The 54,661-nt window shown below is 41.6% G+C and overlaps 2 protein-coding genes across 3 annotated transcripts in view; one reads left to right on the top strand and one right to left on the bottom strand.

Moving 5' to 3' along the window:
* Positions 1-10,063, bottom strand: part of l3mbtl2 (L3MBTL histone methyl-lysine binding protein 2) — an 18,946-nt gene extending 8,883 nt beyond the window's left edge. Inside the window, exons 1-10 of the mRNA XM_008300941.1 lie at positions 9,975-10,063; positions 8,712-9,159; positions 8,479-8,596; positions 8,134-8,267; positions 3,175-3,250; positions 2,869-2,945; positions 1,447-1,564; positions 1,021-1,155; positions 671-759; positions 266-529 (exon numbers count right to left, since the gene is read on the bottom strand). Coding sequence (XP_008299163.1) covers positions 266-529; positions 671-759; positions 1,021-1,155; positions 1,447-1,564; positions 2,869-2,945; positions 3,175-3,250; positions 8,134-8,267; positions 8,479-8,596; positions 8,712-9,062 — 1,362 coding nt within the window. The 5' untranslated portion in view covers positions 9,063-9,159; positions 9,975-10,063. The remainder of the gene's footprint in view (positions 1-265; positions 530-670; positions 760-1,020; positions 1,156-1,446; positions 1,565-2,868; positions 2,946-3,174; positions 3,251-8,133; positions 8,268-8,478; positions 8,597-8,711; positions 9,160-9,974) is intronic.
* Positions 10,064-24,123: 14,060 nt separating this feature from the next.
* LOC103371563 (histone acetyltransferase p300-like) lies at positions 24,124-52,247 on the top strand. 2 transcript variants are annotated; one of them, XM_008300930.1, is made up of 31 exons: positions 24,124-24,391; positions 26,656-27,350; positions 28,631-28,810; positions 29,083-29,413; positions 29,885-29,998; positions 30,350-30,589; positions 31,021-31,126; positions 31,287-31,412; positions 31,991-32,108; positions 32,444-32,585; positions 33,210-33,284; positions 33,586-33,659; positions 33,924-34,076; positions 34,588-35,097; positions 37,535-37,943; positions 38,099-38,217; positions 38,449-38,512; positions 38,834-39,009; positions 41,166-41,254; positions 42,402-42,482; positions 42,809-42,865; positions 42,973-43,050; positions 43,169-43,236; positions 43,573-43,723; positions 44,043-44,189; positions 44,334-44,447; positions 44,582-44,747; positions 44,956-45,123; positions 45,292-45,453; positions 46,125-46,406; positions 46,551-52,247. In XM_008300930.1, the coding sequence occupies exons 1-31, from the start codon at positions 24,298-24,300 to the stop codon at positions 49,863-49,865; spliced, it is 8,604 nt and encodes a 2,867-aa protein (XP_008299152.1). In that variant the 5' UTR covers positions 24,124-24,297; the 3' UTR covers positions 49,866-52,247. The 2 variants fall into 2 exon arrangements, with proteins under 2 accessions (XP_008299152.1, XP_008299151.1); XM_008300929.1 differs by having other exon boundaries at positions 29,885-30,004.
* Positions 52,248-54,661: the final 2,414 nt, after the last annotated feature.

Genomic DNA, 54,661 nt, shown 5'->3' with positions numbered 1-54,661 from the left:
ATTTTATTCTGAGGTTCACATTAGATGCTCTATTGTTCTCATAAACGCAACTTAACTTAGTGCTCCTCCAAATATTTTGTTCTCTCTTAAAAATGATTAATCCAGTTGCACAAATTTCCACATCAACAGTTTTTTGCTCATTTTGTTCATTCATTGGCTTTGAATTTAAATATTAATCTCAACTTGTTCTTCCCTACATCAAGCTAATTAATTTGACATGATGGTGTTTGTTCCACACCTCATGTTATCTTGGATGACACTAGACTCGGTTTTTAAACTCACCAGGAGTTTTAATGTTGTGACCCACTCTGGCGGACCAGCCTATCGGGTGCAGGAGGGGACTCCACATGTGGCACCAGAAATCAGAGACGGTGTTCTCCGGAGCGTCACTTTGGTCAGCGTACACCAGCCGCAGGCGGCCTCCGACGATGGACTCGATGAGGGCCACGCGGGTCCGGCTCACGTGTTTGGGGTCCACGACCTCCACCCGCATGCCAATTCTGAAAGAGGTCTTCATGTGTTCTGCCAGCTGGGAAGAGGACAGAGAGTTGCAAAGTGACAGAGATGCTGATGATGTGTTTAATTAATTCTTTCATCTAATTTGATTCCTTACACCTCTCCACTGGACAGATGGGGTTCTGATCGCAACATCAGGCTGCATTAAGTTTACCTTCAGGTAGAAGTCGACAGTGAGAGTGTGGGCCCCCACCAGCTTTTTCATCAGATACTCTTTCCAGTCTGGGATGTTCGTATTCACATCTGAAGACACACAATTTTGTCAAATTAGAAAATATCAGATCTCAGTCAATCACTACATATTTACATGCCATAATAATCCTGATAATACGCTACTGTGCTCCGAGTTTAGTGCTGAGCCCACCAGCACAGTAAGAACTCACATTTTCTGTCCAATTATCACTTTGTGAGCCACTGAACACTTTTCTTCCACCTACATGAGTGTGATCATGGTCATGCAGCTCTGTGTTTGCACGGCTTCGTGCTTCAGGTTTGAATCCTCACCTTGCGGCGGCACCAGCAGCTTGCTTGTCATGGCGCACCACCCGATTGGGTTCAGCTCTCCTGAAACGAGGCTGCACCAGAAGTCATGGCTGCTATCGTGCTCGAAGCCTTCGTATCTTAGCAGAGCTTTGTATCCTGGAGAAGAAGAGCGGTGTTACTGCTTTGTCAAAATGTTGAGAAAATTTGGGAGTGTTAGTTAAGGTCAGATATTGGAAGCCGAATTCATGAATTGCTGAGATATGTACATTTTGATGTTGGTTACTTAAAAACTTCAATAAGGTTTTTGTTCATTTAACACTTTCATATCTCTAGATAACTGGTGCACTGTAGCCTATTTAGTCTTGTTCTGGCTGATTTTATCATCATAACTACAGAGTTAATGATTTGTCTGTGGTAAAATAAACACTGACAGAAAGATGTACACACCTGCAACCTGGATGACCGTGGCGATCCAGTACACTTTACTGGGAAGAACTGCGTTTGAGTTCAGGACCTCCACTTTCATCCCGACACTGATGTCGTCCCAGTTGGCACACAGAGGAGCCTGCAGAGGAGGTCAGAGGTTTCCTGACAGATTAATGTGAAGTTCATTATGTGCTCCACTTAAACCATTTTTAGGACTTTCAAGAGTTACTCTGAGCAACATGTACAGCTCATTTCTAACTGTATGAGGTGTGTCAGAAAAGTTCCAGGACTGGCGTCACAAAAGATAGATTTTAAACCCAAACTACAAACTACAAGTTTTCCCCTTTCAGGGGAAGCACGTCTACAAAGAGATCCTGCGGCGTTTGCTTCGTTCACTGTGCGAGAAGAGGCCAGAGTTGTGGCAGGACAAGTGGTGGCTGCTTCACCATGACAACACGCCTACCCACAATGCCCTGAGCATCCGACAGTTCCTGGCTGAGAAGAACATCGCCGAGCTGGAGCAACCTCCCTACTCACCCCACCTGGCTCCGTGGGATTTTTTTCTCTTCCCCAAGCTTAAGGGGTCATCAAGGGGATCTGTTTTGAAGGAGCGGACGACATCAAGATGGCTGTGACGACGGAGCTGTGGAGGATCCCGGAAGAATCCTTCCAGGAGTGCATGGCGACGTGGCAGAGAAGGCTGGGAAAGTGTGTTAGACTCCAGGAGGATTACTTGGAAGGAGAAAACTTGTAGTTTGTAGTTTGAAATATATCTTTTGTGACACCAATCCTAGAACTTTTCTGACACACTTCATAATTTTTTTATTATTATTTTATTTATTTGTCTCATTGTTAATTCGTACACTTTTTAATTTTTTTTTTTTTAGCATTGTTACATTTTGTATCTATCTCATATAGCCATATATTCTTTTAATGTTATTTAATTGTAAGCTTCTCTGCATTTATTGTTTGAGCCTCAGCACCACTAAAAAACGATGGTTGTCCCGCAATGTGCTCTCAGAGGTTTTAAATAAAATGAAATAACTACAGTATTTTGCTGTCTCTTCTCTTGACAACAGCAACATAAAACAGCATGTAAAACCAGAGTATTTTTAAATTTTACATCTTACTTACTTCAGTTTTTCCTAAATATGAACATAATGAGACAGTTTCGTTAAAGGTCTCATATTGTAAAAATACTTTTTGTGTTTTTATATAAACTCAGAGGTGTAAAATAAAAGCTTTCAAAATATGAAATCGCCCACTCCTGCCACTCCTCACACAATCTTTAACTGCTAACAAATGTGCCTCACCTCACACTCATGAGCAGGAACGAAGATTTCATGACAAAATAATTGCTGTTTAAAAGGCTGTGTAAGTATAAACTCGACAAACTGCTCATTTTTGTCTATAAACAAAATAGTGTTCATTTATAGAACTCACGTGTCTGAAGCAGGAGACAGACGCAGCCAGAGATGTTTCCTTCTCTAAATAGGAGCCCCAGTCGAAGCCAAAAGATGCTGCAAAATAAAAAGATCAGAGGAAAGTAAAAACTTGTACCATGTCTGCATGTGCACCGTATGCAGCTTCTAAAAAGACATACAGCAAATACAAGTCAAGCTTGCCTTGTTGAATAAAACAAAGTGAGGACCTGATGTTTACAGACAATAAATCATTTTCTGCAGTTTTATGTAGATTTCCTTTCTAGGGAAAATAATGTATATACAAGTGTGTATTAAGTGCCTTTACCATCGACTGCTGGTGCGACTGGAGGGGTTCTGTTCATCTTGCTCAGCACGGTAGATTTTTTTGAGGGGGCCTTTCCCTGCAGAAACAAAAAGAAAAATAATAATTTCCTTTCCATAGTGGTGACACAAAGTGCAAGAAAGGAGAGTAAATGAGACACATCCCGGTAAGTGGCAGCTTATCAAAATGTCAAAATGGCTTTAACAGTCGTCAAAAATCAAACATTTCTGGTCTGCTTTCCTTGCCGGTCAAACCATCCCTCTAAAAAATTTCACATGGCAAGAAAAATCCATCGAGGTCTGGACTCCACAGGCCTCTGAAGGGCTCCTGTGGTATCAATCATCAAGATGAACAGATCCTTCAAGTCCTGGAAGTTGTGAGTTGAGGCCTGAATGGATTGGTCTTGGTTTTGTGATACATCCCACAGATGCTCGATCAGATTGAGATTTGGGGAATTGGAAGGCAATTAAGTACCTTGAACTCTTTGTCATCTTCTTCAAACCATTCCTGGTCAATGTTTGCAGTGTTAGAGGGAGCTGAAAGAGTCCACAGCCATGAGGGAATAATGTTGTCATGAAGGATTGTACAAGGTCTGCAACAATGTTCATGTAGATGAAGTGTGTCTAAGTAGCATTCACATGAATACCAGGACCCACAGCAGAACATTGCCCAGACCATCACACAGCCTGTGTTGGCTTGCCTTTTTTCCCCACAGTGCATCCTGCTGCCACATCTTCTTGAGGTAAACAACACACGTGTCAAACACAATATCAAAGTTGGTGTAGTTCATCAAACCAGGCCAACTTCTTCCATTGCTCCATGGTCCAGTGCTGTCAGTGGTTGACAGGGGTCACTCTGGCTGGTCTACAGTCACAGATTCATGCAAAGCAAACTGTGTTCTGACACTGTTCCATCATAGCAACATTAAGGATTTCAGCAGTTTGAGCCACAGCAGCTCTTCTGTTGGACTGGACCACAAAGGTCAGCCTTCATCCATGGCTCTGTTGCTGGTTCACTGGTTGTCCTTCTTTGCTCCACTTTTGGTAGAAACTGACCACTGCGTACCAGGAACAACCGACAACACTTGCAGCTCTGTAGACTCTCTGACCCAGTCATCCACCCATCACTATTTGATCCTTGTCAGTATCACTCAGATCCCTACACGGCTCACTTTTCCTGCTTTCAACTCATCAGCCTAATACATGGTATCCTTTGACTGGTGTCACTGTAATGAAATATTCAGTGTTGTCCTCACCTCGCAGTGATTTTACTGTTGTGGCTGATCACAATAAGTGCAGGGCTACTTAAAATTACAATCACAAAACTATTGTTTTCTTATCAATTAATCTGCCAGCAACATCAGAGTTAATGGTCTAAAAATAGCATTCTAGTTTTTCAAGAGCTCAGATTCTGGTTTTCATATTGGTTCTTCTGTCAGTCCTCGGAAACTTATAGATGATGGCAGGTTCAGTTTATAGTTTTTTTTTTTTTTTTTTTTTTTTAGCTATTTCTACAATAAATATGACATTTAAATACAAATATAAATGTTCACATTATTATGCATATTTTGACTAATTTATGACACTAGTATAATAATAAAAAGTATTATTATGCTGCCTTGATGTCATATTGATTCTATTCTTCAGGTTTTTTTACATTCAGCCCCATTTTTTAAAAAAAATTTTAATAAATGTATTTTACATGTCTCGAGGTTAGGTGCTGATGTTTCAGTACATCCTACATCCTCTGCCTCCTCTCTGTCCTGACTCACCGATGCTCTCAGGTAAACGTCGGCCTCAGACAGGTGGGCGTGTCTGAACCGGTCCGGGACCGCGGTGGTCCTGAGGGTCCGGTGCCGGCGGCTCGGCTGAAGCGGAGGGTCGCTGTGATAGTCATCGGGCTGGAAGTGCTTCTGGCAGACGAACAGCTTGCTGAGGAGCCGGAGGGGCGTGTTTACATCCATGTCCAGGCTGAGGAGCCACTGCCTCAACCTCTCCGGGTCTCCCAGCGGGAACCGATGGAAGGACAGGTTGGGCCGCTTGATGCTGTAGCAGCTGTCGACGCAGCACTTGAGAACCATCTGAGCTGCTTTTATTTCACAGACGATAAACACGGAGCGACACGAGGCGAAGACGACAGCCGGAAGCTGCTCGGGTCGCAGCTGAGACATTTAAGTCCAGCGCGGTCCCCCTGCTCTTCTTCTACGGCTGATTTTCTGCAGCGGCTGCAGGTAAACAGCTGCGCGCACACAGCGCCACCGTGTGTTCGCTTTTATAGCACATGAATATTAGTGGTGGAAAGTAATTGAGTACATTGACTCAGACAAGTACAAATTGGACGTACAGTCGTCTTCAAATTTGATCATACCCTCCCATTGAAGAAGAAGAAAAAAAAACAACTGTCACTGAAAAAAGTTGAAATTGACAAAAGTAATAATAATAAAAAAAAAAATGAAAATCATGACATTGATTTTTGCATTGTGGTTCAACAGAAGTATTAAAAATCAAACAAAAAACAAAAACAAGCAAACAAGCATGATGGGACCCGTAAACTAATATTTTGTTGAACAACCCTTTGAGCCAATCACTGCAATCAAGTGTTTTCTGTAACACTCAATCTGTTGACAGCTATTTTGATTTTGGCCCACTGCTCATCAGCAAAGTGCTCTAATTGGTCCAGGACAGGTTTTTTTTTCTTTTTAGTTATTCTTTTCAACCACAATTCAAAAGCAATGTCTTATTTCACTAAGTTATAACTTAGCAAATTTGTATTTATTATTACTTTTTTCAGTTTCTAATTATTTGGGTGACTGTTGTGAATTTTGCCTTTTCTTCAATGGAAGGACATGAATACATTTGAGGACAACTGTACTTGTATTTTGAGTATTTTTCTCAGGACACTTAACAACCTGTTTATATGGTGCAATAAATTTGTCTGTGGTATGATATGTTTTATTTCTGTCGTGGTGGTACAATACTGGTTTTTAGTATTGATTTATTAATTTTAATTTTTTTTACTTTCATTTTATTTTCTATCCATTTTTCTATACTGCACTTTTCTACTTCGCTATATACACCAGCTTTAGTTACTTTTAATCTGAAAATTATACGCAGAATATACTATTACATACTGGTAAAATACAACACAACGTTAAAGATTAAACCAGCAGTACCAGTGTGGAGTCAGCGTCACATTTCACAAGTCTATGAGTCGGTAACAGCTCCACCAATTACTGATTTTTCCCTTAAAACCTCTTGCTTGGTTTTGCATCACTAAAGGTTCAAACAATCCAATATCTTGCCCATTAATCTTCTTATTCTTCCTAACAGCAGCAGGCCTCTTCAACAGGGCCAGAGACCTCCAGTGGCACCGCCTCTCACCCACCACCCTCTACCACTGACACTGACACTGACTCTGTGATCAATGATTAATAATAATCCTATTGAAAAAGCTGTGCATTAACATAATGCAATAACACAAAGCTTATTAAATAGGATTATTATAATGCTCTGTTCATTTCAAGTTGGGTACATCACATACTATGCACTCTTGCACATTGATGGGAGAAAACACCACATCAAATTCCTTGCATGCAAAAAACTTTTTGGTAATAAAACTGACTCTGATTCCGAATAATCATGTGAAGAGCCCTCAGATTTGTCTGCTGTCTCTGTATAATAATGTAGTTCACACCAGCTCCAACAGTGACATGCTGTTGACACACTGAGGCTCCACTACTAATAATCTAAAGATGTCATTTAGAATAATTTATCAGTCACAGGGGTCAAATCAGTACTTTATTACATTAACTACATTTTGCTGCTAAATCTTATGTAGTTTAAATTAAGAGGGATTGTTCATGCAGAGCTTTTACTAGTAATGTAGCATTTTTACATTGCTGCACTGGTATTTCACTTCACTTTACTAGTTGTGAAACTGCATCTCAATCTGCAGACATCTTCTCAGATTTGTGAAGGTGTGCCTGATTTTGTCCGATTGGAGAATGTGTGAGGAAATACGCAAATGTGTATTCAGAAGTAAAAGTGTACGAAGATGTATAAATGTTTATACAGACTTGTAAGTGGGATTAAGATTACGAAGAAACATAGAAAGAAACGTAATCAATCTTTTATTATTACTGAAGCCTTTATGAGATGGAAAAAAACAAATAATTCCTTATTTCTATATCAGGTGCACCTCTGTGTTGGCTACACTACTGCTGTGTCTGAGCTCTGCAAATGTGTGTGGTGATCTGTCTCAGTCTCAGGGTTTCTTTGCCCCGAGCCAAGGCTAGTGACTCCATCAATGTCGTGCGAGCAGCAGCGAAGGTGGAGAGGACAGAAATAGTTATATGAAAAATGTACCTTTCTGTATAATGAATTATTTAAATTTGAGATTTTAAGAATGGGCGACACCGGGGAGCAGTGGTTAGCACTGCTGCCTCACAGCACGAAGGTGCCCAAAATGTTCTGTGTGGAGTTTGCATGTTCTCCCTGTGCCTGCGTCAGCTCTCTCTGGGTGTGACGGTCCCCCCCCACAGTCCAAATACATACATAGCAGACTAACTGGTGATTTTAAATTGATCAAAGGTGTCAGTTTGAATGCCTGTGTCTCTGTGTCAGTCTTGTGATGGACTGGTGACCTGTCCAGTGTGTATTTCACCTCTCACCCAATGTCAACTAAGATAGATGAGACAGATTTTCAGAGTAGGTACTAACTGTGGACAACTAAGTTGTCACCTAGAACTAGACGGAATGGATTAAGCCTCATACACAGAGATTATTTTAGGGGAAAACTTCTTGCCACTTAATGAGTATGAGCACCAAAGCTTAAAACTCCCCAAAAGCTCGTCCTATTACTTAATTAAGCAAAGCAATTAAGTAAAACTGCCCCACTGCTGCTACCCATAGTTTAAACAGCAGAGTCTTTTCAAACAAACAAATAAGATCATCTTCTTCTCACCTGCAGACGAGCCAGTATGGAGGACCTCTTGGAGTTTGATGAATAGGAGCGTGAGCAGGAGATGCTGCAGAAACGTTTTGTCTTTGAAAAGAAGGAGCTAACTGTGCCGGTGGTCCCACACATCTCACACATCACTGTAAATATACATAAAGCAATCAAAAATAGTTGTTGTCTCACTGTTTGAAACATCATCAGTGTTAGTTCATAGCCTATACAGAACACTGAGATTTTAATGTTAAGTGTCATTGCTGCTTTTGACTCATGTGATTCTTGTCTGTGGTAAAACAGCACTCAAATGAACCGACAGAAAAAACACATTTTGCTCTTTCTTAACCTGCAACTCACCCGGCCGATCATCTTCGTGTTTTTCCCCCAGCTTCAACCCTAATCCTGCCAGACGTTCTTCATTACCCCCTCCATCAGTTTTATCAGACCGTATTTGAGTCATTTCATTGCGTTCTCCCTTTGAAGATGAAACAGCATTGTAGTTAGACAGCGTGAAAGAGATTTTACATCACACCTGTAAACAATAGCAGGAGCAGTGCCTTTCTCTCACGGCAGTAAAACTAAGTACTCACACTAGTGCTGCGCTCTCTTGGTTCAGCTGTAATACTCCGGCGTTGGATGGCAGGCAGGCATCTGCTACAGCCTGCTCCACTGCAGGCGGAACAATGTGGACGGACAAAGACTGTCGGAGCAGCTCCTGGTCTCAGCTTCAGAGCCCCTGTAGGTGTTCTGGACTCAAAGTACTCCTTCCCAAAATGCTCACTGCAAAGGTGGGAACTGGGTGAGGCGACCCAGTGGCTGCGGGTGCGCTGGACCTGTTTCTCCCATTTGCGAAACTCCTCAGGGTCCTTGGGGAATTTAAATAGTGTTACACCATCTTCGGCAGTTTTGCCGCATCCATAGGCCACACAGTGGTAAGGCATCGTGTGTTGTGCTCACAACTGGACTGTCAAGTCTTCAACGCTTAAAGCATGACCCACTTTCAAAGAATTCTTTCTTCTTTTGAGTTGTAGGCAAGCTCTGCAAAGGAAAAGGTGGTTGCACATTATAACTAAGAGAGAATTAGGCATTAATTAATAACAAACAATATGTAGCAATTGTCTGCAGTTAATACCAATTCCTAGACACTAGTGATGTGAAAACTGCTGTGGTAGAGCTGGATAATAACTGATCAAATATTTATGCAGTTTCTTGGTCCAACTTTTTTTTTTGTCTCAAAAGCTGACTTACCCTAAAATGTTATACTGTAATTTTAAACTGACAATGATGAATCATGCTTCCAAGAGTTTGTCTGATATATTTACTTTAGAAATAATAGTAGAAATAATACAAAAATAATAATAAAAAAATAATAATAATACATTTTCTCAAACATGAACGTGAAGATTATTAACAACTTATTATTTTTGCAATATTCATGTGTTTATACTGAAAGCATATTTGCTGAATTGACGACTAAGAAGCTTGATATTTATTTTGGTGATAACATCTTGTGAACAAGTCCTAAACGAAGACGGTAACTAACCCAGCATGTACAACATACAATGCATCAACTAGGCTAACTTCTAAATAGAAGTTCAAACATTTATTAACTGAAGACAAAGTAAACTGTATTACCAGCTACAGCATGAAAAAAATCTTTACAATTCATTTTGTTGTTAAATTCATTGTTACAGTGAACAGGTTTATAATCACACGTTTGTCAAAACATAAACAAAAGTGTGATTAGCTCACATGCTACTGTACATGCATGCTAAGTGCTAACTGCGCTAAAAGCACGTTTGTCCAATTAAAAATCATACATTTCCTCGTTACTGAATGCAATAACTACTTACTGAGGCTAATGACATGTAGGCATTTCATGAAGTATCTCATTTAACAGCAAAAGTATTTGGATCAAGTTGTTTTGCTGCTCTTCACATCTCCCGGCACTGTAATGTGGTCGCCTGAGTTTTACGTCAACTTGCGCGCGGACAAGGAATTCTGGGAAGTGAAGTTTTAGCAGAAGTGGAAATAGAACACCAGCTTTTCTGCTGCAAGAAGTGTTAAGACGTCGGTTGCGTGTATTTGTGATTAACGCAGAAGTTATAAATAGAAGTAGTGGTACTTACAACAGGAGAAGTCTGAGGGGTTTTCCTATAATAAAATACATTAGTGGTCTTTCTTTTACAAATTAAACGGCACATCTTGTGTTCTGTAACTTTTCATCTGCAATATATAGATGTATTACTAGAGGGAGAATTACTCAAGTCTTTAACTAAAGTAAAACTAGCAATATCACAAATTACAAATACTTGATTACAAGTAAAATTAAACATTTATTGTAAATCTTGTATAAGAAAAATCCGTAAGTATGATTAGCAAAATGTTTTGAAAGTAAAAGTCTGTTTTTCTACAATTCTGGAATTTGCGGACGCTTTCATTTCAAAGCGACTTATATCTGAGAGTGGACACAACACAAGCAAGTATCTAGTCAGGAGAAAACAATCTGGATAAGCGCCATAGAACAAGTTCAAGTGTGATAGGGCGTTGATGCCAACAGCGGGCTGTGTGGGAAATAAGAGGACATTTTTTGTTGTTGTTGTTGTTTGTTTTCAGTCTGTCAAGTGCAAAGGTGTTCAGTGAAGAGCTGGGTCTTTAGTCTTTTCTTAAAGACTGAGAGGGAATCAGCAGGTTGAACAGAGTTTGGTAATTCATTCCACCACCGGGAAACCCCAGAGGAGAAGAGTCTAGCTATCGACCTCTGACCCTGTTGTAGTGGTTATATTATATGGCTTTTGTTGGTCGAGCGTAGTGAGCGGGACGGAGTGTAGACCTGTTTTTATGTACTATACTATATAATTATTGCTGACTCATTAATATGGAAGCAGCATTTAGACGGTGAAACTCACTAAGGGGCCAGTCTGTGTCATTTCAGACAGCAGTGTTGCTCCACTGTCACAGATTTTTGTTCAGCGTTTATGTTGTTTTTTGTGACATGTTCAAGATATTTTGGGTAAAACTGGACAATTTCAGATTTCAGATTTTCAGATTTTTGTTCTTTCATTCGCAAAATAGCATCTTACCAAGGAAGCCACTTTAAGACTTCAGTATCTCCAGAAATAGAACTCTCACAGCCATGACATTTGATGAGGACACAGAAAAAACTGTTTCCAGGCAATTCAAATGATTACATGACTATAGTCGAGGCCACATTTTTATTTACTGGCCCTTGAAAATGGAAAACTTCACATCTTGTTCCTTGTCACCTACCTTTAGTCACCACTTACCATCAAACACGCAGGCTGCATCATTCAAGTGTTCCTCGTCTTTTGGTGCCAGTAATTCATGTTCTGGCACCATCTATAGAATAGAATAAAATAGAATAGAATAGAATAGAATAGAACTTTGATCCCCTTGGTGGAAACCTCAGGGAAATTGTTGCGCCAGCAAAAGCAACACCAACACAACATTAGCAATAATAGCAATAATAATAACAACAACAATAATAACAGCAATGGATACAGTAAAAAAATTTGCCAAAAATCCAACATATTCCACACATTCCGGTGATAGAGCATGATGCTCTACCTCACCCCAATGTCCTCACTCCTCACATAAGCTCATATAAGCTCTCACTCATATAAGCGTGACTTTAAGACCAACAGAGACAATGACATGGCATTTGAGAATTTTCTTTCTGCAAAGACAATAAATATAAGTCCACTGATGAATCATGACCTTGCATTGTTTTCTTTTGCTATGTTTAGTGCAGCGTTGATCTCCTGTTTTACTTGTCTTGCTGTTGTAACAATTGTCATAATGTCTTTCAAAAACATAAGATTTGTTGTGATGTGTGTTAAATGATAAGTTTTTTGTTCAGTGTTAATTTTAAGTATTTGTATCTGAATTTTCAGTAAGGCAAAATAATGTTAAACTTCAACATTAAGACAACATAAATGCAACATGTAACTTTTCACATATATTCACAACATATAGACCCCTTACAGATCCACTTAAAGGCCTCAGAAATTGGTGAAATGTCGACCAAGGACTGTATGTTCAGTAGGAAATATGAATACCTCCATATACAGTTGAAACCAGAAGTCTACATACACTGTATAAAAAGTCATATAACCTTTTTTTTTCTCACACATTATACCAGACTAAACTTTTCTTATTTTAGGTCAGTTAGGATTACCAATTTTTTTTTTCTATTTGCTAAACGGCAGAATAATGAGAGAATTTCTTTTAATAAGATTTTTACTACTTTCTTCAAAGTCAGAAGTTTACATACACAAAGATTACGATGCCTTCAAACTATTTAAGAAAGCCCACATGATGAAGTCATGGTTTTGGAAGCTTTTGATAGGTTAATTGACAACATCTGAGTTAATTGGAGGCACACCTGTGGATGTATTTAAAGGCACACCTCAAACACACTGCTTCCTTTTATAGCAACATGGGAAATCTAACGAAATCAGCCAAGATATCAGGAAGAGAATTGTAGACCTCCACAAGTCTGGTTCATCCTTGGGTAAAATTTCCAGATGCCTGAAGGTTCATCTGTTCAAACAATTATATGCAAGTATAGACACCATGTGAATGTCGTGCCATCATAGCGCTCAGGAAGGAGACGAGTTCTGTGTCCCAGAGATGAAGTGTTTTGGTGCGAAATGTGCGTATCAACCCCAAAACAAAAGCAAAAGACCTTGTGAAGATGCTGCTGAAGCTGGCAAGAGAGTGTCATTCTCCACAGTGAAACAAGCCATTACTCCAAAAGCAACATAAAAAAGCCAGATTACAATTTGTAAATGCACACAGGCACAAAGACCTTAATCTTTAGGGACATATCCTGTGGTCTGATGAAACTAAAATTGAACTGTTTGGCCTTAATGCCTTAACAAAAAGGGGGAAGCTTGCAAGTCTAAGAACACCATCCCAAATGTAAAGTACGGGGGTGGCAGCAATATGCTGTGGGGGTGTTTTGCTGCAGGAGGGACTGGTGCACTTCACAAAATAGATGGCATCATGAGGAAAGAACATTATGTTAAAATATTGAGGCAACATTTCAATAGCCACGAAGTTACAGCTTGGGTACAAATGGGTCTTCAGATGGACAATGACCCTAAGCATACCGCCAAATTAGTTACAAAGTGGCTTCCAGACAACAAAGTCAATGTTTTGGAGTGGCCATCACAAAGCCCTGATCTCAATTCTGGAGAAGATTTGTGGGCAGAGCTGAAAAGGCATGTGGAGCAAGGTGGCCAACAAACCTGACTCAGTTACACCAGTTCTGTCAGGAGGAATGGGAAGAATTCCAGCAAACTATTGTGAGAAGCTTGTGGAAAGAAACCCAAAACGTTTGACCCAAGTCATACAGTTTAAAGGCAATGCTACCAAATACTAAGGAAATGTATGTAAACTTTTGAGTTTGAAGAAAGTAATAAAATATTCTCTAAAAACAAATCTCTCTCTCATTATTCTGGTATTTAGCAAATAGAAATAATTTTGATAATCCTAACTGACCTAAAACAGGAAAAGTTTAGTCACATTTAACGTCAGACAGTGAGAAAAAAAGGTTTTATGTCTTTTTATACAGTGTATGGAAACTTCTGGTTTCAACTGTATATACACTTGCAGTATGTTTCTATGGCCCCAATACCATGTTGTTAATTTGTGTTTAGGGTTAAATTTCAAACATTCCAGGTCAGAAAACAAGAATTTCCTCAAATTCAGCTAAAATAGTACACATTAGTTTGGGTCCCAAATAACACATACGTAATCTCTGAACAGAAACTGAGACATTGCAGCAACATTTTTCTTAATTCTATCTGAACTGACACGGACTGACCCTGTGGTAGATACCATTTTATCAAATTTATTTACTCATAAGTGTCCTATTTTACATTTATGACAATTAACTGCATTTTGTACAATTCATTATATCATAGTGGGGTTTTAATGTCCTAATCTGCTTAGTAACTATGAACTACAGCTGCTAGATAAAGATAGCAAAGTCAAAAGTGCAATGTATCCTCTGAATGTTATTGAGTAGAAGTAAGTTGGTACCTGAGAATTGTACAATGCTTAAGTAAGTGCTCTTAGTTACTTTACACTACTATATGGAATGTTAAACATCTAAATACACCTATTCATTGAACTGTTTTTCTGTATTTTCCTGCTATATGTAGAGCAAAATGGAAGACATTGAAAAGAACACATAAGGAGTTACTGTATGTAGTGAGCAAAAAAAATAAGGCAGACGAGGCAAAATATGTTTATTATTCTAGATTCCTAAAAGTAACCGCTGTTTTCCTTGATGACAGATTAGTGCACTGTAGGTATTATCTTTACCAGCTCAATGAGGTCATCACCGGGAGTGGTTTATCTGTTAACATGTGTGCTTATCGGCTTCTAAACGCAATTTAGATCATCAGTTGTAGTATGTGGAGCAAATGGCCTCACTCAGCTACTGTAGTTACTCATATCAGGGCGAGAACTGCTCAACTAAGTAAAGAGAAACAACAGTCAGTAATTATTTTAACATGTGAAGGACAGTCGGGCCAGAAGGTTTCAAGAACTTCTAAAGATCTGCTGCAGATGTTAAGCTAGTTACAGTTAACAGTCCAAGAAATCTCATGTTGAAGTGTCCTTGGGCAAGACGCTGAATCTGAAGTTGTTCCCAATGGCCAGCAGGGACGTTGCATGGCAGCTCAGTCGCCATTGATGTGTGAATGGGTGAGTGGGAAACACTGTGAAGAGCTTTGAGTACCACTAAAGTAGAAAGGCACTATCCAAGTGCAGACCATTTATCATTCGAGTCCACACCAACACCTTTCTGAATTCAAGCAACAGATGCTAAGATCCCCTACAAACCCTCGACCTAACCTCCCCTAACTTACTTTCACCCCTCTAACTCTCCTAGAAAATCCAGCATGATGGAGAGCTGCTGCATTCGTTGACTTGGCCTCCACAATCATTCAACCTAAACCAGGTTGAGATGGTTCAGGGTGAGTTGAACATCAGAGTGAAGGATAAGCAACTAACAAGTGCTCAGCATGTGTGTGAACTTCTTCAAGACTGTTGGAAAAGCTCCAGGGACGACCTCAAAGCTGTTATCAAAGCAAAAAGTGGCTATTTAAAGAATCTAAATTATATCATATTCACACCTACAGACAATTTAGAATCATCAATTAACCTCAACATGCTTTTGGACTGTGGGAGGAAGCTGCACGCTACACGGGGAGAAGATACAAACTCCACGCAGAAAGATCCCAGTGGGGACACCGGGACGCGACCTTCTTGCTGCGAGGCAACAGTGCTAACCACCGAGCTACCTTACAGCCCTTCAAATATAATATTACCACTAATTTAAAAAACGAAAATCTTGTGAGAAGATTTTGCAAGCGTATGCAGGGGAGTTTTGTGGTGACACTGGCAGAACCATTCAGTCATTTGATCTGCTCACAGTTATTCTGATAAGATAGTTTGGAAGCTACAGGTATAATTGTTCTGAGATTTGTATGTTATGTAGGACTACTCCCTGTGATTGTGGTGACAATTCACTTTTACATTTTGCACCATTATCAGGCTAATATGTATCCATGACAATTGCACTGAAAAAAAAAAAAAGTCCTGTCAATTTTCAGGTCTAACTCTACATAAAAGCACACTTCTGCTTAACTATCCATCTACAACATGTTTTTGGACTGTGTGGGAGGAAGCTGGAGAACCCGGAGAGAACCCACACTACACGGGGAGAACATGCAAACCCCATACAGAATGATCCTATGTGTTCTCACCGGGATGTGAACGGGTGACCTTCTAGCTGTGAGGCAACAGTGCTAACCACTGAGCCACCCTGCAGCCCATCTGCTTAACTAGATTGTCTAAAATGAATCTTTCTGACCTTCTTTCAAGATTTTATGTGCCACAATGACAGTTAGTCGAACTCCTGTTAAGTAATCTTAACAAGTGAAAGTCACTCACTGCTTTGGCAGCTAAATTTGCTTTTGCAATCTATAAGCCTACAGACATAAATGTCCCTCATATCCAATTAAAAGTTGCTCATCAAGGCAAGGCAACTGTTTTCTACTTGAATTAAGTCAAAGGATCTTCCTCAGAAATCACAAGATGTTTAATTTATTCTTGAACAAGACCGACTGATTTTGAATTTAAATATGACATTATTACATATGATCAGATCTGCAGCTTTTCCACTGTGTGCTTATCCATGTCAGCCTTTAGTCTCTAAATCTTATGGCAGTGTTTCCATTCAATTTGATGTAAATTGTAATGGTCCACAGAGGATGCATAAAAATATTTTTGGTAACACCCAAACTTTTCCTCTTGTTCCAACATCAGTGCAAGTAAATATCTAAATCTAATTTGCAGCTGACATTAAATTGAACAAATGCCTTCATACATACCAGAAGAAGAACCCTTCGGGACCCTAATAACCCTAAAATGTTTCCTCAGGTCTTTGTCAGGACAAGCTGTAGATGTTAAATAGAAGAAGACATCAAAGAAAGAGTCCAGTCATCTGTGGTTTGATCTGTACTTTCACAATAATATGGCAAGATTAAGGTGCATGTTTGGATTTGGCTTGATTTCAGTCTTTTTTTTATTAAAAAAAAAACAAACAAACAAAAAAAAGCAATTATCTGCAATCAGAATTTAAGCCCAAATTCAATGACAGGTTTATCAGTAAAGGGATTAACACTAGACAACCCCAAATCTGACATTGTTATATGCTTGTAAACTGGTTGTTAATGTCAGTAATGTTCATAAACGTGGAATTTTTTGTTCACAAGTCACACCTCTGTATGTGAAACGTAGCTGGAACTTATTCTGGACTATTTCTGTTTTTCACATTAAATTCTGCAGCACTTTCAGTTTGAAACAAAGAAATGGATACCGCATTTAAGTGCCAGGTGTCAGCTTTAGTTTGAGTAAGCTTATGCCTGAGGTGGAAAAACTGCATGCCATGTAACCTTTTAACACATACTGTCATCTACAGTGGGCCAGAAGGAATCAGACTGTGTGTTGTCTCAACACTAGTCCATAAATGAGCCCCCAAGTGGATCAGAATTAGGTGAGAGTTGCCTTTTAGACAAAGGTGGAAAGAAACCAGTTGAGTTCTGGAATGAAGTTCTAAAAATCAACCCTGATCACACTGATGGAAAAAAAAAAGTGAAGCTTGAACTCTGTGTGTTGAAAGTCAAACAAAAAGCAGAGAGACATGACAACAAGAGCTGAAGGAGGCAACAGGTCTGAGAGAGAATCACTAGAGAAGATACAAGAGTCTGCTGGTGTCTGTGGGTCTGTCTAGTTATCTGTGGTGGAAAGTAACATAAAACGTAAATACTCAAGTACTGTACTTAAGGGTACTTTTGTGCTACTTGTACTTGAGTATTTACGTTTTATGTTACTTTACACACACCCAGTCCACAACATTTCAGAAGGAAATATTGTTCTTTCTGCTCCACTACATTTATTTTACAGCTTTAGTCATTCTTAAGATGCTGATTTTAAGTAATGATATAATGTAACAAACTTTTCAAATAAGACGCAATGTTAAAAATTAAAACAGTGGTTTCCTGACCATAAATGTTCAAATGATCCAATATGTCATCAAAAATCAAAAACTGGAGAAAAGTTCCAAACACTGAAAACAGATTTGTGTGTCAGAACTTTTTTCTTTCCTCTCATATTAATCATGTTTGGAGCCCTCGGATTTATCTGCTGTCTCTGTATATAAAACTATATGTATGGTAGTTCAAACTGCAGCAGCTACAACAGTAGCATGCTGCTGATGCACTGATGCTTCAGTGCTGATCATCAAATGATGTCCGTCACCGCCAATTATGCTAAAGTTGAGTCACTATGTGTTAAAATAGCTGTATCATACACACATTTACAGTTTATACTGATGTAAACCTACTCAAATTTATGTTTTTAAATATAGAATCTATTGTTTTATTTTCATTTGAATGCATTGAAGCACAGAGCCTAAAGGCTAAGAAATGTGTCCAAATTCTTGCAATGCATTGTACAGTTGTGTATTTGTTTATTTAAAAGGATCCCCATTAGTTGATGCCAAGACATCAGCTAGTCTTACTGGGGGCCAGACAATAAAATATCAAAACAAGCATTACAGTCTCAAGTAAAAATAGAACAAAAACAACAACAACAACAAAAACACACAACAAAAATAATTGCGATCACAACAGAAACACATAGAGAAATATATAAAAAAAATAATACATAGAATCTAATACATAGAAATATGTAAAGAAAGACACAAAAAATAATATAATATAGATTTATACATAAAAGGGCTGTGCGGCTGTGGCTCAGGTGGTAGAGCGAGTCAGTCAATGATCGGAAGGTCAGTGGTTGAATTCCGCCCTGTAACCTGTGTCATGGTTGCTGTGTCCTTGGGCAAGACACTTCACCCACCTTGCCTGGTGTGAATGCGTTTGAATGGATTGTTTGAGGTGGTGGTCGGAGGGGCCATAGGCGCAGAACAGCAGCCATGCCTCTGTCAGTCTGGACAGCTGTGGCTACAATTGTAGTTTACCACCACCAGAATGAATGTGTGTGAATGAATAATTGACAGAGTAAAGCGACTTTGAGTGTCTAGAAAAGTGCTATATAAATCTGATCAATTATTATTGTTATTAAAAGACAATACATAGAAATATATATACATAAAAATGCACAGCTCCATGTTAATCTATTGCATAAACATAATCATTACATGAATAAAAATATTGGATAAATTTAAATGTTACATGATGATGTAGATGAGAGGTTAAGGGAGTCTCATGAAATTTCCGTCTAAATAGTGAATGACTGTATGTGCTTTTATGATGATCCTTGCAATAGTTGTGGAGATATTTTTGCTCAAAACTACAAATGTGAGCCAGCTGGTGGCCCTAAAGGAGAAGTCAGGCGTTCAAATGACCGACCATCACTGCCATCCCCTGGGTCATACCACCAGCATAACCTAAAACAGACTAACCCCTGACAACATGCTTTCAAAAGTGCACTGCTAATTTCATCTGATCTTCCAACGAGTTATAACACAGATTTTACATCAGTCTTGAGCGGGGGAAATGATGCCATTACACCAAAGAGACAATATCTCTCTGACACACACAATATCGGTCAACACATGACAAATCATGTCAGCAAACTGAGTATATCACATTATCACCATTACAGGCTGGGTATATTTAATAGATAGTTACAGAGTCAGCAGCAGAGACAATTCATATATCACTGAAGTCAATAGACGCATACATACAGCACGCTCTAAGCAGAAAACATGCACACATACACACAATACATGCAGAGGTAGCACGCTGCACATGCATGTAACTCGATTTGCTTTGATTTGTAAAAGGATCCGTTGAGTGCTGAACAATCAGTGATACCGTGTTCGGCTGTACAGCGTGGAACACTGGAGAGAAGGTGCAGAAGGTGTGGAAAGATCATGTCTGAATTTTCTTCACTTCTGAAATCCTTAAGACACTATTCAATCAACTGTTGGGCCACTTGATTATTATTGTCTGATATTTGTACTTAGATTGCTGATTTTGCTACTGCTGGGACTCCACACACAAGTGTTTGTGTTTTTATGTTGAAGCTTTTTGGATACAGGGTAGGTAAAGTATGAATAATAGAGTAAATAAGCACAATTCTTTATGTTTGTTTTTTTGCATTTTTACCTCTATCTGATTTACCACGGATAGAGAATGCAGGGATAGAGAGAGCAGGGTAATGACATGCAGCAAAGGGTCTGGGCCGGCCGGGAATTGAACCACAGAATCACCGCCTGTAGGCATACTTGCCACTGCGGTATGCACCGCAACCACTCGGTCAACGGGTTGCCCATATGTTTGTATTTTAACCAAATTAGCAAACATGATTCCTAGTTGAGGCTGGATCACTGACATGTCAAAGGTGGCAAAAGGCCTCAGACGGCCTCAGATTTACTGAGTGTCTGTTGGTTTGTCACAATTTGCCTAAATTCACATCTGGTTGCATTTGAACACTTTACATACATGTAATAACCTATTAACTTGTGCTTTATTAAAGATATTAAAAATAAAAAGTGTAATAAACCTTCCATCTAGATCAATGCAATTATCAGCAAGCCAGTATGATCAACAAAAAGAAACACATCATTATATAGCATCTTCTTTAAGTTAACTAATGAAAACATTTAGTTTAAATGTGGCACTTTATAGACAAACATCAGAAGGTCTATATTTTTCTTATTAAAAAGAATGTATTGTTTTACATTAAAATGTCTAAACTAGTTCAGAAATCAAATTGTCAAATCATGTTTTAGTTGCTTTTTGTGAGTTGATTTACATGTAACTGATTCTGTTAAGTGGACCATATAGATCACAGGGCACTGAACTAAATTGGATTGTGGCAGATTTAGTGATATTAGAAAACATCATATTGTTGCCTAAAGAGTAATATTGGATTGTAATGAAACTTGTGATTTACATCCCTTATTAAAATGTTTGTTGTTTCACTCTGGCTGTATTTCTGGTGGTTTATTAGATGCTTAGCAAAGATTTAGTGATTATTTCCACTTCTTGTATTCAAGAAAACTTCAAATGTCTTCATTTTGTGTCTTGCTGTGCCACACTGATGGTTCTTTCTGGTAATTAGTTCTGGAAAATATGTTCAAATGGTAGGAGGTTTCATAAGGACTGACTGTGGCACCCAGGACATGCACAATTTGGCAATGATAAAAAAAAAGATGGCACAAAGTATTTCAACATTTGTTAGGGTGCATAATATCGGGCTGGTATCCAATATGTCCATATTTCTAGTTCATTTTAGGTGATTGTGAATACTGATAGATGCCAATATTTCTTTCATGCCACTGCAAAGAAACATCAAGTCTCTTCTGTTGTGGAACCAACATGTTATTATGCCAACTCATGATGGCCCATAGGCAGGTGCGGACATTCACAAAATAGACAATATAAGAAAAAGACTTGAATTTAAATGTGAAACATGTCATTTCTACTTATGTACCATTTTCAGACTAAACTGTGGATTGTGTGGATTTTGGGCTGATGCTGATACTTCATTTTAAAGCCTTCATGAGCTGGTACTGATGCTGAAGTGGATAAAAAGGTGAATTTCTATTGGTTATAACATATGCAGGATGTTGAGTTTATGAAGACTGGAACAGATGAAGCTGATACCTGAGGGGAGATGGGTTTTTTGCCCTGGGGCCATCTAGTGGGTCAAACCAGCCATGATCCTGGTCCTTCGACTGACGATACCAACATTGCCAGAGTTCGATTCCCAGAATAACATATGAACTTGCTGTATAAACCTGTTGCTGTGTGGCAATATATAGGATAAGGCAGGTTTATATTTTTTGTCATGCAGTAAAACTGCAGTGGAGTAGCAAATCACTGTGACAATTTAAAATAATATTTAAAAACACAAAGAGGACAGTGCCTGCAGCAAAGTAGGAACAGGACTGAAGATGCTGCATGAGATTTCTTTCAGAGAATATAGACAGACTTGAATGCAACTGGTAGGTTACCAAACTTTCTCCAAATCAAAGTGAACTGAACTGTGGAAGGATGTAGAACTTTCGGGAACTTCCTGCCATATGCTGTACATCCATCCATCTGCTTAATCCTCACTAGGGTCACAGGGGGGCTGGAGTCTTTCCCAGCTGACTCAGGGTGAAGGCAGGGGACACCCTGGACAGGTCACCAATCTATCACAGGGCTACACTTAGAGACAGACAACCAAGTACACTCACATTCACACCTACGGACAATTTAGAATCACCAATTTATCTCAACATGTTTTTGGACTGTGGGAGGAAGCTGGTGAATCTGGAGAGAACCCACACTGCACGGGGAGAACATGCAAACTCCACGCATAAAGATCCCGGGCGTCCTAACCAGGACACGAACCGGGGATCTTCTAGCTGCAAGGCAACACTGCTAACCACCGAGCCATCGTGCAGGCCCCACGCTGGAAATATAGATTTGAAAAAGTTGTCATTTTAAATAAACTAACAGACAAAAACGGCAAACCCCTAAATCACTGGATTATTTCTTAGATAGAGGAACATCTGTCTCAATAATAAACGTACACAAAAGTAATGGTAACTGCATGAAAGATGACAAAATTGCTGTGGTGCCTAAAAATTTTAAATAATAATGCCAGCATGCAGTCTATGTTCTGTTAAATGCGATCGGCCATTCAGTAACTTAGCACAGTGTGCATCGCCAAAAGGCCCAATCAGACAAGTTTTGAAAACCGGTTTACTGTATATGTGCTTTACTTGTCATTGAACATCTCTTTCTGTATACTACTACTCTTTCTGACAGCTGTCTTTTTTTCAAGGTCATCAAATCTATGGCTGAGTGTTTTAATCTTGAAACTGTAGTATACTGATGAAAGTCTCAAAAACATAGATTCAGACTTCCAGGGTTTTATACGTACAAAACTACAGAATTAATCCTGTCAGCTTTCAGGGTTGAACTTTCTGTGTCATTATTCTTCCTCGGATTTCCAGTTCAAACATGTATGACTGAATTTAAATATTACAACTGGTAATGTAGAGAGGCTTTACAGTGTTTGAGCAGAGCTGGAGGTGAGCTGGTGTGCTTCAGCTGTGGCGAGTCAGGATGGATGTGCGGAGAAAGAAGCAGGGTCCTCATAGATCCATACACTGTAGAGAAAGCAACAGTGTAGAGTTACATCTAAGCCATATTAAAGCAAGAAGGGATTATTTTCATGAAAACAACTTCACAATATGTAGCACAGAGATGGGTTTTCAGGGGTTAATCAATGAGAGGGACCTAAAGTCTACACAACATGGAGTCATTCTGTATTACAGGGAAACATGCACTGCAGTGCATATACTCTATGGAGCGCACTTCTTCATTTAGGCTTCTGTAATAAAGCAGTAATTAAAAAATAACACATTTGGTTTAACTCGGTGTAACTTAACTATTCATGTAGAGACTTTTTAGGAAGCAAAGGCCACGCTGAAGCTTTGAAGTCAAAGAATAAATGCAGAAAAGGTTACATTAATACGAAAATGCTGACTTGTCAAACAGGTTGTGTCTTTACAGTAAGAAATATGCATGAATTTAGGATGAGTCTGGAGACTTCTCCTGGGCTCATTCATTCAGTGTGAAATAAAGGCATGTGCTCTTTTGGTGCAAAAAAAAAAGGCATAAACCATATTTTTAACCATCACGAGAAAACAATTCTTCAATGTTGTATGTTTGAGGGGTGTACAAAAGACAGGATTGGGTATTTAATTTAGTGAATGTTTGAAGAAGCAAGTTCCACCAAGTTTTTTCAAGTTAGTTTCAGTGTGAACCCGCCTGGTCTGCTGCACTTCAAGCTTCTCCTTTTTTAAATGCTGCAAACTGATTAAAACATATCTTGCATTAAAGGTAACTGTTGAACATAATCCAAATTCAGTTTTTACAGCTAAACCCATAAGAGCAGAAGGCACAAGTTTAGGGTTGCTGCATAGCTCCATCCAGAACTTTTCTCTTTTTTTTTCGTCTTTTAAATGCATGTGCTCAGCCAGTCTGCCTTCTACTTTATCCACCAATGCAGCTGCACGTTTGTCTGCTTTATTATTTTTTTTATTATTTGCATCCCCTCATCCTCACCCGCTGCCACCAGCAGCACCAGCACCGTCACTTCGCAGGCAAACGAGCCGTTTCTGCCCGACATTATCTTCATCCAGACTCCGCTGGAAAGGAGGCTGAAATGACGGATGCAGCCATGGAGGAGATACTCGGGGACAGTTTATTTACATCCGAAGAGGCTCTGTAAGTTTAGAGGGAAGCCGATGCGTGTGTCTCCCTCTTTACTTTCGCCGACCCCCTCCTCCTCCGCTGGCAGAAATTTATAAAGAACAAAAAATCCGACGAGGGAGGGAGGGAGGAGGGGGGTTGATATACGCCGAGGCTGAAATCGAGAGGCGAACCCAGGGAAAGAGGAGTAATTTGTACACGGGACTTTCCCCCTCTTAGTCCCCCAAAAGGAGGGGGAAAAGTCGCAATATTGGAAACGAAAAGGAATGAGCTTCTAAGGGCGTGAAAACGTCTGCAATTGTGGATACTTTATATATTTTTATTTCGAAAAAATATGGCCGAGAACGTTCTGGACTCTGGCCCGCCTTCAGCCAAGAGGCCTAAACTCTCCTCTCCGGCACTTTCCGCCTCCGCCAGCGATGGAAACGGTAAGTATTCTTTAACGATATCATTTGTTACGGTGTTATTCGTTAAGTTTGTCATTTTCCAGCGGCTTGTGTTGACTTGAAAGGGGACGAAGACGCGGGATTACTCTTCTGTTTTTGTCGTAGCTTGCTAACGTTAGCGTGCTAGCAGCGAGTGTGTGTGTGTCGGACGTGAAGGAAGGGCTCCACAGCTAGCTCGCATGCTAACAGCCATTTTAGCCGGAGGTAGCCGCGTTAGCCACTCGGCTAACGCTAGGCTAGCCAAGTGAATGCGGGTCCACAACTGACGGTCCCGTGTCTAATGGCTACTTTAGCCGGGCTGATTAAAAGCCCAATGCCAAGCCAACTTGTAATAAAGTTTTTGGCGTCTTACAGATGTGTCAAATTGACAGTCGTCTACAAATTCTCCCTTTCTGCATTTGAGTTTTTCAGGCTTCTAATGTCTAAAACAATCTTGTTTTGCCCCATCATAACTCGGACCCTTTCCTCTCTATCGTTAGCTACCTTTAATAATGTTAGCGAAAGCACAGGTTGCCGATGGTGGTGCTGCTAGCCTGGTGGGAGAGCTAAATTTAGGCCCACGGGTCCGACTGATTGTTAAGCTCAAATTGCCATTGTTGGTGTGTTTTTTTGTGGATGGCGTGTGGCAGCAGCTGGAATAGTGGCCTTACAACAAAACTGTGGAGCATGGACAGCGCCATGCCCTGCCACTGCGTACGAACCAGGCAGTCAAGTTAGCAAGCAAATACTGCTCCAAGCACGAAATAGTCTTCCAGATTTCATCACTTAATCATACACTCAATCATTTTACCACGAACAGCTGCATCTGAGGCTGTCTGCTCGGCATTAGGCTGTGAGTGGTAAAGGCAACAAGGTACTTTTACGGTTAAACCGTCCAGACGTTGCACACATTTTCTTTACCTTGCATGATATCATTGGAGGATCAATGCAGTGCTGTCGAGAAAACCATCGGTATATGAGGGCGCGATTTATAATAAAAAAAATATTATTCTCGATGATTAGTTATTACATTGCTGTGCAGCATTTATTTGCTTGCCAGAGTTAGTATGAAAAATAAAAGCATACAAAGAGGAATAAGTGCAACTCCATTTCATACCATCACTTGCACCTTCAGAGAGCAGACAGTTAAGCTTGCTGCAGATGACTTTAATTTGTTATTTTAGAAAATATGTTTTTTTGGTTATAGTAAAATGACAGGTTTTTGATACAAAAAACATCTTACTGTCTCCAACCTTTAGGCCAAACCCTCAAAATCTAAAAATTGTAGTCATTTATAGTCATGCAAGATCAAGAAAAGAAACTATTTCTACCATGTGAGTGCATTAAATCAGCAAATGTTTTGCATGTTTTCCTCAACTATGCCTTAAATAATTGTTTGAAGATTGAAATAGTTGCTGGTTACATTTCTGCTCGATGATCTACTCAGTTCACATCTCTACCTGCTACCAAAAAAGTACTCAGGTTTTAGTTCTATGAAAGGGAATGTGACCCATTTCACTTTTGAGATCTGTTGCAAACTTAAAAAATGCCTTGAACAGCAATTGATGTCTAATTGTCGACGAGATGAATTAGACAGGAAGTGGTATCTTACTGTTTAAAAAAAAAAAAAACAGATTTATGAAAGAGTAGAAATCGGGACAATATTACATTTAGTACTTTGAGAGATTAGGAGGGTTGTGCTCTTTCATCTTGATGTCCGTTATGTATCTTTCGTAATTGCCTGATCTGTGTGCTGCTGAAGTAACTACAAATAAACAAACACAGCGAGTGTGCATGTGTACCGTTTTGGCTCTATTTTGTGGCATTACTTCTGTGAAGTGGTCCGTTTGTCACCTTGTTTGTATAATACTTGTCTATGCAATGCGGTGTATCCCTTCACTGGTCAGACATTGTCTTTGCAAGAGGGCCACGTTGGCATGTGTTTTTTTGCGTATTTGCTTGTGCATAAAAGTGCACACACAAGTTCTTCTGAGAATCACCTCTAGTCTTGTGCTCATTGTGTTGTGCTTGATGACGTGTTATTAATTTCTGGTGGGAGAAAATTGGTCATACCCCCAAACAGCTTTTTATCACATTTTGATGTGAAGCATTCACTTGCATTTTCACTCAATCATGCTGAAAAATAAAGGATTATACCAGCTTAACATCGCTGTGGCCCTTTTTGTTCTCCTCGCGCCCTTTCCCTGTTTTGTCTCTCATCTCATTGTCTCCTCCCTTCTAAACTTGGCATTTCTTTTTCATTTCAGATTTCAGCTCACTGTTTGACTTGGAGCATGACCTCCCAGATGAGCTCATCAACGCAAATGATCCAGGTCTGGTCAATGGTGGGGACCTTAATCAGTTGCACACCACTCTGGGAGGTGGACCTGCAGGGTTGGGTCCCGGAGGGGGCAATGGAGGAGCAGGAGGAATGGGTCTTGGGCTTGGTCCTGGAGGGGGTCCTGGGGGTGTTGGTGGAGGCCAGGACGCAGTGGCCAAGCACAAACAGCTGTCCGAGCTTTTGCGTTCAGGGGCGACCACATCGACTCAACAGGGGCACCAAGGAGCCATGGGCAGCCCTGGAGGCCCCACTGCCATGGGGCAACACTTGGCGAACATGAAGGCGTCCCCTGGTCAAGGGCCTCAGCAGATGATGGGCCAGGGGCAACAGCAGCACCTTTCCCCGCAGCAGCAGGCTAACATGATGCAGCAGCAACAGAATGCTGCAGCTGGAATGATGGGTGGAATGAACAGGGGCATGATGGGAGCGCAGCAGAAAGGCAATAATGGACAGCAGCAGCCAGGCATGATTGGGAACCAGGTGATGAATGGCTCCCCCAGGATGGGGTTTGGTAATCAGGGGATGGCCGGAAGCAGCAACCTGTTGGCTGAGACCCTACAGCAGCAGGGAGCTGGGGGCCAGGGCGGGATGAGAGGACAGCAACCTGGAGCTCTGAACAAGGTAGGGACTCTTTCCGTTCTAGAAATGTTGTTCTTTTAACAGATATGGTGTGACATATAAGTAACCATTTTATTTTTTATTTTTTTTAAATGGGCAGAATTTTTGTGGAACAAGGTTTTAAATGTGATATCAAAAGTTTTGAGACAAAAATATCAACAATTGCAGTATGCATAAATATATAATGATCAAAGCTATTTTTATTTGTATTTCAATGATTAGTAAGCACTGCTGATGACCAAATTTTATGTGCAAAGCTTCACAAATGACATTTGCAGTTGTTTTTCCTTTAAAGCTTAAATTGCTTTCCTGTTGTCTCTAGTTTGGTTCTGCACTTTGATACCAAAGTAGGGCTTTGGTCCATGACTGTAACTCTGTATTTTAACAACCACGAGTGATGCACAGCACGGTTATGTTTGTAGTCAAAGTGGTAGAAAACGGCTCTGTTTGTGTGATTGACAGTCCCACGGGAGTGACAGTAAAACGTTGCAGTGGCAGGCTGCTGCTGCTGCTGACTGAACGTGGTGGAGACACTGATGTTTGATTTAGCCAGAGATCAAACACATTGAGAAGGTTTCCAGGTTAGGTATTGGTAAAGGGGGAAAAAATAAAAGGAAAATGCGGTGGAGCTTGTGCACGTAAATGAAGGAATGAGGAGTAGAGGAAAACGACAGGGTTACTGATGAGGAATAGATCAGTGATCTAAATTGTCCAATTCCGTGTGTAGAGAGAAAATGGGCTTTGCTGTTACAAACTGCTGTTGATGTTGGCATATGCTTTCGATGATCTTCTTGGCTTGCATATGTTTTAGATGATTTTGTACTGACTTAATTAGAAGAAAAACATTTTCCCTCCTCAGTAGTGGGAGACTTAATTGTTTTTGAGGAACAGGAAGTGTAAGGCATTAAAACAGACATATTTTAATGTTTTTTCTTTGGGAGGTAAAAATATCCCTTTAACTTTGACTTTGATGAAGTTTATGGCGTAAAGAAGTATCCACAAGTCCTTCTCATTCAGCAGCAAAAAGATGAGATGTTTCAGATGCACTGGAAGATTATGTTGTGAAGTATCAGAGCAAGAAATCCTGGTATGTGTAGGGCTCAAATACAGTCACTACATCTCACATCACTGAAGAGTTGTTCACTGAAAGGAAACTTACTTTCATTCTAAGTTTTCTTTCCCTGCCTCTTGTGTCCTACATCACTTTGTTTTTGCTCCTCATACTGCTTAAACTTTTTCTAAGATGTAAAAAATTTCTCCTTAATTGAATTTTCTCCTGTTAGATGGGGATGATGGGGAACCCAGGGGGCCCTTTTGGAGGTCCATATGGAGGTCAGGGGAATCAAGGTCTAGGAGGCGCAGGGCTGGGCCCTCAGCTCCAGAACAAAGGTCCCATGGCCAACAGCCTGGCCCAGTTCAGTGTGGACAAGAAGAACCAGCCCATGCAAGGAATGGGTGCCATGGTAAGGACTACAAACTGACTGAGAAAATGCTTCTGCCAAATCTGTTGTGCTGTAATACTTGTTGGGAGTTCTGAGGCAGATTTGAGTATAACCTCAAAAACTACTTTACCTTTTAATACCACACCACTACTTTTTCAATGCTCCACTTACTGCTATTAACACAACCATTTTCTTTTTATTCCTCACCTCCTCTCCCCCTCTTTCTGCCTGTCTTCTCTCTCTCCTCTCTCATCCATCCTATCTTTTCTTACTTCCTCCCACTTTACTTCCAGGGTGCCCAGCAGTCACAGACAGGCGTGGGTGGCCCCTCAGGTGCACCTGTGGGAGGAGCACCGGGGATGGTGCCCAGTGCTCAGGCAGGTCTGGTGGGGCCTGGTACCCAGGTTTCTGCAGCATCTGCTGCAGCTGGAGCACCACCCACAGCTGACCCTGAAAAGCGCAAGCTAATCCAGCAGCAACTGGTACTCCTGCTTCATGCACACAAGTGCCAGCGGCGGGAGCAGGCCAACGGTGAAGTCCGGCAGTGCAACCTGCCCCACTGCCGCACTATGAAGAATGTCCTCAACCACATGACTCACTGCCAGGCTGGCAAGTCCTGTCAGGGTGAGTAGAAGGGATGCTGCATGCTCCTGGACTCAGTCGATAGCTATGATGTATCCCTGTATTTGTCAAGCAGGCTGGTTTTTACTGCTAAGCTGGCTGTGTTCCTCCTAATGAAAGTACGTCACGCATTGGAACGGTGTAGCGCTTAGGCACGTGGCACAAGAGCCATAAACTATGTCATAGTTTGGCGACACAGACAGTACATGTTAGATGACTTTTGGTTTGGAATTTTTGGTTTGATACTTAAAAAGATAAAACAACCCCATCCTTATTCTTTAATTTAACTTTCTGGTTCATGTCTGTTGTAGATTGTGCGTCTCTTTTTAAATACCAGTCAAAGATCTCTAATTTCACATCACCTTTTTCCCCTTAACCTCACTTTGTTTCATCCTTTTTGTCTATGCCTCTTTCCTCACCCTCGTATGTGTGTTTCCTGACTCTCCCTATCTTTTTGCTCTCTTTCATCCTCAGTTGCTCATTGTGCATCATCAAGGCAGATCATCTCCCATTGGAAGAACTGCACGCGGCACGATTGTCCCGTCTGCCTGCCACTGAAGAATGCTGGGGACAAGAGGAACCCGCAGTGTGAGTGTCTGTATCTGACCAAAAACAGTATACCTTTACATTTTTTTTGTTTACACTGTATATCATAAAGATATTATGTCATAGGTTTGCCATTATCAGTGTCACTCATTTTATGAGATTTAGCAACTATACTGATAGAAATATATTGCTAATAATATTTTGTTGCTGATACTGTCCAGCCATAAATGGTGCTGGGTTGAGAACTGCTAATAAACATGGCAGTTTCAGTGAGCTTAAGTGTACAGAATAATTTACGTAAACATTTAATCACAGCATTTTCTTGATCATGTTTTGTGTATTCTTTTAAACAAATCAGATGTATGACTAATCTTCTTTTGTTTGTCCCCACAGCTCTGCTTGGCGGGGCTGGTGCAGGTCTGGGCAGTTCTCTTGGGGCAGTCCCTGGTGGCCAACCAAGTGCTCCCAACCTCAACCCGCCGAGCCAGATCGACCCCAGCTCTATAGAAAGAGCATATGCTGCCCTGGGCCTCACCTATCAGGGGAACCAGATCCAGGCTCCGACTGCCCAGCCTAACATGCCCAACCAAGGCCTTCAGGGGCAGGCTGGCATGAGGCCTTTGAATCCAATTGGTGAGTTAACTTGATGTTTACTTGCTTCCCTTCTCAGGTATTTTCAGTAAAGAGATATACTAGTCTTTGTTTCTGACACTCAAAGCTAAGATTTTATTTTATTTTTTTGCAGAGGCCAGACACAAGCTTAGAAAGGCCTTCAGCTTTTAGAATTAGAGAATCACTTTAAGAAGTGGACACTTCAAGTGGCATTTCAATAGTTGCTTATTGCCAGCAGGAGCTATGAAAAGAACCATACAAATGTACAATTTAGATGGCTTCCAGTAAAAATGGAAGAGCCTCATGAGTACAGTCTAATCGACATCTGAAGAAGTGTGTTTCATGCCATGTAGCTTGATGACATTCCCAGGAAAAAAGCTTGTTGACTGTGTTACTATTGCTGGGCCAGCACAGTGGATATAGATATATTTTTCCATTGTTTCCGTGTGTAGGTGTAAATCCAATGGGAGTCAATGGAGGGGTGGGTGCTCCCCCTCAGAGCCAGCAAAGCAGTCTACTGCAGGATACCATGATGCATCTCAATGTGAACAGCCAAGGGTAAGAAGGAACACAAACACAATAAGAAGCCACTTGTCAAAATCCTTGATAAGAAGCACTGCTAATGGGTTTTCACTATTTTGGTCAGTTGTACGCTACACCATGCCACGCATTTATTTTTAAGAAGTCCTTAAAACGACACCTTCCTTGTCTGTTACAGTCTGATGAATGATGCTGGTGGGGTTGGTTCCATGCCCACAGCAGCCCCTCCTTCTGCCACAGGCATGAGGAAAGGCTGGCATGAGGACATCACACAGGACCTACGAAACCACTTGGTACACAAGCTGTAAGTATTAAAGAGGAACTCCATGCCAAAGTATTTGCATACATACATGCATGTTCTTGTTGCTTCCCCCAGTTTTTTGCCCCAACATAAAATACATATGTTTAAAAATTCCTCAAGACTGTTCTTTTTAAATTGGTATGCTTTGATACTAAAGTTAAGTCAAGTTGTCTAACTGTGGCCCCAGTTGTTGCCTCTCACACATACCTGCTTGTAGCCTTCACAAGCACTAGTGTAGAGGCTGTTTCATAAATGAACAACACATACATGACTTATGTGCTATATTCAGGATTTAACAAGATGGCAAGTGCAGCGAAGCAGTAACATTAACACAATAAATAGTAAAGATATGACTATGTATTTACTCTTCTTGAAGGCACTTGCACAGACAGTAGGAGAGCCTGTGGTAGTAAAACTGTTCCAGCAACACAGATACCCACACAGAAACAGTCCCAAAAGGGTTATGATTATCCACGCTAATAATATACTGTGTTTCTTCTGTATTTAGACTGAGACAGGAGTTAAAAATTAGATAATTTTAACCTTTTGCTTTCTTTCTCCTTTTGCCCACCTGCCCACAGTGTCCAGGCCATCTTTCCGACTCCAGATCCTGCTGCTCTCAAGGACCGTCGAATGGAGAACCTGGTGGCCTATGCACGAAAAGTTGAGGGAGACATGTATGAGTCTGCCAACAGTAGAGTAAGTTGCTCTCTCTTTTAACTGCGTTACTCAGAAAAAAGATGAGGAACTTGCTGGAAAGTTTTAAACTCAGTGTCCTTCATAGATCTGTCAGAAAATGTTACAAATTTCACACATCATATCACATTGCAGGGTGTGGCTGCAAATGTAGAACTTACGACACTGATGAAATACTGAATTAATTGATGCTTAGTAACTTGTCTTTTTTTGTTAGTTGTCCAAAGTTATCCAAAAATACTGTTGTAGTTGTATTTGAAAAGATGTTTTTTCTCTTTTTGTTCTAATTATCTTTGAGACATGCTACAATTTTCATTCCCTTTACCTGTTTTTGGCAGGCTGAGTACTATCACTTGCTAGCAGAGAAGATCTATAAGATCCAGAAGGAACTGGAGGAGAAGAGGAGGACCCGGCTCCAGAAGCAGGGTCTGGGCCTCGGGCCTGCTGGCATGGGTCAGCCCCCTACTGGACTGCCTCCAAGTGAGTGGACATGTAGCATATGTAGACTTGAATAAACTAATGTTACATTGGGCTGCATGCATTCATGTGGATGACTATTTAGTCTGACAGAATGTGACATTTTAGCATTGTTTTGTTTGCCGTACCTTATACAGTTGATTTAATGCAAACTGCAATGTGTGACTGCAGATTTGTCACTGCAGTACCATTCGTATTGTACTACGTTGATGTCGTGCGTTGTAGATTCCTGTCTGATTGTAATGACCTGTCAGTTTGCTTCACAGTTCATTTCATTATGCAAGATTTTCCAAATATAGTATCTTAGTCACCTTTGGGATACGGGTTATTTTACGAGTTGGTAAAGATCATACACACATCCTTCATGCTCTATACCACAGGGCTTTTGAAAAATAAATGGAACTGCATTTCCTGCTGTGTCTGGTCAGTGTTTTGCTGCCTCATTAGTCCAAATGCTGCTGATCTTTCCTGACCAAACAAACATTAAAAAAAAAAAAAAAAAAAAGATGAAACATTCAAGAGTTTGTACGAACCCCCCATGTTCATATAGGAAATTTTACATCACCATGTCTTCTTTGCACAGACAACAGTTTGACTGTCTTTTTCTCCTGCCCCTGTTTTTTACAGACGGCCCCCTCTCTGACCCATCAATGGTGCGACCAGCTGGACCAAATCAGATAGGCAGCAGGATGCAAGGCCCAGGTAAAAATTTTATCAGTTTATGGTAAACTACAAAATTTACACATTGTATTTGTTGTATCAGCCCAAATGTTGGCTTCTATCAGAGAGAATCAAACATATTTTCATGGGAGTGGCTTATGAGTATCAGACTATAGACTGTTACTTTGCCCCAGTGTAGACGCAGTGTTATGTTAAATACGCAACATCATAACTGTGCTATAGCACATTTGTTGGAACTATTTGATAACAAAAAACAAATCTTCTGTAGATTCCACATGAATTGCATCTGTGCTCGATGTCATAACTCTCTGTGTTTTGTCAGGTATGAATCAGTTCAATCAGATGGGGATGCAGAGGTCCACCCCCCCTCTCCCCATGGGACCATCTGGCAACCAGGTCAGTGCTGAACACAGTGCATCGCATGTTTTTTTTGTCTTTTTTTATGCCACACAAGTAAGAATTCACTTCAGTGAAATGTGTCTTCTTATGTAGTGGCTGCAGTATTTTCAGTTAAGAAGTGAAAATATAAAAACACATTTTAAAGTATGGGGAAGCAAATAATCACAAACCAACTTGCAAAAACACCGCTTAAACTAGTCAAACTACTCGACAGGAAAAGTGATTTAGAGTCCTTTGCAAGTAACCTTTTCATGCCCCTAGATGGGAATGGTTGGACCCAGGGTGGGGCAGCCCAACGTCAACCAGCTGCAGAACCAGTATCTGTCCCAGGGACAGTTTCCTGGCTCAGGACCGGGAGTTGGAGCAGCTCAGCCTGGGATGACCCAACCTGGAGCACAGGGAGGCATGGCACAGGTAAGGAGGCCTGCAATTCTTTCTCTTGTTAGTTTGAAATGTTTTAATTGTGGATGTGTGTCAAGATACCTTTTAGTCTTTATTAGGGACATAGGCTAACACTGAAGCACAAACATTAGCTCTGTCCTACACTGTGTCTACAAAAAGAGTTGCATTAGCAGCAGCAGCAGCAGCAGCAGCTAGTGCTTCATTTGTGTGTCTGCTAGGTGTGTATTCGGTCGTTGTGGTGGTATCCGGATATCAATTTTGAGATCCGAGTTCCCCCCTCCCCGGTTCATTATGAAAGTTCACACTGTAAAAATGCATAAAACGTAACTGTAGATATGTAAACAACTTATCCTCCATAGGAATTGTAGGTATATTTTTTCAAAAGCACAAATCATGACGTTAGGGAGCTCCCCCTCTTTATGGGAAGAATAGAGAAACCTGAGTCATGTCATTTTATACATGCTTCATGTTGTTCAGTTGTACCTTTTACTCACTTCGCTTTATACTCACCTTCTATCCTCAGACGCAGATGGGCACTCCTCCCTCTCTTTCGGTTGCTAGTCCTCTAGCGCAGCCAGGTTCAGCCGGTGGTCCCAGTGGGGTCTCTACAGTGGGGCCAATGGGTCCCCAGAGTGTGGGAGGTGGAGGGCCCAACTCAGCTGTCGGAGCCCCGGCTTCCTCAGTGACTCCATCTAACACAAACCAGCAGCCCAACTCCATCCCCCATTTAGTAGCCATGCGTGGAAGCTCGCCCTCCCCTGCTCACAGCCGATCGCCTGCTCACAGCCGGTCCCCTACTCCCCACCAAACACCGCCCAGACTAGCTGGGTCCCAGACGCCACAACCACACACCCCTAATGCACCGCAGCTGGCACCACCTTCAGCTCCTCAGCAGAACCAGCTTGGTCAGGGCCCTGGTTCCAACAAGCCCCTCCAGCAGCAACACATGGGGCCTGCTGGTTCGACCACTCCGTCTCACCCTGGACTGGCCTCCAGCTCAACACCGCACAGTAGTCAGCTGCCACGCACTCCGGTCAGTGTGATTTAACATTATATCTATGTTTTATTTAGATTATGATTGTGACTTTAAATACATATTAAGAAGTGATTCCTTTAGTCCCGTAGCAGTGACTTGTGCCTTTCAGGATTGTTTTCATCTGGTCCTGCACAGTATACTCAATACTGTGGCAAAGTTTTAGGCAGATGGGAAAATGCTGACAATGCTTGAATAATCATTTAAATATAAATTAAAAAAACAAATCCTCCTTGGTACATTGGTGTACAGTTTTCAAGCAGATAGATTGTTCCAAGTTTCTTAGAGAATTTACCACAGTTCTTCTGTAGATTTATTTTACGTCACTGGTTCAGTCCCAGTCTTCACTCCAAGGTCAAAGAAGAAAATTTCCACAAATCTGTGTTAATAGGAATGTGGCAGCACTTTGTGACATGTGCATAATGATGATGACAACATCAAAGCACATTTCATACTATTATGTATTGGGGACTTTTTCCCCAGGTTTTTTTTTTTTTTTTAACTTCACAGGAAAAGTACTTAAAGACCCACTCGTGTAAAAGTTTTTTATTTTTTAAAATTTTTTTTATCTCGCTATCATGTCCATATGCTGTTTTTTGCACACTAGAAGACACATTATGTACAAAATAAGCAGTCAGTGCCATGGTGAAGCATTTCCTCCTTGAAACTGCAGCTTACCAATGACGGTCTCAAAAACACAGACTCAGACTCCTGTGGGTTTGTACGTAACGGACCTAAAGAACGAATCCCGTATCTTTCAACCATCATTGTCTTTGATGATACAAGGCTTTCATTTTCTGTTTTGAAGATATACGTGGCTGAATTATTCTAATATTACAGCTTACCGTTCTGTAGCGGAGCAAATGTCGACCTCGATCAACACAGTCTAAAAGAAGCAATGGTGTAGAGTTGCATCCTGTCTAAGGCAGAAAGGGATCATTTTTATGGAATAAAACTTTCAAATATTTAACTTTGATACACAGTTCAAGTTTGTAGGAATTAACTCAACAACCAGAGAGGTACTGTACGGGAAGCCATATTTGGACTTCATCAGAAACACACCACTATTGAACTTGTAACTTGAGGTGTTTGTTTACCGCTTTTTTCTTCCAGGCTTCCCCTGGTAATTTTGTGTTTTACGTATGAGCTGTGGGTAATTCCCTCAGGCAAAATCTGCAGAAATGCAGACTTGCAGAAGGTGTGCATGGAGGGTTAAGAATGTCTTTAAGAGAGGCCTTATGCACTTGATGGTTTAACAATGGGACAGCCCAAAGCTCTTACGGGCCTAAAAGTCTTCGAGTGTGGACATTGGGATTGGTCCAGTGTCTTCTGTCTCTTCATGTAATCCCATAGTGACTCCATGATCAGTGCTCTGCAGGGATACCATCTGTTGTAGGACTCCTTGTTCTTTATGATCCTGGCTGTATGTTTGAGGTCACTGTCATGCTACAGAATGAATTTTGGGCCAGTGATACCTTCCTGATAACACTGTGTGCTGGATAAGAATTTGCTTTTCTGTCAGAGCCAAGGCTGTAAAATTTTGACTCATCAGTCCAAAGCACCTGTTGCAATTTTACTGACACCCCAGTTGGTGAGTTGCTTGGCTCTGAGACTACATTAGAGGAATGGCGTTGTGGCTGCAAGTCTTCATACAGCTCACTTTTCATCAGTCTTTTCTGGACTGTTGTGGGTGTACCAGCGTCCCACTGATTTCTGTCAGTTTTGAGCTGATGGCTCTGCTGGACATGTTTCAATTTCAACAAGAAAGCCAGCTTGGAAAGTCTGTCGTCTGTTGCACTCAGCAGACAACACCACTGTGTTTCCGGTCCTCAAACCTGCCCATTCTTTGTGTGTGTGCAGAGAAACGCGCTCAGCATATCTTGAAACACCTGTCTGAAACTAAATTTTCTGCTTTTGAGAGAACTTGCTGATGCATTATAACCTCCCTTGTGTTGCTGTTACAAAAGATGCTTGGATAAACTAGACACTTTACAGGACCCAACTTCATAGAATCAGTTTGGCTCAACCTACGTATTATACTTTTGTTTTTAGGTATACGTTATTGTATTTGGAATATGATCTGGTAATTGGTTACTTTGTTCAACAGCAAGCGAGCATCCCACATGAATATTTCACCATTTACAAAATGCTTGTTGGAAACTATGATTGAGACACTGTTGCAGAAGACAACTGTGTTACGACACATTAATCAATACTACCAAGGGATCATGAGACCACACATTTTTACCATTGCCTCTATTATGATTACACTGTGCAACCTGTGCATTTGTTTCTCCCATGTTTTGCCAATTGAGCTCCTTAGGACATTCATGACTTTGGTTTATCTCGTGGTTTAGTTGTTTGCTCCATTTCATGCATCACTGTGTCATATTTACTATTTCCATGCACCTGAGTTTGTTTTTGCATCTCTCTTTAGTTGTCCCAGAAGGGTTCATTCCCAGCAGACAGTCAGGCCTTGACTCCAGCCTCCGTCAGCAGCCTGGACACTTCCTCCCAGCAGCCGCAGTCGGACACCTCAACCGCCAACCTGGACCCCAAGATGGAGGTCAAGCATCAGGATGACGAGGAGGAGAGCGACGCCGGCAGCTGCTCCAAAGGAGGGAAACTCGGCAACCTCAAGACAGAGGAAAAGCCTATAAAATCAGAACTGAAAAAGGAAGAGTGTTCTGGAGAGGGAGGGAAAGGAGTTCCGATGGATACATCGACAACGACGCCGGCAGTGGGTGTAAAAACAGAAGACAGGAAACCAGAGGTGAAGAAAGAGGTGAAAGAGGAAGAGGAGAATTCGGAGGCGGTTACACCCCAGGCTCCAGCGAAGAAGAAGAGTAAGACAAATTTAGGTTCATCCCAGCTGCTGTCACTCTTAAGTATTATTGATCAAATGTGTTAGTTTTCACCAGGTACTTAAAAGAGTGGAAACTAATTTACTAATTTAAAATGAACCCATGCTGATGACTCTGATCTCCATCTTTTTTTCTAGTCTTCAAGCCAGAGGAGCTTCGTCAGGCCCTGATGCCCACACTTGAATCTCTCTACAGACAAGACCCAGAATCTCTGCCCTTCAGGATGCCTGTTGACCCACAACTGCTCTGCATTCCTGTATGTATCCCTGCTGAGGTTTAAGTGTTTTTTTATTCTCTGCCATGCATGTAAACTGCACTCTGACTTGCGTAGTGGCCTCAGCCTGTTTCATCTTTGCTGGAGATGGTGACAAATGTACCATCTCTTCATTGTAGCGACTTCTGTTGCTGCACTTGTCTAATTAAGTCAAACAAACGATGACAGTAGTTTTAACTGCTCATTTTTGACTCACATGTTGTGATGTTCCAGGACTACTTTGACATTGTGAAGAACCCCATGGACTTGTCAACTATCAAGCGAAAGCTGGACACAGGTTAGTATTTGCTACTATATATTGCAAACTGGTCATTCTTGGTGAACTTAATGGACTAGAACAAACTTAGATGTGGGAAGGTTGGTAGGTAAATTTGTGCACATATACAGAATAAAACCTGTTTTTTCTTTCATATGATTTAAAGGTTTAAATTTTCTTCATGTCTTTTTTTTTTTTTTTACATGTCTTTACATGTTTTTTACATGCTACTTGCTGGTCCTATCGTCTTTTTATGGGAGATACTGTAATAAGCAAGATGTCTTTAGTTTGCAAACTCTTTTTGCAACAAGCTTCATCCCACGGTTTGTGCTTTGGTGGCAGGTCAATATCAGGATCCCTGGCAGTATGTGGATGACATCTGGCTGATGTTCAACAATGCCTGGCTGTACAATCGCAAGACATCAAGAGTCTACAAGTACTGCTCCAAGCTGGCCGAGGTTTTCGAGCAGGAGATTGACCCCGTGATGCAGAGCCTCGGCTACTGTTGTGGGAGGAAGGTGAGACAAAGTGCTGCATAATTGGCTGAATGGAGATGGGGATGGGTATCAAGGACTGGTCCTAAATTGGTAACAGTTATCTTGAAAGCATTTGATGCTACTATTGGAATCATTCATTTCATTACTGTTCAGCATTTTTTCTGTGTGTCTAAACTTTTGCTAATGATGGCATGCTCAGTATTGTGCCACGGGTTATAACACCAAGTGTAACAATGCTAACGCTACATCAAGAGTTTCATGCAATGGTAGGAATACTGGCAAACTAAGATGTAAATATAGCTTCTCTGTTTTCAAATTTTCTGAAGAAAGTGGCCAAAAATATTGTGACCAGTCAACTGCTGTTAAAGAGATCCTTCATTAGCAGATAAAACAACTTCACAATCTCTAAATTTACAAAGTTACAATGACAACTGAAGCTTAAGCTCAACGTTAAGAACCTTTGCTCTGACACGTATATATGACATTTACATATTTATCAAACACTTCCTGACATCTGTTGAGGTGCCTGTTTTGAAGCGTCTAAATGACCTGCACACACATACTGACTCACTGCTCCTAACAAATGGGCCTCAGTCCGGAGTTTGTTTATCCTGTGCCAAGCATGTGAGATCGGCGGGCAGTCATTGGAAGATCTCTCACAAAAACAACCCTTGATCAAATGTTCAAATGTCAATTTCTCTCCCTGAACAACAATTAACAGCAAACCTTGATCACTTTGTTTGTTACAGAAAGTAAGTGGATAAAGGGCACATTGATTACTGGTGTGCTTGGTTGTAAATTTAATACCTTAAATTCAGGAACCATATCTATCAGGGTGCTGATTGTATCAATACAGATAAGGAGAGTGGAGGTGGATAGTCCTGGTTGGTCAGTAAGGCTGTAAAACTTTCCTACAGGCAGAGCAGCAGAGAAAAGACTGTTTTGTTTTCCTGCTTCAAAATCTTTAGAAGTTTGAATCCAAGGGAATAGCTGTTCTTTTTGGTACTGCATGGCCTGTGACTCTTATCAGCAGGTGAACAGAGCCATCTTTCAGAACGTTGTGTGTAAGACTATACCAGTTTATGAGGTGTGCTTTGAAGTTATGTCTATACGAGGAGTATGTCTGTATAAGCTGGTGTGTCTGAATGGTTTGTGTATGTTTCAGATGCAGAAATTAACTCTGCTCATTCACATCTGAAAATGGAAGCAGTGAAGTGGGTTCATAGCTAAATTTGGCCTTGGGCATACCACCGCGATATCACATTTCAGCTCTCATTAGACTCTGCTATTTTTGGTTTTGCAGACAAATAACAAAACTGATTGGCCCTTATTATGAAAGGCCAGCTGAAGGGTTCATTTCTGACAATGAGGCAAAGTAGCACTTGACATTAGCTGCACTGACTTTTTTTTTTTCTTTCAAAAATTAAGCAAACACTGCAGTTCAAGTCCCCTGTCACCATTTTCCACCAAATCAGTCGTGTTCTGTGAACTAGTTTTGTTCAGGATTCTTGCAGTGTTGGTGCTATGTGGGGAACCAGCCTGTGTTTAGAGCAGAAACATTGCAATGAAAGATGCTTTCGATGGATCAAGGGAGGGCGTAGAACAGTGCGCAAATGATGTAGACAGTATCTGCAAGATGACGGGTTACAGTGATGACCAGCGAGCTTTTTGTTTCGTTAATACAGAGGTTTTTATCCAAAAATCTAGCATTGATTAAACAAAAAATGCTTCTGTCTTCACCCTCTCTTTCCAACCTGTACAATATGACACACACACTGATAATGTTACAGTTCCAACTTAGGATCGAGGAAAACCTTTCACGTCTGAACCAATTTATTTTTGGTTGAAATTCTCTAAATGGTTCGAAATTAGGCAAAACTGAAACGAACCAATTAATCAATTTCAAATCGCAATTGGCTGTTTTCTCCAAATGGTTATGCCCTAATCTGCACCCATTCCATATGACTGCTTAAGGGCTGTGAGGGAGTTTTTACATGTGGAATATTTGTGTATGTTGATTTAACACTGTCGTTGTTAATGACATTTACCATGACAACAGGAGAGAGATTTAGCCTGCAAAGTGTGTATTCCTTGATCAGCAGAAGACGATGTCACTAAAGTTGCAATTGTTGATGGTCAAGAGATTAATATGTTTTTTTTTTGTTTCTTTCAATCAGCTGGAGTTCTCTCCTCAGACACTGTGCTGCTACGGAAAGCAGCTGTGCACTATTCCCCGAGATGCTGCTTACTTCAGCTACCAGAACAGGTATGAAAGGAAGGAAACGCAATGTAGAGTAAAGGGAAGATGATGAATGCATGGGTTAACAGAAGAGATTTTATAGAAACTATTTAACGGACCAAACGTACACGTTGAACTGAACTGTATTCCAAGAGCATGAGGGAGATACCAACTGTTTTATCGAAATGTTGATTACATTTTGTTTCCCTAAACACTTCCCTTCACTTCATGTTCCCCGTTTTTTGTTTTTTTATACCTCCATGTGGTGCCTAATGCACTGGCATTTTAACAGTCTGTCCTCTTATCACATTCTTTAAGTTGTAGAAACAACTCTTTAAATAGTCGCCCAGCACAGAATGTTTGAAACACTATTCCTAAGTGTTTACAGGCAAAGCGGAGAAAATGTCTAATTTCTCTGGACCTGAGACTTTACATAAGATCATCTTCTGAACTCTGCACAGTAAACGTGCGTTTTCTTTGCGGATGAAGCAGCAATAATGCTTTAATTTTCTCGCTGCTCTTTCCACACGGTGGCATTAAGCTTTTCCCGTTATACCCGTCTTGGTTTTTTTTTTTTTTTTTGTACATGCATGAAAACCTTACTGGAATGTGAAAGGACTGACTGTAAAATGAACTGCTTGAACGAACAGCTGAGCAGTTGTCTGTGCTTACTTGTTCATCTTTGTTCAGTGTTTGTATTGCGTCCTGTGCTATAACTTCCTGCTCCCGTTTGGCGCCTGTTGATTCTGCTCCTGCTCTGTTAGCTGTGATTGGTGGTGGTTGTTGCTCATCCTCTCAAATTGCTAATCTGTGCTTTGCCTCGGCTCTCTGCTGTGTGTTGTCTCGTCTTGTTCCGGGTCTGTATGACTTGTCCGTCCTCCCTTCCAATGGCTGTGATATCAACATTGGCTTGCTTTTTGCCTTGACCAACCATGCACCTCCCAACCCATCCCCATTCCCTCACCCCCTCAAAAATCATGACTGGCTGTTGCGATGACGACTTCCCGCTGTCCTGCGCTCCTCCTTCCTGCACCTTCCCGCTTGCTCCGCTTGTGGCACCCTGCCTTGCCCATGTCCTGTACCGTTTGGTGACTGCCCTCCCGTGCGCTGTCTGTGATTGACTGTGCTGTGGGGAACGGTGTAGTTCACCAAAATTTGGGCTTCTTGCTGACAGGTACCACTTCTGCGAGAAGTGTTTCAACGAGATCCAGGGAGAGACGGTTTCCCTGGGTGACGACCCCACGCAGCCACAGACGTGAGTATTCGTCCATTTGTTTAGCAACCTTTAAAACTTTTTTTCAAACTGTTCATCCTGGCATTTTTTCATAACTTAACCTGAGTCACTTTGAGCAGTCACTACTTATAATATTGACTACATGCTTTTTAATGATGTAGCCGTTACTCAGCAGTCCTTCCTCTGCCTTTAGTCTCTGCCTCTCCCAATTGTTTTTAATTCACGTATTGTTTTGTCAAAAGAAACCGTGTTGGCATCTTAATTTTTACACTGTTCTACTTGCTGTATCTTCACTGTATTGTCTTGTTGTTCTACGTGTTGTCATACTTTCTCTGTAATAATTTCAGATCAATTAACAAGGAACAGTTTGAGAAGAAGAAGAATGACACACTGGACCCTGAACTGTAAGTCAGGTGTAATATCCTAGAATTGTGGGGAAAGAAACATTAAAACAAAATCATTTGAAGGACTACAGATGTAATTACATCTTCACTTCTGTTCCTGTTTTCAGGCTTGTTGAATGTATGGACTGTGGGCGCAGGATGCATCAGATTTGTGTCTTACACAATGAAACAATCTGGCCATCAGGGTGAGTGGCTTTTTTTTTTTTTCCAGTTCAAAGTTTTGTTGGCATTTGTTAAGTTTTTTTCTTCATGTAATTCAACCGGTTAAACTTGTTTTGTTTTTTTTTCTATTGTGTTCCACAGTTTTGTATGTGATGGCTGCTTAAAGAAGACAAATAAGACAAGAAAAGAGAACAAGTATTCTGCCAAAAGTAAGTAGCAATGCTTCTATCCACATTTGCTCTCCCTTTTCATACAGAATAATTGTGTGCTCCTGCTTTAACCTGTTCATACAAAATCTGCTTGCGGTATTGTAATGGGTGAGTTTAGCTCTCATCTGGTTGCTCCATATGCATCAGTGTTTCCTTGGTCAAACATTGTGCAAAACCAATGAAGTTTAGTTTAACTCTCTCATGCTGGCTAACTTACTCTTCAGAAGCACACCTAAATACAGATTTGAAATAAACCAAATTCAGATTTTGCATCGTTGCAGGTTTAAGTCGTCTTCTCGAGGCTGTTTTCACAGTTGTTGACTAACTGTCACACAGGGTTACCACAGACGAAGTTGGGCTGTTTTCTGGAGTCGAGGGTGAATGACTTTTTGAAGCGTCAGTCCCACCCGGAGTCTGGAGAGGTCTTCATTCGAGTGGTCCACGTCTCCGACAAAGTGGTGGAGGTCAAACCAGGCATGAAGTCCAGGTAGAAAACCAAACACACACACACAGTCTTCCCATTCAGAGCTGCAGATCCAGCCTAGTTTGCTTACAACAGCGTTCGTCTGTCAAAAGGATAAAGAGGTTTTAGAAATTGCAACTAAATGGAACCTTGCAGCTTGGTCTAAACACTGCTAGGAATTTAGTGTTCATGTCAGAGAAGAAATGTTGGTATTCAGAGTCAAATCATGTATTTTACTGTAAAAAAAACAAACTAAAAACAGTTTAAACGGCAGCTTTTCTACTTTTAGAAATTGTTTTTGTTAAATTTCACATTCTCTATGTTTACTCTTTTTTGTCTCCAGATTTGTGGACAGCGGAGAGATGTCAGAGTCTTTTCCATACAGGACAAAAGCCCTTTTTGCATTTGAGGACATTGACGGAGCAGACGTCTGCTTCTTCGGTATGCATGTTCAGGAGTACGGATCTGACTGCCCTCAGCCCAATCAGAGGTAAAGTTATCACCGTAATAGAAACATTATTTTTACCAAATGCCTTTTTCCTACTCTTGGAAAATATAATTTTTAAAAGGTTGTATTATAAATTCATTACTATGCAGTTTTGATAAATTAATATTTCCTGCTTCTCTTGCTCAGGCGAGTATACATCTCCTACCTGGACAGCGTGCACTTCTTTCGGCCCCGCTCTCTAAGAACAGCAGTTTACCATGAAATCCTCATTGGCTACTTGGAGTATGTCAAGAAATTAGGGTGAGCACTGTTGCAAGAAGGAAAACTTTTATTTTGGTTGTGATTATGTGAATGCTTATGTAATTTTTATTCAGGCACAAAGTTTTCTTTTGCATCGTGGTCATTGTTAATGCTCTCCTGTGTGTCCTCCTCAGCTACACCACTGGTCACATCTGGGCCTGCCCGCCTAGTGAAGGGGACGACTACATCTTCCACTGTCACCCTGCAGATCAAAAGATCCCAAAGCCCAAACGCCTTCAGGAGTGGTACAAGAAGATGCTAGACAAAGCTGTGGCAGAGCGGATAGTGCACGACTACAAGGTAAAGGAGCAGTAGAAAACTTTAGAGAAATAGTGATTTTTGAGATTTAGGATTGAGCAACATGCCTTTCTTTTAGATGCACACTTCTCTAGTCTCTAAGCTTTTTAGAACAACACTGAAGTTCAGTGTACATGTACTATGTTGGTAATAACTGATTGGAATCATGGCCATGCAAAACACTAACTTTATTATTTGTTTACTCCAAAAGGATATCTTCAAGCAGGCGACAGAGGATCGTTTGACTAGTGCCAAGGAACTGCCTTATTTTGAGGGTGACTTCTGGCCCAATGTGCTGGAGGAGAGCATTAAGGAGCTGGAGCAGGAGGAGGAGGAAAGAAAACGGGAGGAGAACAGCACCTCCAACGAGAGTATTGATGTAAGAATGAATCACTCGTCATTGTTCTTCAGTCTATGTACATTTTGTGTGAGAGATTGGGGGGAAAAAGTGGAACTAAAGGTTGTCACGATGAAAAAGACTCAACTCAAGTTTATTATTTGTTTTATTTATGTTTTCCTTTTTTTTTTATTTTTTTATGTCTTCCAGGACACAAAAGGCGACAGCAAAAATGCAAAGAAGAAGAACAACAAAAAGACAAGTAAGAACAAGAGCAGTCTGAGCCGAGCCAATAAGAAGAAGCCAGGGATGCCTAATGTTTCCAATGACCTCTCACAGAAGCTCTACGCCACTATGGAAAAACACAAAGAGGTAAGAGGAAAAAAATGACACATTTTGGGCCTCTCCATTTGTAGAGGGCGAGTTGTGACAAATCATTGTGTAAACTGAGCAGTCAAGCTGCAGTGGTGCAGTGGAAGTATTTGTTCTACTGCACCCCAGACAACATGACAAGTGAAGTAAATTACTTGAACTGCTTTTAAAGGTTCACTAACTCTGTGACAAACACTGCATTTCCTACAACTTTTTCACAATAAGCACCTTGCAAGTTCACCAGTGGAGTGCTTTTAATGTGAAACGGCAACAGTTGAAATGGTTTGGTGTGCAGCATCACTTAATACAGCTACAGTTTGACTGTGGTAATCAGTCAGCAGTAAAATAAGTCTAATACCTCAAATGCAAACAGGAACACAGAAGGAACAATTACCTCCAAATCACAGAGATTCAGACAGAAACTACTAAAGTAATGAGAGTTAACAGACTTTCAAAAACAGAATATTCTTTCAGGTCTTTAATCTTTCGTTTAGCAGTTACTCACACTTAAATTGCTCTGCATCTTATCAGTCTTAAACCAATAGAAGTACTGGAATTAGTGGAAAAGGACTGGATTTCAACACTTAGAATTCAGACTCAAGGTTTAATTCTTTTCAAAGATTCCCCCTCACCCATCCCTCATCTCTTCTCTCCTCCTTTTCCGGTCCTAGGTGTTCTTTGTGATTCGGCTGATTGCAGGCCCCATGGCAAATGCCTTGCCCCCTATTTCGGACCCAGATCCCCTGATGGCATGTGACCTCATGGATGGTCGTGATGCTTTCCTGACGCTGGCGCGTGACAAACACCTTGAGTTCAGCTCGCTGAGGAGGTCCATGTGGAGCTCCACGTGCATGTTGGTGGAGTTGCATAACCAAAGCCAGGACCGCTTTGTTTACACTTGCAATGAGTGCAAGCACCACGTGGAGACTCGCTTCCACTGCACCGTTTGTGAGGTGAGTTAATGAAAGGAGGTTGCTTTGATGAGTCTGATTTGCTGTCAGAGGTCAAAACAAAATAAAAAGCTGTTGTGTTTTTATGCCACTGTACCACTTGGAGTATTTTACATTTCTGACCCTCACTCGTATCATCTGTTACAGGATTACGACCTCTGCATCACATGTTACAACACTAAGGGCCACGAGCACAAGATGGAGAAGTTAGGCCTTGGCTTGGATGATGAAAGTAGCAACCAGGCTGCTGCCACCACTCAGAGTCCTGGAGACTCCCGTCGCCTCAGCATCCAGCGCTGCATCCAGTCTCTCGTCCATGCGTGCCAGTGTCGAAACGCAAATTGCTCTCTGCCATCATGCCAGAAGATGAAACGTGTTGTTCAACATACAAAAGGTTGCAAGAGAAAAACCAATGGCGGCTGCCCCATCTGCAAGCAGCTTATTGCATTGTGTTGTTACCATGCAAAGCACTGTCAGGAGAACAAGTGCCCTGTCCCGTTCTGCCTAAACATCAAGCACAAGCTTCGCCAGCAGCAGCTGCAGCACAGGCTGCAGCAAGCTCAGATGCTGAGAAGGAGAATGGCCAGCATGCAGAGAGTGGGCCAGCCCAATCCTGGAGGACCACCTGGAGGCAATGGCCTGCCCTCCCCTGGAGCCAACAATGGAGCAACAGGGCCTGGTACCCCTACGTCTGTTGGTACGCAGCCTCCTACTCCCCAGACACCCACCCAAGGGAACATGCCTGTACTCTCTCAGCAGCAGGGAGTTGGAATGGGTGGGATGGGTGGAATGGGGGGCATGGGAACTCCAGGCCAGCAACAGCAAGTTCAGCAGCCAGGTGGAAACATCCCCCCTCAACACCACCTCCATCAGTTTCAGCAAGTGGGTGGAGGCGGGATGATGAATTCTCCTCAGCAGCAGATGGTGCCTCAGCTCCAGCAGCCTCCCAATGTCCAGCAGCTCCAGCAGCCGCAACATCCTGGTGGTTTGCCTCCGTACAACCCCAGACCACCTGGAGCATCTCCTCTCCACCAGTCTCTGGGTAAACCTGGACTGGGTCCTGCCACCCCACCCCAGCAGCAGCAACAACCCAACCAGGGCCAGGGGGCCATGCCTGTACAAGGCCAGCAGCAAGGGCCGCCTCTAGCTGCCGTGGAGACGGCCCTAAAGATTCAGCGTCTAGCAGAGACCCAGAGACAGATGGCTCAGGCCCAAGCCCAAGCGCAGATCCGTGGCTTGGGACAGGGTGGCATGATGGCACCACATCCTCACCACCAGAACAGCCAGGCCCAGATGGGAATGCCTCATATTGGGGCCCAAGGCATGCCCCCCCAGGCTCAGGGAGTTGTTGGAAGGACTATGTTAGACCCACAGCAACAGGGAATGCTAGCTGGGATGCAGCAAGGTGGCCCTCAGCCACAGTTGCCGCCTCAAGTTCAGCAGCAGCTCCAGCAGGTGCAGCAGGCAGGTGGTGGGCAGCTTCAGCCAACAAACCAGCAGTGGGGCACGGGGGGACCAACCATGAACCCACAGCAGAGGCCAGGCATGATGGGTCACATGGCACCACAGCAGCCAGCAGTTGCCCAACAGCAGCAGCAACCGATGAATCAGCAACAGCCTCAACCAGGAAACCGTGGGTTGATGCAGGTAATGGGTGTATCGGGAGGGGCAGCAGGGTCACCTGCTTCAATAGCAGGTGCAGCTGCATCAGGAAAACTGCCCCAGTCAGCACTACAAGAGCTCGTGCTAACACTGCGCTCCCCAAACACACCCTTACAACATCAGCAAGTCCTGAACATCCTCCGATCCAACCCAACCCTTATGGCCGCTTTTGTTCGGCAGAGAACAGCCAGGTATCAAGGTACTCAGGGTGGCCCTGGGGGACCAGGAGGGCCTCCACAAGGAGGTCCTGGAGGTGTGAGGTTCCAAGGGGCTCCTGGAGGGCTGCCTGGTGTAGGAGGGCCTGGAGCCAACCAGCTTGCTAATATGGATGGACAACAGGTTAATGTTAACCAGACAGGTCAGCCAGGTATGAATATTGCTCAGGGCGGAGCAGGGGGAGGGAATATGCCCACCATGGCTCAGCTTCAGCAGTTACAACAGCAGCAACAACAGCGTCCGATGTTGCCGGGAAATCTACAGCAACAGCAAATGGCTGCGTTGCAACAGCAGCAGCAGCAACAACAACAGCAGGGAGCAATGCAAGCAGGGCAACAAGGCAACATGGCCAATATGACTCCACAGTTCAGAGAGCTGTTGATGAGAAGACATCTGCAGCAACAGCAGCAGCAGCAACAACAACAGCAGGGAGCAATGCAAGCAGGGCAACAAGGCAACATGGCCAATATGACTCCACAGTTCAGAGAGCTGTTGATGAGAAGACATCTGCAGCAACAGCAGCAGCAGCAACAACAGCAGCAACAAATGGGAAACCACGGGCAGTTCCAGCAGCCACAAGGACTCCAGCAGCAGCAAGGCCAGCAAAGTTTCATGCAGCCTGGCCAGGGACAGCCAGGGATACCGCCGTCTTCTCAACCCCAGCCTGGTGGTGGAGGTGTAGGGGTTCCCCAGCAGCAGCAGCAACAAGGGGGACCACAGGGTGGACCAGGACAGCTAGGCCAGCAGCAGGGCTACTCTAACTCCATGTCACAAGTCGCTGCAGCGCTCCAGCAAAGGCTTCAACATCAGATGCAGATGCAGCAGCAGCAACAGCAGCAGCAGCAGCAGCAGCAAAATCCAATGGGTGGTCTTCAAGGACAGGATGTAGGGCCCAGTGGCGGTGCTGGAGGACCTCCTCTCCAGCCTGGCCAAGGTGGAACGGGGCCGGGGCAACAACCGCAAGGTGGAGTTGGTGGAGCAGGTGGTGGGCCACCACTGCAGCAGACATCCCAAGGCATGCTTCACCAGAACATCCACCAGAGGCTCCTGCAGCAGCAGCACCTAGGAGGAGGATCTCCAGCCCAGCATAGCAGTCCTATGAGTCCCCAGCAGCAGATGGCTCAGTCCCCCCACCCGCACCTCCAAGGACAAGGAGGACTCGGTCCTGCAGGATCGCTCAGCAGTCAGGTCAGGTCACCTCAGCCCTCACCGAGGCCGCAGTCGCAGCCTCCGCACTCCAGCCCGTCCCCACGCATGCAGCCCTCCTCCCAGCCTCAGCCCCAGCCTTCACCTCATCGCATCTCCCCACAGACCCAGACAGGGTCACCGCACCCAGGCCACCTGAGTCAACACCATCCCAGTATGGCACCGCCTCCGCAGCCCCAACAGCAGCAGCAACCAGGTAGTTCTGTAGATCCCAGTCAGTTCAGCTCAGACCAGAACTCTATCATGTCTCAATTGAGCGTGATGACAGGGATGCACGGAGGACAGGGGGGACAGTCGGACATGATGGGTGGGAATAGTAACAGCAGCAGCAACAACAACCAGGAGCTGGGGACGAACATTAACCACAACCTTATGTAGCCTTGACTCCAGACTGTCTTTCTGTCTTGATGCTCTGATCTGTTGCCCCAAATGACAAACTGCCATGAAAGGAGAGCGAGACGGGACTACGGCTTTGGGGTTTTAGAAGTTTTTATTTTTTATTTAAATATTTTTGTGATGTATAAATATGAACTGAAGCTTCCTTCCTATGGGAGATGCAACATCAATCTTAGAAGTCAATAAATGAATAAATTAAAACAATGGTAAGTTATTGCTGTTAATATTTATCTATATATTTTTGCCAATTGTGTACAAAAAGGTGGAAGGGCAGTGTTTCAGGTTGAAGATATTTCTTCAGTATATGACACAATATTTTTGGGGACTGAGAATTTTGCCTTTTTATGAATATTTTTAAGATTTTAAATGTGGCTAAAAATTAAAGTGAGTTGACATGATGTACCTTTTTTATTGTTTTGTTTTCCTCCTCAAATACCCAGTCATGATTGTATCTATTTTGCAGAGAGTACGTTTATTTTATTTCTATATTATTATTTTGTTCCCTCGATGAATCGTTAAACAAGCATCAACATATCTTCCGTTACAGAAGTTGTCTTCTGGACAGTTTTCACAGAAATGTACATTTTACGGTGACTGCAGCAATTTACATATATAGAATTTATTTAGTTTGATTAGGTGGGTGGGAGGGTGTGTTAAATGCAGTTTGATTTTTTTTTTGACAGCTATCTTAGGTTTGTTTTTGTTCCTTTTTCGTCAGGTTTGAATTAAACCTTTACAGTGTTTCGGGTTGTGGGTGACGCTATCTGTGGATTTGGTCGTATTTTTCTGCAAACAGTGGCCACATCTGCAGAACTTGTAGAAATCTTTTTTGCACCCGTGGGCCCCTTCTCCACCCCCCTCCATCTTGAGTTCTCCTGTGAATGTGCACACTTTCCTTACCCCACTACACCACCTGCAGATTATGGAGGGATGAACTGTTGATGCCTGATTGTGTAGCCGTTGTATTTTACCCGTTTGGAGCTGGCCGATGTTTTAAAAAAAAAAAACAAAAAAAAAAAGGTTGTGCGTGTACATATTTTACAACCTTGTTTGTGAACTGTGATGTGGAGAAGAGATGGATTTAATGTTTTAGGGCTGCAGAGGTTTAAGAAAATCCTGCCTGTATCCTCGACCCCCAACGGTTTCCCTTTAAATACTTTTCTCTCGTTCCCCCTTTGTTCCTCATCCTCATGACTGCCTCTCAGCCACAAGGTTTAATTCAATGTTAGTACTGTACAAATTAAGAAATGGTGGACTTAGATACTGTTTTTTTTTTGTAATGAAAGTGAAAGATGTAAAAAAGTGTACATACTTTAAAACCTTATGAGCAGAGAAGTTATTTTCTGCTGCTTGTTTCCCCTTGTTTGATTAGATATTTGCTGTATGTGTAAAAGAAAAACGACAAAAAAAAAAAAACTACAGAAGTGCTCCTGAGCTACTGTACAGTATTGAGATTTTTTCTAAAATGTACAGTATGGGGTGTAGTAGGTCACAAGCACCAATGCGCCTTTTTCTGTGTATTTTTGACAAGGTTTTAGGGAGGAAGGGGTTATCGCAACAAGTCACACACCTGAACAATCTCAAAACCGAGACATGAAACCTGCGCGAAGTCGAGTCGCAGCAGGGCTTTGATTACAAGGTGTGATCTGAAAGAGTTAAAATTTGGTCATTTAGCTTTTTATGGAGAGGACTGAAGACACAATATTCACATGCTCACTATTTTTCTCAAAAGGTTGGGCTTGCTGGGTATGGGGAGGGAACGCATCAGAACCAGGTGGCAATATATCTTGAGACTTATTTTATAAGAAAAAACAAGGAAAAACTGTCTTTTATATATAGATATATTATTTAATTTTATTTTTTGGAAATAAAACTTGAAGCTACAGGAATTATTAGATAAAACATGTTTTGTTTTGTATTAAAGATGTTATGGTGATGCAAAAAGACACTGCAGACAGTCATTCAGTTTGCCCTGGGGAGGCCGTGGAGTATATTATACCATCCTTTTTGAAGAAATGTTTCATGTACATGAATATAGTTGTAAACATACTGAATCACTGTACAAACTGATGGCAACTGAACAAATAGTTTTGTTTTTATCATTTCTTTTCCTAAAAAGAGACTGGAAATAAGACTATTTAAATATTTGTTTAGTATTCAAATGGAATCTTTGACCACTTTTTTTTTGTTCCTCTTGTTAACAATTTCGGTGCTTGCTGAGAGAAAGCAAAAATAACTGTTGCTCCATTTTCATTAGTTTCTTTCTTTTTTTTCTTTTTTTTTAAGTTATTTTGGTGGTCTGATTGTTTTTTTTGCCAATAAATTAATTGTACAATAAAGTATGTTTGTACCATTGGAAAAATACTTGAGCGTTGCCTTGTTTTTCACGTTTGTGTCATTTTATGCAGGTGAATAGATGAAAATCAAACATGTATTTCAGCATCACTCAGAGGAAATTTGTGGTGTTTAAAGGGAAGGTTGCCTTTTATTACAATTTTAGTGTTTAAGTTGAGTCAGATGTACAAAGTCGTTAGGCAAAGATCTTCACTAACCCAAGTTTACTGAAGAGATTATTTTTCAATTAAAAGGTAATAAAGATTGTAATATATAAATAATTAACTAGCTACCAATTAGACATGTTGTTTCCATTGACATCCTACTGCTTGTTTAACAGAAACCACTGACAAGTTAATGTTTCAACCGCAAAATGTCTTTTGTGACCAGTTTGCTTGATCTCCGCTCTAACACATTCTAAGAAATGGGGAACGTGTTCAACTGTCTCGGCCTCAAACATCCAGTGTTGTCCAGGCTATGGTTTATTTACTGATTAATAATAAGGACGTATTGGGGTCTCTTGTGAAATTATGAGACTTCCTAACATTATATATTAGTAGTATATTGTTGTTGATCTCCTGCCCTCGACTTAAAAATTTCCTGTAACACCCTTCCCCACTTACCTTAAAATACTGTGTAATACAAAAGTCCTTATAGCCATACCCCATCACTCGGCAGCCATCTTGGTAACACCCCTAGACCGTTATTTTGGCCTAACAAAATGAGGTCCCAATCTAAATTAATGGGGAGAGAGCCATAACTATAATTCTAAAGGTCACTGTGACATTTAAAAAAAAAAAAGAAAAGAAATGTACAGAATCACTAGTCAAGTCTGATAGAAACTAACGGGAGAGTGGCAAAGGAAAAACAATTTTTAAAAAAAGGTCATAGTAAATGTTGCCTAGAGCAGGGGTGTCGACATCCGGTCCTCGAGGGCCGCAATCAAATTTTAGATGTTTCCCTCTTCCAACACACCTGATTCAAATGATCAGGATCGTTATCAGACTTCTGCAGAGCTTGATGATGAGCTGATCATTTGAATCAGGTGGGTTGGAAGAGGGAAACATCTAAAACATGCAGGATTGCGGCCCTCAAGGACCGCAGTTCGACACCCCTGGCCTAGAGTTTGCCAAAATTGAACTTTTTGGCCATTAAACCAGACGCTATTTTTGGTGGACACCAAACACTACACATCATCACAAATACACCATCCCCGCCTTAACCCTTTATGGGGCAAGTGGCCATATTTGATAACTTCCTTGGACGTTCAGTATGTCCACCCTGTGCCTCTCCTTGAGGTTGAAGAACAGTGTGCACTTTGATTTAGTTTTTATATTAGTACCAATATCACAACCTTACGAAAAATGTCACTAAACAAATGTTCCAGGCACTTTATAAACGCTTTGTTACTGGTTTGCATTGAACTCCACTTTGATTTATTTTTTGAGATTAGTGCCATTAATACCACTACCCCGAGAACAATGTTACTAGATGAGCTGTCCAAGCACTTTTTAAAAGACTTTGTTACTGGTTGTGTAAGTATCATTACCTCAGACGAAAAAGCTTCTAAATAAATGTTGTTTTCAGTTTGTTACTTTTTCTTTCATTTATTACACATTCCCTTTTTTATACTTTAGATGGGTAAGTTACCATATATGGTAACTTTATTTATCTTATCTTTATCTTTTGCAACATTTTTTTAATTCACAAAAGTAAAACTATCTTGAAATATCCTTCAGTGACACCCTAGGGTTGAAATTGTCATTTTCCAAGTATTTCGAGGAGTGCCCTATAAAGAGTTAAAGCATGGTGGTGGCAGCATCATGACGTGTGGTCCTGGAGGTCCTGGAAGGCAGGTAGAGGGTAAATGAATGCAGCAAAGTATGGAAGAACCTTGGAGGAGAACCGGATGCATTCTGCAAGAGAGCTGGGATTTGAGAGAAGATTTGTCTCCCAGCAAGACAATGAATCAAAGCATGTAACTAAAAATAACTAATCAGGATTAAAAATAGTTTTTCCTCACGTTATGATTGGAGTGGAGTTGAACAACACCGTGCTTGAGTCAGAGCAACAACACAATCGGCTGGATGTTTTCCGAATCGGCTGTTATACAGCAGAAAACTGGCTTTTTGGTCAGAGTAGACGCGTTTCACACAACTGACACCTTTGTTGAATTCTCATGCAGATTTGTGTTTTAAGTGGTGAGTCTTAGAGTCTGATTGTACTGAAGTGGTGAAATGCATTTCAACATTTGTAACACAAATAGGCAATAGAGTTCCTAAACAGAAGGTTTTCAGGGGTTTCAAGTGTGCAGCCATTCTGAGACGCTACATTTCCTCAGTCCCAGTCTTACTGTGAGTAATAAAATTCAAGTTTAAATTAAAGCCGCAAGCGGCGATGGACGGGTCCTCGCCCTACGCTTGTCGGCCTTCGCGCGCGGCGGG

This window comes from Stegastes partitus, unplaced genomic scaffold, assembly GCF_000690725.1.
Source record: "Stegastes partitus isolate 25-593 unplaced genomic scaffold, Stegastes_partitus-1.0.2 Scaffold1610, whole genome shotgun sequence".
NCBI lineage: Eukaryota > Metazoa > Chordata > Actinopteri > Pomacentridae > Stegastes > Stegastes partitus.
Note: the sequence above shows the minus strand (reverse complement) of the source record. Positions and strands in the feature narration are given on the sequence as shown.

Coding starts and splice junctions, on each gene's coding strand:
- LOC103371563 (XM_008300929.1), top strand. CDS start 24,298: ATGGCCGAGAACGTTCTGGACTCTGGCCCGCCTTCAGCCAAGAGGCCT. Junction 35,098..37,534: donor GTCAGCTGCCACGCACTCCG/GTCAGTGTGATT, acceptor ATCTCTCTTTAG/TTGTCCCAGAAGGGTTCATT. Junction 43,051..43,168: donor GAAACAATCTGGCCATCAGG/GTGAGTGGCTTT, acceptor TGTGTTCCACAG/TTTTGTATGTGATGGCTGCT.